General features: G+C 35.0%; 3 protein-coding genes and 1 pseudogene across 4 annotated transcripts; 1 reads left to right on the forward strand and 3 right to left on the reverse strand.

Annotated features, from left to right (window-relative positions):
- Positions 1–742: 742 nt before the first annotated feature.
- LOC138323176 (forkhead box protein J1-B-like) lies at positions 743–6,196 on the reverse strand. 2 transcript variants are annotated; one of them, XM_069267584.1, is made up of 3 exons: positions 5,859–6,196; positions 4,016–4,637; positions 743–3,605 (listed from the first exon to the last, which is right to left on the reverse strand). In XM_069267584.1, the coding sequence occupies exons 2-3, from the start codon at positions 4,532–4,534 to the stop codon at positions 2,775–2,777; spliced, it is 1,350 nt and encodes a 449-aa protein (XP_069123685.1). In that variant the 5' UTR covers positions 4,535–4,637; positions 5,859–6,196; the 3' UTR covers positions 743–2,774. The 2 variants fall into 2 exon arrangements, with proteins under 2 accessions (XP_069123685.1, XP_069123687.1); XM_069267586.1 differs by lacking the exon at positions 5,859–6,196 and adding an exon at positions 5,450–5,828.
- A 4,060-nt stretch (positions 6,197–10,256) lies between these two features.
- Positions 10,257–19,443, reverse strand: LOC138323177 (U7 snRNA-associated Sm-like protein LSm11). The gene is made up of 4 exons (XM_069267587.1): positions 19,064–19,443; positions 16,244–16,383; positions 11,734–11,805; positions 10,257–10,842 (listed from the first exon to the last, which is right to left on the reverse strand). Exons 1-4 carry the CDS (start codon positions 19,434–19,436, stop codon positions 10,294–10,296), a joined length of 1,134 nt encoding a protein of 377 aa, XP_069123688.1. The 5' UTR covers positions 19,437–19,443; the 3' UTR covers positions 10,257–10,293.
- Positions 19,444–19,612: 169 nt separating this feature from the next.
- Positions 19,613–29,800, forward strand: LOC138323178 (coiled-coil domain-containing protein 166-like). The gene is made up of 7 exons (XM_069267588.1): positions 19,613–19,803; positions 20,098–20,151; positions 23,643–23,697; positions 24,061–24,205; positions 24,374–24,453; positions 24,843–25,019; positions 25,352–29,800. Exons 1-7 carry the CDS (start codon positions 19,673–19,675, stop codon positions 25,640–25,642), a joined length of 933 nt encoding a protein of 310 aa, XP_069123689.1. The 5' UTR covers positions 19,613–19,672; the 3' UTR covers positions 25,643–29,800.
- Positions 29,801–30,925: 1,125 nt separating this feature from the next.
- On the reverse strand, positions 30,926–55,252 carry LOC138324315 (uncharacterized; annotated as a pseudogene).
- Between the last annotated feature and the right edge of the window lie 16,837 nt (positions 55,253–72,089).

The following is a 72,089-nucleotide window of genomic DNA, read 5'->3' on the forward strand; positions in this document are numbered from 1 at the left end:
AGTTACTTACTTAACACCATTACCAACGATGAAAAGTTTGAGCTTCTAATTTTACTTAAAGTTAAAACTATGAAAAATAATTAATTGCATCCCGAAAAATATCCGTACCACTATATCCTATATGAAATGAACTACTGAATGCGCATGTACCAAAGTCAAAATAAATTATTTTATATTATTTTTTGTGTTAATTAGACTATTATATACACGATTAAACACCAATTATTGTTCAAATGATGAATATCATTTTTGGTCTGTAGGCGGTGGAGCATCTTTAAATGATCTGTGACTTCAGATTTCCACATGCTATCATGTACGACTCTAGGGACTGATGAGGTTGATTTGAAGTTAAATTAAAAATATATAAATTCAAGTTCCTAAAGCGTGTCGGCTTAGCTAGTAAACAAACATAATGTACTAGATCACAAAGATTATAGGATACACATCAGCCACCTTGAAGTGCAACACAGGAATGGTGCATAAGAAACTGCCATTCTTCAACACTGTATGGTAAGTGTGCCACACGAAATAAAATACATTCAGCGATACAATTGTTGCCATTTGCAATCGGAGGTGGTCTCTGTTTACCCTAGATACTCTTTGTGAGAGGTTGGAAGTATACAGTAAAAGAATTTATTTGTATATACCATTCAGGACATTGTGGACTCCACTGTCAGGCTGCACTTCTTTTCGTCATACAAAATTTGGTCTCCAAGTAAAATGGTAATATCAACAACAAAACTTGTTTCATTGTCTTTACAAAACATTTTATTTTTATTCATTTTTCAATAAATATGAATAATTTATTACAACCCTGAAATGCAGAGAGGATAACACTGAAACACAGATGTTTGTATGATCACAGGTGACATGACTGATTAATGTTGGAATACTGAGGGTATCCTGGAACGTCCAGCAGCCTCCAGTCTGTAGATCTAGGAGGTCAAGGTAAATCTCAATTAGTCAAGGTCAACCAACCTTCCTACTATTGTGGGAGACTAGAAATGAGCCTAAAATTTATCTAAATATTACTGATTATTTTTTATAAATCCAATAAATTTTAAATACTTTTTTCTTGTCAAAATGAGCAAAATATCCACTTTTTTAATATCAACTGAATTATAAATTAATCTTTGATTACACAAAACTTAATTTGTCACTTTTTCACTAATTACCAAAATATTTATCTCGCCTTTTTTCATCCTAAGACCACAGACAAGAGCTTTAATTCAAACATGAGGCTTTAATGAAGGACAATGAGAATGCAACAGTTTTTTTTTATCACAGATGATTAATTTAGTATTTCACACCAAATAAAGCTTGGCAACTGTATACAGGTATGTACAGAAGAAATTCACTCAACTGAGAAATTACACAAACAATACTGGCAGTGTAATCAACTCCTATCAGTCAATCAATCAGTCTTGTTAATATAACAACCTACCCCGACACTCTAAAATAGACCAAACCTGGGCTAGTCCATTGTAGTTTGAAAGGGCATTACGAGATTTAATTTGGACTGAAGTTAGTTATTTCATACTCAAAAATGTACAAAAAGGCATGTAAACAGATCTTAAAAATATATTTATCTAAAAATTACAAATCTATCACTTTGTCCTGTCAAAGGAAAAATATTTGGACGGATTCCTGACAAGGGCATTTTGGATAAATTAAGATAAAACTTGACTTCCAAAAAAACATAAATATCACAAACATAACAAAGGGAGGGAATTTTCCACATTAACAATTCAATACTGTAAGATAATGTAATACTGACTGTCATTATTACCTCATACTTCTCACTTTTAAAACTTTCTCTTTTTAAAAAGAAAATTACTTAGCTCAAAATTCCTGCATTGTAACTATTAGATATACCTTTTTATCTATGTATAGAAATGGGGGGAGGGGGGGGGGTGTTACACATTTTTCAGATATTTTATCAACTTTGTTACTTTTTTTTTTTTTTTTAAATTTTCTTTTCAGATATTGATTGTTCCAATGAAATTTCTATTAAGCCAACACATTTTAAACCAGTGTTGAATATATCAATGATTATAGCACTTTCAGAGGTGAGAGGTGAATTCACACATATATGCATTGATAATACCGCACACAAGCATTCTACCGTGAGGAGTGAGAGAACACACTATACACATGTAAAAATAAATACATCCACCTTCCTCACACCCACATCTCTCACTAGCAGTCGCTCATGTGTGAACACTCGCCCATGTGTGAAACAATTATGCATTAATAATAATGTACAGCACCAAGTATCTGGAATGGATACAATTCTAGACTGAACTAGTCACCTAGACTGAACTAGTAATTAATGAACATCTTTTACTTTGAAAAATCCAAAATACTGACCGTTTTCCTAAAATACTAGCAATAACCTAATGATAAAAAAGGTGGATTTTATTATAAAATTCCAATTCACAACCAATTAAAATTGAAACCTTTTTTTAATCATTAATACCTTCCAGATATCAAGACATTCGATATGAATTAAATTAAGTGTCCACACTTCGCAGGCTACAAACACACAGGTGATCACCTTTTCAAGGTTAAATCTAGCTCACTCAACTCACAAACACACACACATATATATATGTATCACAGAACTGCCGACAGCGAGACCTCCCCAGTGTATGGTTCTGGTCTACAATAAATATTGAACGACATATTTTTAACTCCACTTCTTCCCATAATGAGGAAACTGTGAGCAAAACATGCACTAAAATGTCCCAAATCTGGCCAATTTTAATCTAACATTATTCTTGATAGTTTACACGGGGACTAGGTATATTTCCAATATCAAACAAATTGTCTACATCAAAAGCTTCCCCAATGTCAGCGAAGCCCCCGGACTCTGCCCAAGGGTGCGCTATGTCATCATCGAGATCGTCCTTGATTGTCACGGGGGAGGGTGTGGTGTGTATTGGGGTATGTAGACCACTACTGGCTTCAGCAGCTGCCTTTAATACACCCTGCTGATCACTGAGGTTAAAACTCTCATCCCACCATTGGGGAGCCTTGATTGGCTGTCCTGTCACTGTCAGATCTAGAGGATTCTCTGTAGTGAAGTCAAGCGGAACGTCCGAACTAAGGTCAGCCTGACCAAACAAGTCCTCTATACTGAAATCATCTGAGTTAGCTTCTGATGACGGTGGACTCATAGCTGCTGATGGACTGAGATCCTGTTCACTTGTATTGTCTAATAAATCCTCTGTTTTCACACGTACACCACCAATTTCTATGTCTTGGTTCAATATAGAGGTCCAGTTGAAATCTCCTTTTAGCGAATCATCCTCCTGACCAGGGAACAGGACACTTAGTCCGTTTTGACCTTTTTTGGAAACTTTTGCGAAATTGATAAGACTGTTACAGCTTGACATGCTATCGTCATCCTCACGTTTCACTTTTTTGAGAGGAGGAGGGCAAGCGGCATCACGACTGTTCCTTCGTTTTTTGAAAATACCATTCTCAATCATGTCATTGTAGTCTGGGTTTATCCTCCAGAAACCTCCCTTCCCTGGCTCATCTTTTCTGCGTGGCACTTTTTGGAAACATTTGTTCAAGGACAAATTGTGACGGATAGAGTTCTGCAAAAACAAAAATCAAACTTGTAACATTGATTCACCTATAAAATGTAAAGTGTTTAGGTCACAATAAACGAAATGACTGATGTCTTATTTCAGAAATGACATTTCTTTTTTTGTTTAAATAAACAACATGTCAAGGCATTTATCAATAACCCCGACATTTTGTTTGTTTTAACCCTAACAGGTAACTATTAAAGCTGGATTAGTAGTATTATGAGTGGACTATTGTCTGAATGGTTGCACACGGACATAAAACTTTAACACTGACCCCTATAGGAGTCAATCAGAAGATTAACAGACATTTTACATATGTTTTTAATTCAAATGCATAACTCCAGTTGAGTGGGCCTTTGTAGTGCGGCTGTGACCCCATTGTCTACACTATAAAGACTGTAATATAGCAAGCTTACCTGCCAACTTGGATCAGCTAATCTATAGTACATGAAGTTGTCTGTAATCCAGTTGTAAATTGCTGACAATGTAATTTTGCTTTTCTTGGTTTCCTTCATTGCCATACAGATGAGTGTAGCATAAGAATATGGTGGCTTTACATATGGGTTGGTCTTGTAGTCGATTGTGTCCCCACCCAGGGAGGTGGGTGTGGTGGGGGCTGAGTCTGTGAGGTGGAATTTGGTCTCCAGTTTACACTGTGGAGGTGCACACGATACATTGAGCACTGCGTTGGGGTTGACTTTGAGATTTTTGAAGTTGTTGTTGTTGGTCTCTGCCATGAGGATTGGGGCTGGACCAGGACTTGGAGGTGGGGTTGGTGTTGTAATCTTCATGATGTTGAGGTTCTGTAGCCAGTTCAGGCTGGTGAGGCTGTCGTCCAAGTTGAGACCGCCATTGCTGCAGGTATCCAGTGGATACTTATTCATCCAGTTCTGCCGGAACTTGACAGCCAGAGTGTCTCGTTTGTTGACCGGCATCTTGGCAGTCAGCTGCTGATGCCGCTGGACCGTGTAAGCTTGTGGGTACTTCGTCTTGGCGGTGGGGGTGTAACGAATCTTACAGCAAATCTAGGTTCAACACCTGCAAATGAACAAACAACAGTGAATAACAATAAAAAACCCAACATATTGGTCAAACTGAGTTAATGGTAAAGACGACACCAATACAAATTATCAATGCAATCTGCCTTTCAGAAGTATTTTATTGTCTTTTCTTACCATGTACATCAATTTTGTTCACATGAGAAAACAAGTTCCTGTATCATTCAACATATATCCATGTACCTGCAGATAATCTCCTTCGAGCCATTCAGATGACCTTACAGGAAACAGTCCATGTACTTAGCCTACCTGTAAAGTGTGCTTACTGTGAAACTGTTCAATGTTCATGAAATTACTTCATATCCATGTAATATGCCATTAATTCTATAGATTTTTTTAAGGATTTTGCTTTACTAGAAAACATGGTTTATCATTATCTGTTATAAAAAATATAACTTTTTTTAAGAAAATTGTTTAATCAAAACAGAATATTATACTAATAGAAAAATAATAAGGTAATATTTTTTTTCTTTTCCTCTAAAAACACAATAAAGTCTTGTGTAACATCAAAAAAAAGTTTTCAAAATTGAAATCATAATTCTAAAATCCTTTACAATATGTAAGCAAAATTTACAATTTAAGAATGCTCAATTGGTACTTAAAGCTGAAGTGTTTTATGAATTATCTTAGATATGACAAACCTAACGTTAGCATTAAAATAGGTATAGAAAATAGACATGAAGGTTGAAATTCTTCCATTATAAATTTCAATGTCAATGCATATATCAATAATAATATTTCAATATGCTGCATGAAAATATATTGATCAAATATTCTATTTTTTTTTCTTACCTCATCTGTATTTTTGTCAGATAGCTCCAAATTCAATAATATATTAATATAAATCGACTGTGCTAATGCTATGTCCTTCTGTCACTGAAGTATGGATAAGTTCTGACATTTATGGTAATGTCACTCCGAGAGCAAGTTTGGACAACCTAATATGCGACCGAACATGCATAGAAAAGAGCGTCAACCTTACCTATGGCATTAGCATATGAATGACCATCTACCTGTGTGTTTACCTCTATTTATAGACCCAATGACACGTGTTATTAAATACCGGTATCGTTACCGCCAAATGACAGGTAAACAGATACTGGGTGTTGTAAACAGTCCGCTGCCGATTATGAATTGTCAAAATTATACATAGGCCTACTGTTTTCACTCAATAAAATGATGATTGGTCACTCAAACTTACCTGTGGGTGACTTTTGAGCCCGGTAAAAACAGCTCACGACTAACTGACTCCCGCTAGTACCGTTTTACACCTGTACTGTGGTGCAGATGATAGGTCCAAGCTTGTTCAACGGAGAACCGCTAAATCTAATCATAGATGACTAGAGCCGATTTTACCAGAGGTTCATTAAATTGCATACATCCACAATGCATTTAATTACATATATCCATTGTGCTTATCTGTCCTCCACCCCGATACCTGCTACTGTACCCGGGCAATACACATTGCAGAATGAAGATCTTTCCTTGTGCACCCGATTGATGAATCAAAACATCGTAGCAACATGGTAAACGCTTGTAAATATTACCTCGCTTTTGATTGGTTATCGGAACTGTTGTGTATTCGGCTATGGTAGCGGGAATAAACACGTTGCCTTACGATATATCGTTTTGTTTGATTGGTCAATGTGACCGCACCGAAACCTTTAATCAAGATACTGATTGGGCCATCACGTCCGTAAATGGGTCAATCTGAGAAATATTTACATACGATCCATATCATTTTGCATATGAAGGCATTGTTTGGGTGTTGTTTTCCAAAGCTTTGTAGTCGGCTTCCAAGACACACAAGATTAGCATAACATGTCCTCAGTAGATGTTTATAATGACATTTAAATTTTGACGTATTTATGCGGAAAGGGCGCGAGGTTTTCCCGCGGTTTGTCAAAACGGGGACCTTACTTTCTAATCGACGTTAGACCAAAACATGTGCTATTTTTGGTATCATTACAAAATCTAAACAGGCCTAATCGAGGCTTTCAATTTTCATGCAGTTATCACATTATTTCACCCAGAGGCACATATATTTTAGAAATCTAGTTTAACATAATGGTTCTATTCAAAGTGTTTCATCAAGGATTTATAATATACGGCCTTGGTTTTATTGATTAGTGCTTTTCATCCAAAAAGATATTTATAAGCTTAAGAAATGTGAACCACATCTTCAGTATTCAAGTAATACAGAATTTGAGTGAATAGGGACTAACCCATCAGTGAAATTCAGCTCATTGATTTGTCCAACTTAACTTTAGTCCTATTTCATTTTACACGTGTATGTGATTTTCTATCTCCATAGAACTACCATGCAGATCTAGGCCTATCGCTTTTAGCTATTAATTTGTGGATGGTATGCTGGTCAGAATTTGCCATCCTGCCTTTATTAAATCGACTAAAAATCGCTTTGTTGATTTTTCATACTAGCACCCCTTGATCGCAGGAATGTCGCTATATAATGCGACGATTAAAGCTTTCGTAGCAAGGACAAAAACGATATCTTATACATCACGGTCTGTTATATAGCATGGATCAGGCACATATATCTATAGTAGAATCTACTATATATGTAGAGGATGTATTTTTCCTATTTTTTTTTTAAACCCAGACCTCTAAAACGTCTATAAATGGTCTTAGGGACCTCCGTTAGGGCCATGGATTTATAACTAATTCTGTTACCCATCAGGACAGTCAGTCATTACGATAACTATATAATTCGTCGTTGTCTAAGGACACGGGAACTTAAAAAGCTGCCTAGCATCTATCTATCAATTATTTATCGAAGAAGTCTGTTAGAGTCAGGATACTTTTAAGTCAGCATACATGTCATGTAGTATGAGTATGTTATCAATTTTTGAAATAAAATTTACTGGTGCGTACGCCAGAAAACTTGACAGTTAAATGTTAAATTACAAATAGATGTATATTTTCACCTAGAGGTGATATCATTTCAATCGTACAAGGCAGCAATGTCATATTAATTTGTTACACCTTGCTCTTTAGTAAGACTTATTAATGACATGTAAGTGAATTGTAAGTACCCCGGCAGTAGGCGTAACGAGCACCTGCTGAGATATACAATCTTACAGTAGAGCTATTAGTGGTCCGATTGTATTCAATTAGACGTGCGAACCTAATTTATTTCGGTTGTTTCGTTATTGAAATTAACTTCAGACAGAAAACAAATTCAAAGTAATTGCCTTACCAAGTTAACAGAACTCATCATCATTAAAATCGACTTCAAACGAATAAAACATTTACCGCACATAGTCGTGTACAGGGAAAATAACACACAGGATCGGCATTCAGAAATGATCTTTTTCGCGTTTGAAATGGATTGCAAGTTTTCACTTAAACGCACTTTTTTTTTACATTAGTTTAAATGTATTTTGTATTTTTCGTGGTTCATATACAAATTATGTACTTTTCACCTTTCGAGTATACTAGATCTTTGACTGGCTTGAGAGTGTAAATAATATTGAACTGGATTGAACTTTCGATTTGGCAGCGGTCATTAACAAGTGCGGTATAATTATTTTCAGTTTTTGACAACTGAATATTGTGTTAAATGACACCCGTGTTCTTTGACATCAAAAACACACAAGAGTGTGCGTATTGTAACACTTTCATATCTAAACTTTTTCATGAACTTCATTATTATTACGAAATCACGTCACATCTTATCATTACGACAAGCTATACAAGTCTTTCCGCCGTGGCCCTTCGCAGTGTTTCCTTCCATCCAACCACAGGTGTTCGTTTCTAATATAAGTATAAGTATAATACTGGGTCAGTATTATACTTATATTAGAAACGAACACCTGTGATCCAACAGTATATTTCTCAGTAAGTACTAAAACGATAATTTGTTACATACCTTATTGAATTTCGACATTTGAAGTTTGTTACCGCTATTTTTCAAAACGTACTGGAGACCTTGCATGAATTTCTTACCAACAGTATTTTATGTATTATAGATTTTTTATGTTCTTTTTCTTGACTTTTATTATATATGTAATAAATTTTAAGAAAAAACTTTACGGATGAAATCCATAAGAAATATAAACAATAACGACTGAGTAGTTACTGAGCGCTTTCGCCCCATTCAAGGAGTCTTGAGCTCTTTTGCCCCATTCAAGGGAGCTGAAGCTCCTTGAATGGGGCGAAAGCGATCACGTAACTAGTCATTGACATTATGTTATTGTTTTTATTCCTATATATATACCGTTGGTGATAAAGTCGTGACAGGGGCCTGTGATAATGAAGACACCTTTCACAACAGAATGGATGTCACATATGCCACACAGGCGGAGTGTTGAACTATATCACTTTTTATGAGGTAATCAGACTTTCATTAAAAGCCTACTCCTCTTTTATCCCTATGCCGATCACTACCAAATTTAGTGTGAAGTATCATTGGGAGAGGACAATCCTATTTTGTATATACATTAGGAATATACTCATTCTTCACCATTGAGTGGATTAGGATAAGATTTACTAAAGTAACAGAAACATCATTGTGGGAGGGAAATCATATTTTATATAAATGAGCTGGTCCAACCCCCAGGGGTAATGGGACGGAGCCTCAAATAGGGAACATTGCTAAAAATTTTGCTTAAATATCCTACTCCCTTGAGTGAACTACACTCAGATTTGCTGTGAAACAACGCTGGTGGAGGACAGTCATATTTGATATAAATGAGCCTGGTCTGACACCTAGGGGCAGGGTCCAAATATGGAGCATTGCTGGAATTTTATTTAATTCCCTTGTGGCCTTGAGTGAATTACCATAAGATTGGTGTGAAACATCATTGGGTGAAGGTAGTATATTGTATATAAATGAGCCTAATACGACCCTCGGGACAAAGGGGTGGGGCCCCAACTAGGAAAAATTACTAAAATTTTGTTTTCAAATACAACTCTGTCATAACATCAAGTGTCAGGATTTGAATAGTGATTTAAATTTTTTTTTTAATGAAATCCTGAAAGTTTTAGTTTTGGTTTTTGTAAAATAATTTTAATCAGATGACCATTAAGGCCTATTGTTAGTTTAAAATGTCATATTAACAGCCAGGGTCATTTAAGGATGTGCCAGGCTTGTTGGTGGATGAAAACCAGAGTACCCGGAGAAAAAATACAAACCAGCGGCCAGTACCAAGTAACTGCCTCATATGGGATTCCCAGAGGTTCGGGAAATCTTAACCACTCGACAACTGCAGCCCCTCTATTCCATATTTGCATATTACAAAGTTGTCTGCCCTTGCAGGAAGGTATTGATTGTGATGTCATGTGTTTGTGAGTGTAACATCATATTACAAAGTTGTCTGTCCTTGCAGGAAGGTATTGATTGTGATGTCATGTGTTTGTGAGTGTAATGTCATACTTTTCAAAGAAAACAATGCAAGTTTCACTCACAAAATAATGCCATCACAATGAAATCACCACAAAAAACTTAGCACTGGCCTATACCACTCAGGTAGAGAGCTGGCTAGAGGTAGAATATTGAAACATGTTAACCATTACGCCATCACAGTCCCTTTCAATAGCTACCAAATACTGCTATACAATATAAACAAGTAACTAGCACTTGTGAAAACATAACAACAATTTATTAACTCTCCGGACTATTTGTACACCAGACTAATGGACACCACATTGTCTCCCCTTATGAAAAGTTGATTTGCATGTCTGTGTTTGAGTTTGAGTGGAGGTTTTGACTTGTCTTTAGCTACAGCCTCCTGCCATACCTTGGCCACACTTGCACCATCAAAAGATGGTAATGTCTTATCCTTTTTGTTTTTAAGAGTCTCCTCAGAACAAACAGTTGTATTTTTTGTCCTTACTGTTGACTTAATATCTTTATTTTTCTGATCAGTGGTATCATCTTTACCTTCTCCATCGTTATGTTCTACAGTCTGATTGGTGTTCTCAGGCATTTGAGACTCGGGTCCACTCACAGTGTTACCTGATACACAACTGGTTATAGAGTGTGTACACACATTCTTTATATCACTAGTCTCTTTTGACTTTCCAGTATTTGTAATTTTAAGATTTTCCATAGCATTTACACTGCTTTCTACTGAGGCGATGATGGAGGATTCTTGAGGAGCCTCTGTACTATCTTTTGCTGAATTTTCTTTCTCTCCATCAGAATCAAAGAGTGGAAGTTTTGTCTACAACACAAATAAACATACATACAAAGGGAGATAATTCCATAAGCATGTTATTTTTACAGTTATATATCCGGTTAACACATTGTATAAACAACCTGTCAGTCCAAAGTGTCAAAGCTTTAAAACCTGAGTTTTTTTTTTTTTTTTTTTTTCTTCAATTAGAGGTTTTTATTGCTTTTATAAATTATATACATGTATCCTGTTTTAATTAGTAATAATTATATCATGTCTGAAGTTAGATTTTCTATTTTTCATGAAAAAGTATGCAACAGATTTTTTCTTGAAATATAAAAAGTAGAGTCTTTTTTTTGCACAATACATTTGTGTGTTTAAGCATATCTCAGTAAAGGGAGATAATTTTGTCAGAACATGCTCTGTATGATAAAAGTAACTGTGTTAATACAGAACCAACAATTTTTTTATTATGTTTTTTTTTTTTTCACAATTAAATTTTCTGAGTGAAATTATGTTTCCTAATGAAAGTTTATTTCCATTCATTGTTTTTTTTAAAATTAATGACCACCAAGTTTCCAAAACATAAAGTAAATGTTTATCAATAACAAGTTTAACGCCAAACATCTTTATTGAAGTTACAACACCAAACAAATAAATTTTTCTCTGTGTAAATCTATTTCAACAACGAAGACCCATTTCACTGTTCTGTCGCCGTGATAGTTGACAACTGAGTAGTAATTAGGGCAACCCCCAGGTAAAATGGATTTTGTTGTTCATAAAGCCATGATAAGTGTAATATTAATGTTAAGCTACATGCATTAACTATCAAACTCGTTTTACATTTTAAAAATTAAAAGTAGTCTCGGTTAAATGTATGTATTGAAATCTTGTAGATAATATAAAACCTTTGTGTAAATAAATGGTGTAATTTCAGACCTGAGAATGTTGTGGTATGCGGTTGTCACGGCTGACTGGTTTTCTGTATGTTTCATCTACATCCATCACAGCCTGAAACAAATCCATTTTATAAATAAACAAAAATGCATCCATCATAAAATATTTCCACTTGGTGTGTGATTTTTGATAGGTAAAAAATTGTTAGTTGATATCTCATGAACCAATTAGAAAAATCTGTAAAATGAGTTAAGCAAATGTAATAATAATGTTGGTATGAATTTAATTAATCAAATTTCTTAAATCTGTATAGGTAATTTGAACAGTAAAACAGAAATTAGGTAGAGTCTTCAGTGTGATAGCCACATGAGCATGATGGATCAAGAATTAGGTGGTCAGTAAATTTATCATTGTTAAGATCACTAGCATTATTCCTTAGTTGACAAAGTATGATATTTAATTTTCTAGGGTTACAATTTAAGAAAGTAGGAGTAGTAAGTAGAGGAACGGGATTTGCAATATTCAATTTTCTTTTAAATATACCTAAAGATGGCGCTAAAGTTATATAAGTATCAAGTGAGTTCCAAATTCGCATGACATCAGGAAAATAGCTATTACCGAAAAGATTTGTTGTATAACGAGGAATGTTACAGAATCTATGGTGCCTCAGATTGTGAAGTGGAACATCATTATTTATAAATGGTACAACTATGTCATATAAGTATATAGGTGTCATATGATTTAATATTTTGTACATTAAAATAAGTTTATGTTTGTGACGTCTAGTAGATAGAGGTTCCAAACCTGTTTCAGAATAAAGTTTATGATGTGATGTTTCACTTCCCAATCCTGTAATTAATTTCATTGCTTCAAATTAAACAGATTCAAGTAGTTTAGATTCACTAATAGTACAGTTACTCCAGACAGTATCGGCATACTCTAATAAGTAGTTTAGATTCACTAATAGTACAGTTACTCCAGACAGTATCGGCATACTCTAATATGTAGTTTAGATTCACTAATAGTACAGTTACTCCAGACAGTATCGGCATACTCTAATATGTAGTTTAGATTCACTAATAGTACAGTTACTCCAGACAGTATCGGCATACTCTAATATGTAGTTTAGATTCACTAATAGTACAGTAACTCCAATCAGTATCATCATACTCTAATAAGTAGTTTAGATTCACTAATAGTACAGTTACTCCAGACAGTATCGGCATACTCTAATAATGTAGTTTAGATTCACTAATAGTACAGTTATTCACAAAACAGTACTCCACAGTATCGGCATACTCTAATAAGTAGTTTATATTCACTAATAGTACAGTTACTCCAATCAGTATCGGCATACTCTAATAAGTAGTTTAGATTCACTAATAGTACAGTTACTCCAATCAGTATCGGCATACTCTAATAAGTAGTTTATATTCACTAATAGTACAGTTACTCCAATCAGTATCGGCATACTCTAATATGTAGTTTAGATTCACTAATAGTACAGTTACTCCAATCAGTATCGGCATACTCTAATATGTAGTTTAGATTCACTAATAGTACAGTTACTCCAATCAGTATCGGCATACTCTAATAAGTAGTTTATACTCTAATATGTAGTTTAGATTCACTAATAGTACAGTTACTCCAGACAGTATCGGCATACTCTAATATGTAGTTTAGATTCACTAATAGTACAGTTACTCCAATCAGTATCGGCATACTCTAATATGTAGTTTAGATTCACTAATAGTACAGTTACTCCAGACAGTATCGGCATACTCTAATAAGTAGTTTAGATTCACTAATAGTACAGTTACTCCAGACAGTATCGGCATACTCTAATATGTAGTTTATATTCACTAATAGTACAGTTACTCCAATCAGTATCGGCATACTCTAATATGTAGTTTAGATTCACTAATAGTACAGTTACTCCAATCAGTATCGGCATACTCTAATAAGTAGTTTAGATTCACTAATAGTACAGTTACTCCAATCAGTATCGGCATACTCTAATAAGTAGTTTAGATTCACTAATAGTACAGTTACTCCAATCAGTATCGGCATACTCTAATAAGTAGTTTAGATCCACTAATAGTACAGTTACTCCAATCAGTATCGGCATACTCTAATAAGTAGTTTAGATCCACTAATAGTACAGTTACTCCAATCAGTATCGGCATACTCTAATTAAGTAGTTTAGATCCACTAATTGTAGTACAGTTACTCCAATCAGTATCGGCATACTCTAATAAGTAGATTAGATCCACTAATAGTACAGTTACTCCAATCAGTATCGGCATACTCTAATAAGTAGTTTAGATCCACTAATAGTACAGTTACTCCAATCAGTATCAGCATACTCTAATAAGTAGTTTATATTTATCTATTATGGCCTGGTTGAGAGGGCACTATTGCCTCATAGTATTGTCGAGGGATGGAATAGTGCCCGAGCCGAAGGCGAGGGCACTATCCCATCTGAGACAATACTATGAGGCAATAGTGCCCTCTCAACCAGGCCATAATGGGTTTAGTACATCACCCTGACATGAGACCGTTTTTCATGTCATCGTAATAGAAGCACCTCAAGCGATACCTCGCAACGCTATCTTCATTTCCACACCACGTTGTTTCATTAAAAGTACAACATATGAATTGTCTCAGAAATATGAGATTCTATAAAAACGGGATTCAGCTTCATGAAAATTAAAAGTAGATCAATATAGAACATTAGTGAACTGTCTTCTGTAGAAAAGCAACATTTGCTTCCATCCCCGCACACAACAGCCTGTCCGCCATCTTGACGTCTTGGTCGAAGCACAACGTTATAATGACGTCATGTAATGGTGACGTCACAATACATTCACGTTCAATTTCGCGCCACTTCAATAGTGCCCGCTTGCCCGGGCACTATTGCAAATAGTATCCATGTGTGTAGCCAATCAGAATCCAGTATTCTGTCACGTGATGTACTAATCACTATAATACAGTTACTCCAGACAGTATCGGCATACTCTAATAAGTAGTTTAGATTCACTAATAGTACAGTTACTCCAATCAGTATCGGCATACTCTAATAAGTAGTTTAGATTCACTAATAGTACAGTTACTCCAGACAGTATCGGCATACTCTAATATGTAGTTTAGATTCACTAATAGTACAGTTACTCCAATCAGTATCGGCATACTCTAATAAGTAGTTTAGATTCACTAATAGTACAGTTACTCCAATCAGTATCGGCATACTCTAATAAGTAGTTTAGATTCACTAATAGTACAGTTACTCCAATCAGTATCGGCATACTCTAATAAGTAGTTTATATTCACTAATAGTACAGTTACTCCAGACAGTATCGGCATACTCTAATATGGGTCTTACATAAGAACAGTATAGTATAATTTATGTGTTTCTATCAACTTTATGTTTAAGAGTTCTTAATATATTTAATCTTTTAAACGATTTATCATAAATATTTTATATGTTATTATTCCATAAACCTTTGGATTTAAATAGGAGACCAAGATGCTTGTGACAATTTAGTTCATTTATAATTTGATTATTAAAAATAAATGGGGGTGGATTCTTTTTTTTCTTGTAAATGTTAACGAGACAGTTTTATCAGGATTAAATCTAATTTTCCAGAAATTGGCCCAATTATTAATAGCATCTAAGTCATTATTGAGATCCTGGCATGGGGTGTCAACATCATCTTCTACAGTTACATAAAGTGATGTATCATCTTTAGTATGAATTACATTTGTTATATCATTAATGAAGACTCAAAAAGAAAGGGGCCCAGGATAGAACCTTGGGGTACTCCGGCAAATACAGATTTATAGTTGGAAGAATAGCCTTTGTAAATTACTCTTTGTTTCCTATCAGACAAACCAGTTATATAGATTACCTTTGATTCCATATTTTTTAAGTTTATATAATAATCCTCTATGCCAAAGTCTATCAAATGCTTTACTTATATCACAAAATACCATTCTTATATCTTTTCCTTCATCTAAATATTTTGCAATAATATTATATACAGAAAGTAACTGGTTTACGGTTGAGTCTCCTTGCTGAAAGCCTGATTGGTGTTGACTAATTATATGATGTTTACTAAAATGATTGAAGACATATTTAAATACATTTTTTTCTAAAATCTTTATAAAACAAGATGTAATTGCGATTGGGCGCTAATGAGTTGGATTTTCCATTCCTCCTTTACCTTTATATATAGCATTAACGTTACAATATTTCCAGGAAGATGGTATTTTACCTAGAGTAAGTGATCTAGGTATTGAGCTATCAAGTATTGCTACATCCCCATCAATCCTTGTTCCAAATCTTTGACCCAAATTATTTACAACTTTTGTTCAGATATCCCCCTACCAAGTGATATTTAAACTCTTTAAGACCAAGACTAGTCCACCAACAAGTTTAAATAACTTTATATTACATGTATATACAAAATACTGTATGTACTGAAGTTTGGACAGGGTAACAGATTAGAGGGAGATAACTCTAAGCTAAAAAAAAACCAAATATACGTCTTACCAGATTAAAATATTTGTCAAAGGCTACCAAATAACCAGTGCAGAATCCTCTTAGTTCACATGCACTTCTTGTCCAAATCTTCACAACATGATGGTTTTCCACACACTCCCTCAGGAAACTCAAGGGTCCCTTTTTGTATGCTAAAACAAAACAAAAAATATATTTTTAAAATAATTTGCTTTTGACATGCCAGTATGTATTACTGTTTAGTTGTTTAATTTTGCAGGGAAAAGAATTTTCCATCTTGTATTTGATACTAATTTGTGGGCAGAAATGTTTTTGCATTTTAATTTCTAAGTGTAATAAGCAATATGGGTTCTTTTTCTTTTCATTCTTTCCTTTTAGTTCACAGGTACTTAAAATCCCATTTCCTTTCCAAACGGCTTTTGATAGTCAAAACTGGAATGTAAAATGAGATTGGTAATTTTGTAGAGTAGCAAAAGTCATCAGCTGAACATTCATTATCTACATTTATCATCACCTTTTGAACAATTTAATTGAAATAAATTAAATGTTAATTTACAAATACGCAGGTTGTCATGTGCTTCCCACTGCTGTCCTAATTCACCGCGTGTTGTTAACTATCACTGCGCCAAAACAGATTGGACAGGGATGTTTCTTTATCTTAGGCCATTGATATCAATGTTCTTAAAGTTTTTAAGAAACTTTTATTTTTGGTTTCACAATGGTAGTGGGCCTTTAAGTTTACCAAAATTAACTTCACTACAAATATAGCGAAATTAAAATCTTAATAGTAATTTTTATACTCAATTTTGTATTTTTTTCTAACTAACATACTGCCCGTGATAAACTCTTGTGCTGTTATGATCTTTTCTTAATTTCATGTATCTTAATTCTATGTACAACATACCATTTTTGTGATTCTTTGTTGTATTACCATGTTTTCCCATTTAATAATTAATAGTGCCTCAATGAGATCGCCATGTTCAATACAAAACGTGCCACTTGAATGTCACACACACGTGTGTAGATGAAGACTAACTGGCAACAACATTTTAGTTATGCCTATACAGGTTTTATGAATACTAGCCGTATTTCTATGATAAAGTTGTCTAAATAACAGGAATGTTATCATTTCTAAGCATTTTATAGTGTGATCTTGTCGGTATTCCCCTTCTGCCACAAAACGAAAGTAGCGATCGAAAGCAGGTCTGCCATTTTATGTATGCATGGTAAAGAAACAGTCTAGCATGAAATGCCAAAAGTCTGTGAAAAAGACATATTTAATCAACGTTAAATACTTCTGGTGCATTTCTTAATAATTATGTAATTTCAATACTTACTTGACTAATCATCTAAAACTTGAGCCCCCCTTGGCCAATTATCTGCACCTGGCGCCCTTATCAGGGAAATTGCGAAGAGAACTCTTGTGATAGAGATGTTTGTAATGTTAATCTATGTAAATCATCCATAATGTAGAGTTGGAAAACTTTCTCATAAACAGGAAACGGAAATCACAACAAGATCCAGCATTGTGTTAAGCAAAAGCACACTATAGCATTATTACAAACAAGTTATACTTAAAATTTCAAAATGAAAAAATTAGTGAAAGATAAACCTTCCAATTTATTCTTAGCTGAATCTAACATTTACATTTTGTCCTGAATCTTAGTTTATAAGCCATTTTACGTGACCAGTTGCTTCGGAATTTTCCGCCTGGCAATGGAGAATGACGTTGAGATATATATTTTGTAGTCGCAGTCATGTATTTGTGCACAAAGTGAAAGTAAAAGTATCCTGTGTTCAATATTGTTTATTTTGTTATAAACTCAATGCCAGTAATTCTATGCTAAAGCTATGATTCTAATAGTTAATAATTCTATAAATGGTTTCTAGCAGTACAATTTAGGCCAGTACACACAATAAGCAATAAGAACAAAACAATTCTCAACAATGATTAAAGAATGATGGGTCAGGGGCGATAACTCTTTTGTCGTTAGAAATCCTTTATTAACCCGGTATATTTCTATTTAGTAACAGTTGAAGATGCTCCACTGCCGACAGAACATAAATGATATTAATCATTTGAACAACAATTGGTGTTTAATCGTGTATATATACGTCTAATTAACACAAAAAAATAATATAAAATAATTTATTTTGCCTTTGGTGCATGCGCAATCAGTACTTCATTCCATAAAGGATATAGTGTCACAGAATTTTTTCGGGATGCAATTAATTATTTTTCATATTTTTAACTTGAAGTAAAATTAGAAGCTCAAACTTTTCAATGGTGGTAATGGTGTAAAGTAAGTAACTTTTGTAACTGAAGAAAAATACTAAATCGTCTGTTCCTGTTTTTTATAGTGAAAAAATACCATTTGTCAGCGGTGGAGCATCTTTAAAAAAAACAACAAACAAAATATGTAATGGGTTAACTGCTGCGCTCTCAGATAGACTTTACCTAAAATTATATGAAAATTATATATGAAAATATTGTAACATGCTGAACCAACAGAGCTTTTTCCCATCTAAGAGCAGGCTGCACTAGATGTCTAGACATCGCATAACTATGCAGATACCGACTCTCATCTGCACAGCCACAAAAAGCTACATTAGCTGATGGACTAATCCAGAAGTATGCCGCTGAAATTATCGTCAAATATATTTTTTTCTTTAAAAATTAAATAGTTAATAGGTAACAGGTAATAACTTATTAAAATCTTTCTACTTTACAATTTCAGTGAGATTCACAGTTAGGCATGACTATCAGAATATGACCGATAAACTTGACATCACTCAACAAATACAATATTTGAAAATTGAAACAATTTGCTACGAAATGCGGACCAGTCTTACCATTCATCCGTGTAAGGACATTTCTACTGAGTCTGTCCCGTGGCCTTCCACTAGGTTTAGATAAATCTACATCAGTCTGTTGTTCGTTTTTCCGGTGATATGGCCTGGCTGGTATTGGTCTTTGTGGTTGCTTCTTCGCTGGTTTTATTTGCAGACGGCTTACCGAACTTTCTTCACTTTTCTTCGTCGGTCTAGACCAACTTTCAAACTTTGCAATATTGTCAAGGGGTTGCGCAGATGAAAATGGTAAAATTACATGCATAGAAAAGAGCGCCTTGGCTGCATCAAATCGTGGAGAGGTTAAATCGATTTCAGGAGGTAATTTAGAAGTTTTACGTTTTACCGGGTTTTCTTCTTCACTGGGCGCCGCCATATTTAAAAACTAGCAATATGGCCCTAACGTTTCGAATTTTATATCTTTTTCATTAGTCGATTTTATCCTTATACTTGTTGAAGTGTATCATTTATTTACGAGATAACTCCTGGAAATAAAATGAGATTAATGTATGCTTTTGTTTTAAAAGAAAACAAGAAATACGAAACTAAAAACAAAGCTAGCACTTGTTGCCGTAGTCACCGAGGACGCCATTTCTTGCAGTTGTTTTGAAAATGCCCCCAAAGAAGAAAGGTGGTAAGAAGGGAAAGAAAGGAAAGGGCGGCAAAGATGACGATGGCGATGAACCAAAACAAAAACCAGCAACTCCTGAGCCAACAGAAAAGGAACTGATTCTCCAACAAGAGTGAGTGATAAACGTCGATTAGTTAGGCTATTGCAGATTAATGCATTTAACGTTATCTCAGTGTTTTGTTTTTGAAAAGAAGCCTCGTATACCGGTAAATGAAATCATAAGTAAAAAGACCAAATTACATATAAGATGACTGAATTCATGAATCATACCTTGTTATGTATTTTTGCTCTTTATGTGCATCATGAAATTAATATGCATTTAATTATCCAGATTAGAAGCCTACTGTGTGGCAGATGCAAAGAAGCTTGTAATAGGCTTTACTTGCATGAATACATTCTCTTTTAGATTGGTAAAGGTGACATCGGATTTGGAGAATGCAAGAAAGAAAGTCGAGGATCTGTATCCTTTGCCTAATTTTATAAATTTGGTAACATATTGTGCTCGTGCAATACAATGTTGGCACGTGATCATGCACACCTAGAGTTTCATAGCCGATAGATAACGTTACATGTAATTTATTAGATATTTATTTATAGTTATATCATGGCGACAGCAAGGACCAAGAATTTCTTTTTCGGTACCTTCAAAAAATAACTGGTATTTTTTCAGTTTACCCAAGGATTTATATACGTCCATGGTTTACCAAAAATAAACAAAAAATATTGACCTTACCCCATGTTATAACTGGAAATAAACATGGCACATGATCTTGCACAATACACTACTGGCAAGCAACCAGTTCTCACCAGGTACCAATTTTCACCATCGCATTTGGACTTGTATGATCGCACACAAATTTTCAGAGCATTTTTTTGTGGAAATCAGCATGGTAGTGTCTTCTATCAGAAGATGGCTTTAGTGAATAAATTTCATGTTCATTGTGCAGATACAGATATGATGGCGAGAATTGGTACTTGGCAAGAACTGGTTGCCTGCCAGTACATATAATTCAATTTATTTGATCAAATTATGATGTATTTAATTTATTTAGCTGACCATTTAAATTTCAATGAAAAAACAAAATAATTGAATTGTAAATCAGTTTACCATTTTAAATAAATGTCAAATAAAAAATGTTGGCACCTTTTTAAACCAGACAGCACTTTCCGCCATTCTTCCACTATGGCCTCATTGTAACATTGTATGACTGCATTTTAGACTAGAAACTGAGATTGTATCAGAATTTACATTGCCATTCTGTACTTTTTATGTCATTAGCTGAAATTACGTTTGCGCATGATCATTTGCCGCACAAGATCATGTTCCTTTCCTGTACATCTGGATTGGCAACAATAAGTCCTTCATTAGAATTAGAATAAATAAAATGACTGGGAATCCCAGTTTTATCTGGAGGCATTGATCCCGACGCGATCTGATGTATGCAACCAGTGTATCCAGTTGTATTCCCTACCTCTAATGATACATGTTGAGGAGGAAGGGTCAAGTATCGATGACCTGACTATGAAGGCATACGTGATCGCGTCCTAGAGTCATATGTTGGCACGATAGTGTCAAGACTGGAAGAGCTAAAGGCGCTCGCATGACTAGATGGGGATGTTGGGATCATGTTTTAGGTAGTAGACGACAGTGATACAGACGGAGCCCAGAGGAAAGTGGAACAATATATGAAGTGACTGGTTGGGCTACTGTCTGCTGTCACTGGGTAGCTGCGAGTTACTGGACATAATAATGTATTATGTGTTGAAGACCTGACCGGTTTCGTTTTCTTGTGAAAACTCCTCAGAGGTAGCGAGTTGAGTATGAGCTCCCCTTTATATATCCTAAGGATAGCCGGTAGCTGGTAGCCTATAGCCGGTAGCCTGTAGCCGTAGCCGGTAGCCGGATTCCCGTTTTGGGTAGCCGAAGGCCATTAGCCGGCAGAACATGGATGGTAGGTGTTAGCCGGTATTGGTAGCCGGTAATCTGGTGTTACAGCTTCTGCTGGCATGTTTCCAGCGGTGAATAGCTGATATACGGTATCTTTTATTAGAGTAACCGTTAATAATTACAGATGGTGGCTAGCTAGCAAATAGGGGGATGCTGGGAGTTTAAATTATGATAAACTAAGGAATCTCCATTTGTAAGAGGACGAAGGATAATGACTCAATAATATGGATAAAGTAGACAATATCTATTACAGGATAAGTTATAAGGCAAATGTTACCTTAAGATATAGCATCTACACCAGATTGTAAACCCAAGGGTCCACAATTGCTGTCATGAGTCTAGACGCACGATCTTCCCATGTGTTTGTCACACTTTTGAACACACGTTTAAATGACTCGTCAATCATCAATTGTATACAACATGGATTCTAACATACAATCGAAAGATCATTGTATAACTTATCCTGTAATAGATATCGTCTACTTTATCCATATTGTTGAGTCATTATCCTTCGTCCTCTTACAAATAGAGATTCCTTAGTTTATCATAATATAAACTCCCAGCATCCCCCTATTTGCTAGCTAGCCACCATCTGTAATTATTAACGGTTACTCTAATAAAAGATACCGTATATCAGCTATTCACCGCTGGAAACATGCCAGCAGAAGCTGTAACACAAGATTACCGGCTACCAATACCGGCTAACACCTACCATCCATGTTCTGCCGGCTAATGGCCTTCATTAGAATTAGTTGCCAGCCAGTAGCTAGACTTCACTGAGGTATTTTTTTCTTTTGTGAAACATTTACGGGTAGAGACTAGCAATTCCACCATTTTTACAATCAGCAGATAGACCTGTGTGAATGAATGAATCTTTAAACTGCATATCCTATGTACCTAGCTAGCTTTTGTGGCTGTTTTGAAGAGTGTCTATGTATCTATGTGAAGCAATGTTGAGCGCTGCATGCTCTTGGATGGATGCTTCGTTTACTCATACCCCGACCTTTTAAATATAATGTTATAATTTTGTAATTATAACATGAGACACTTTTGAAACATTAAAGCATTGGCTACTTACAATTAGTCAGAAGTAATTTGGTGACAGTGAATCATTGGGTTTGCATGGCACCCTGTAGGTTGCCTTCGGACAGCATGGAAAGCACAGTGTTCTTTTTTGCAGGTAATTCGCAGGTTTTTGGCTTCATTGAAAGTCAAGGGACTTGTAGAAAGGCATTGATGGGCTCTGTGCATGCGATGACTGATAGAGTTTTTTTAACGCCTCCCTACACTAACTAGAAATTGAGCTCCGGTTGCACACGCAATTAAAATCATAGTATTTACAGTACATATGATACAAGTTAAAAATGCTAATATAGCATACTTAGTGGAGCCTGAAATATATAGAATTTTGGTTTTCTCTTGTGGTTTAATGTTATTTTAAATGTTCATAATATAGTATTCAGCATTGATATAAAAATTGGTGATAATAGTGGCGGGGCTTTCCCCAGACATCTGTTAACACCGGTTTAGTATAGTATAGATTGATAGTAGTCACACTGTGACTTAAATTCGTGATCAATTATAGGAGATACTTGGAGTTGTAGGCCAGTATTAGATTGTCACTAAACTGATTTGGCCTTGTATCTGGTTGTTTCTTGTATCTTGGTACTGGTTGGTGACTAGAGGGGTTTCTAATCAAAAGTAGGGACAGTAGTGTGTGCTGAGGATGTCCGGTAGAACCCAGGAAAGCTTTGGAAAGAAGATCGTCAATGAGTAGATACCATATATAATTTTTTTATGGATATTGGCAATTCAGCTGCATAGTCTAATATCAAAGATTTATGGTACTCAATGTGTTACACGAGACAGCAATACCTTGATTGAAATCCTATTTACCAATGTACTCTTATACTTGCATCACGAGTTATCTTCTGAATTACATGTACACTTCATTGTCTCTGACATTCATATTACCATTCTATGATCCTTGATAAAACAATCAGACGAAAAGAGAATGACTGGCTACAGCAGGAGGCAAACAGGGTTCGCAACGAGAGTGTAAGTACAATACAACATAAGTGATATGTTATGAAATATATTTTATGTGTATGAGAAATATATTTTCTTATTACAGTATACATCAGAACAGATTTCCATATGTTATAGAATGAATATATTTACATAATTTATAAGAGGACAGTTGTTCCTATTTTGTAGCAGGATTACATGAGTTACAAGCATTGATTTTTTTTGGGGTATATCTTGGGCTGAATAAAGGCCCCTTACTATTCAGAAATTTTGCTGTAGATTCCCGATTTCATATGCAAATTTTCCATAAAACATACATATCTTATTACAGAAAAAAATGTAGTAAATTTTGAATATGAAAATTATTGATGAGAAATGGTTCCTATGTTACAGCATGAATACATGAGTTATATGGAGAAGAAAACCAGTAAGAGGCAGACGACCATCATCACCCTGAGTGACCACAATAAACAACAAATCCGTAATATACTCCTAGAAAAAGAAATCATGGAGAAAGAATTTGATGAAAAAAAGCAGGGTAAGATACACTTTTATTTGGTCAAGGCATGAATAACAAACAGAATTTATTTAAAAGATAAACATATTTTCAATTTTCAAAGATAACTTATAAATTCCTCACAAGTTCCCCAAGGTAATGGTATACATGCATATACATGTACATGTATTCGTTGTTTCTTTTGAACAGCTCTTGAAATTTTACTCCTGGAAAAGCAGAATTCTCTAAAGAAAACAAAAGATGAACTGGCAGACCTTGCACCACTAAAGGTATTGATAACAGGAGTATAACTAAAGCTTTTACCAGTATAGGTAACAACAAATTAACATTTCAGTATGTTATTGTCTGAATCAACATAATTAAGACAATGGTATTGTTTATAATTGATATTATTCTTTGCCTTAAATGGTCAAATATTCACTATCTGTTAAAGTTTTAATGTGTTGCCCAGTCAACTAGATCACCAGCCTTCTAATATCTAACAAACAAAACCCTATCAATGTTAATTTTAACAGAACAGGTGCTGTTGGAGAGAAATTAATACAATACTCAAACTCCTTAAAAGGAGAAGGGTAAATTACTAGCAAACGCATTTGACTTGTGATGTGTGAAGTCTTGAGTGGTTAGACTTTAAAGATTGACTTTTTGTGTTTGTTAGACCTTACAAACAGAACAATTGAACAAGATAAAAGAGCTTGAGAAGGAAGTGATGCAGATGAGAACGAAACACTCAGAAACTATACAGTCACTAAAGTCAACCTTCTTAAGGGACAAAAGGGAATTCCAAAGCGACTCGGAAAATCGAATTGCCACCTTACAGAAAAAAGCCAACAAGGTGAATAAGTTATCTATGATTGCATGTCTTTTGGTTCTTTTCAGTTTGTTATGTGTCTCCTTTCAAATTTAAAACAAAAACAAAAACAGTTTAACAAAGCTTACAGTGATAGTTTGTTTTATGTTTTTAGTGTCATATGAAATCTATAGTTCGGTCAGATATCCAAATGTACAGGCCTAATAGTCTTCAGGGACCCAATTTCTCCGTACAGTAAACTCCCTTTCTGCAATGTACACTTGGTAAAACATGGCAGAATTCATTTGCTATGATTTCCTATTCCATATCATACTACATTTGTATCTCCGTTAATTCATTATTTTCAACTGTTTCAGGAAGCTATACAGTGTCTCACAGAACATACTAATGCTATCAAACTAGAAAACCGTAATCTACGACGGGAGTTATTAGAACTAATCAAGACGACGCGGGCCTACCAGGAGCATAAACGGGAGCTCGAGGAGCAACGGAAACAGTTATTACGTGAGCAGCAATACGCTGAGGACTTGAAAAAGTTGAGAAATACACGTCAACATAAAGTTCTTAAATCATTTGGACTTACAGAAGGTGAAACAGATAAGGAGGACCAGAAACCTACTCTAGAAACATCAGTGGAGACTGGCTGACCACTGTGGTCAGTGTATAAAGACTGGCTGACCCCTGTGGTCAGTGTGTAAAGACTGGCTGACCACTGTGGTCAGTGTGTAAAGACTGGCTGACCCCTGTGGTCAGTGTATAAAGACTGGCTGACCCCTGTGGTCAGTGTATAAAGACTGGCTGACCACTGTGGTCAGTGTGTAAAGACTGGCTGACCACTGTGGTCAGTGTGTAAAGACTGGCTGACCACTGTGGTCAGTGTAAAGACTGACTGACCACTGTGGTCAGTGTATAAAGACTGGTTGAACACTGTGGTCAGTGTGTAAAGACTGGCTGACCACTGTGGTCAGTGTGTAAAGACTGGCTGACCACTGTGGTCAGTGTATAAAGACTGACTGACCACTGTGGTCAGTGTGTAAAGACTGGCTGACCACTGTGGTCAGTGTAAAGACTGACTGACCACTGTGGTCAGTGTATAAAGACTGGTTGAACACTGTGGTCAGTGTGTAAAGACTGACTGACCACTGTGGTCAGTGTGTAAAGACTGGCTGACCCCTGTGGTCAGTGTATAAAGACTGGTTGAACACTGTGGTCAGTGTGTAAAGACTGACTGACCACTGTGGTCAGTGTGTAAAGACTGGCTGACCACTGTGGTCAGTGTAAAGACTGACTGACCACTGTGGTTAGTGTAAAGACTAAATGACTGTAATTGTCATTTTAAAACTGACTTCATGGTCAGTGGAAGAGTGCATTATTCCTGAAGGATTCAATCAAACAGCTCATATTTTACAGCGGATCCTTGTTTAATTTCGGCTAATTTAAATCAATGAGAAATATTACCAGATAATTTTCAATTTAGACGCTATATTGTGGATTCGTATACCGTATACATGTACTTGATTATATAAGCAGAGAGCCTTTTTCAAGTTTGAGGAGAAGCCACCCATTTCTTCAAGTTGGTGTATTTTTCTACATATCTTGATGGCAGATTTCTGTGTTTCTTATTTCAATCCAGATTAACGACAATCTACTGGTCATATGACACATTCCACAAGAAGATCACCCATGTGTGTAAACTAATAAGAATGTCATCCAAGTGTTACATTGCATATTGCAATATACATTTTAATATTAAATTACATGTGTAAACTTGGAAAATGAACATGGTTATAGTTGTAATATTATTTATTGTTAACATGAATGATACATGCTCTGTGCTATCTATGTTTTTGATTATAAAGGTTGATTGTCTGGGTACACCGATTACTGCTCTGTATATAGAGGAGACGTAAATCACTGGTTACTATACATAGATATCAGGAGTCAGTATCCAAGTCAACATTGTACAATCAAACCTCATTAACTTTTAATCAACACTTCTACTTAACCCAACTTAAAAGTTTAGTGTACATACATATATTGCTTGGTTGGGATCAAGAAAAAATTCAGATTATAGGGTGTACGTTTGAGTGATACTCATTTGAGTTAATGAAGTTTGACTGTATTTTTAGCCCACCATCATCAGATGGTGGGCTATTCAAATTGCTTTTCGTCCGTGGTCGGTGGTCCGTCCGTCCGTCCTTCCGTCCGTTAACATTTCTTGTTACCGCTATTTCTCGGAAAGGGCTGAAGGGATCTTTCTCAAATTTCATATGTAGGTTCCCCTAGGGCCCTAGTTGTGCATATTACATTTTTGAACCGATCGGTTTACAAGATGGCCGCCAGGCCGCCATCTTGGATTTTGATAGTTAAAGTTTGTTACCGCTATTTCTCAGAAAGTACTGAAGGGATCTCTCTCAAATTTCACATGTAGGTTCCCCTAGGGCCTTAGTTGTGCATATTTCATTTTTGAACCGATCGGTTGACAAGATGGCCGCCAGGCCGCCATCTTGGATTTTGATAGTTAAAGTTTGTTACCGCTATTTCTCAGAAAGTACTGAAGGGATCTCTCCTAAATTTCACATGTAGGTTCCCCTAGGGCCCTTGTTGTGCATATTTCATTTTGGGACCGATCGGTCAACAAGATGGCCGCCAGGCCGCCATCTTGGATTTTGATAGTTAAAGTTTGTTACCGCTATTTCTCAGAAAGTATTGAAGGGATCTCTCTCAAATTTCACATGTAGATTCCCCTAGGACCCTAGTTGTGCATTTTTAATTTTTGAACCAATCGGTTGAAAAGATGGCCGCCAGGCCGCCATCTTGGATTTTGATAGTTAAAGTTTGTTACCGCTATTTCTCAGAAAGTACTGAAGGGATCTCTCTCAAATTTCACATGTAGGTTCCCCTAGGGCCCTTGTTGTGCATAATTTCATTTTGGGCCCGATCGGTCAACAAGATGGCCGCCAGACCGCCATCTTGGATTTTGATAGTTAAAGTTTATTACCACTATTTTTCAGAAAGTACTGAAGGGATCTCTCTCAAATTTCACATGTAGGTTCCCCTAGGGCCTTAGTTGTGCATATTTCATTTTTGAACCGATCGGTTGACAAGATGGCCGCCAGGCCGCCATCTTGGATTTTGATAGTTAAAGTTTGTTACCGCTATTTCTCAGAAAGTACTGAAGGGATCTCTCTCAAATTTCACATGTAGGTTCCCCTAGGGCCCTTGTTGTGCATATTTCATTTTGGGACCGATCGGTCAACAAGATGGCCGCCAGGCCGCCATCTTGGATTTTGATAGTTAAAGTTTGTTACCGCTATTTCTCAGAAAGTATTGAAGGGATCTCTCTCAAATTTCACATGTAGATTCCCCTAGGACCCTAGTTGTGCATTTTTAATTTTTGAACCAATCGGTTGAAAAGATGGCCGCCAGGCCGCCATCTTGGATTTTGATAGTTAAAGTTTGTTACCGCTATTTCTCAGAAAGTACTGAAGGGATCTCTCTCAAATTTCACATGTAGGTTCCCCTAGGGCCCTTGTTGTGCATAATTTCATTTTGGGCCCGATCGGTCAACAAGATGGCCGCCAGACCGCCATCTTGGATTTTGATAGTTAAAGTTTATTACCACTATTTTTCAGAAAGTACTGAAGGGATCTCTCTCAAATTTCACATGTAGGTTCCCCTAGGGCCTTAGTTGTGCATATTTCATTTTTGAACCGATCGGTTGACAAGATGGCCGCCAGGCCGCCATCTTGGATTTTGATAGTTAAAGTTTGTTACCGCTATTTCTCAGAAAGTACTGAAGGGATCTCTCCTAAATTTCACATGTAGGTTCCCCTAGGGCCCTTGTTGTGCATATTTCATTTTGGGACCGATCGGTCAACAAGATGGCCGCCAGGCCGCCATCTTGGATTTTGATAGTTAAAGTTTGTTACCGCTATTTCTCAGAAAGTACTGAAGGGATCTCTCTCAAATTTCACATGTAGGTTCCCCTAGGGCCCTTGTTGTGCATATTTCATTTTGGGACCGATCGGTTGACAAGATGGCCGCCAGGCCGCCATCTTGGATTTTGATAGTTAAAGTTTGTTACCGCTATTTCTCAGAAAGTACTGAAGGGATCTCTCTCAAATTTCACATATAGGTTCCCCTAGGGCCCTTGTTGTGCATATTGCATTTTGGGACCGATCAGTCAGCAAGATGGCCGTCATCTTGGATTTTGATAGTTGAAATTTGTTACCGCTATTTCTCAGAAAGTACTGAAGGGATATGTCTCAAATTTCATGTGCAGGTTCCCTTAGGTCCTTAGTTATGCATATTACATTTTAGGTCTGATCGGTCAACTAGATGGCCGACAGGCCACCATTTTGAATTTTGATAATTGGAGTTTGTTACCACTATTTCTCAGAAAGTACTGAAGTAATCTGTCTCACATTTTATATGTAGGTTCTCCTAGGACCTGCATATTGGGACCGATCGGTCAACAAGATGGCCGACAGGTAGCCATCTTTGATTTTGATTATTGAAGTTTGTTAGTGTTATATATCTCAGAAAGTACTGAAAGGATCTTTCTCAAATTTCATATGTAGTAATATGTAGTAAAAGTTTGAAAAGCAGAGAAAAGATCCCTCTTTCCATTGTCAGACATAGATCATTCTTTGGTGGGCGCCAAGATCCCTCTGGGATCTCTTGTTGATGATTATGAATTGCTTTACGTGTGTGAACAGAAACACCATGGATGAAATATAAATGTTAGAAAACATATAGATGAACTGCATTTTGGATTCATGAAATAAAGAAATCAACATTTATTTCATTTCTTTATTTTTTCAAAGAGCAGACCGAGGCCAAAACAGGTATCTAGACTACTAGGTAATTAAGAAGTTGTAACATTCAAAGGCAAGGTATTTTGCATTAAAAAATGTACTTTATCCATGCATGCTCCAAATAACATTGTGTCTCAGTGCCCTAAAAATGAGTAGTTGTTTATAGATCCGAGTCTATTTGACCCCTGCAGTGACTTTAAATGAAGGTCAAGGACTTTCATTTCACATTGTCTCAGGTGACCTAAAAAGGTCTACAAGGAAGCTACATCTAGCAATAGACTTACATAAAGCTGGACAGAATTGTTATGAAAGTACAGAAAGAGAAATATTTTGATAACAGTTATGAGGTAATGTCTCTATGTAGAAGCTACAGGCTGTCTCACTGAACAGAAAGGAAACCTGTTTTAACACATAATCCAACTGATATCCAGCGACTTCACCCATGCAATATGTATATACAAATGTAATGTAAAACCTCAATATAACTCTGTATACCGACCAATATAGAAATTCATTGTGACATCAGTAAACTATGTCATTTGTGACAGGATTCAAGGACAGCATGACAAAACAGCAGCATCCACTGGATTTATGCAACACATTTTGAAATTCTTCGAAATGAAGGTTGTTTACTTATATGATAAAAAGTATCTTAAATTTGTGTGAATTTCATATGAGATGTTAAAGGCTCACAAATGCAACTAGAACTATTGCTAGAGTGGCCGACTAATACTTCCCGCAGCACAAATTCAGTAGTAACTCCATTAAAAGGAGACATTGCAGAACCTGATATAGCTTACTCAACTCCCCTTTATGTCAGGGTTCTGTGTAGGAGGAGTTCGCCGGACAAAAATATGTCTACAGACAGACGGGCAATCCAATTCCAATTTCCAGTATACCCTCCCGCCCCCCCTTAACTTTGTTGCAGGGGGTAAGAAAAAATTCTCAAGACTCCTTTCATAACATCATATGAAATGATGACTTCTATATACCGTAAATGTATGTAATGATAAACAATTTGGGAATGATGTCATAATAAAAGATACAACAGCCCAATCTGTTTCTCACATAACTACAGCTGTAAGGTCACCAAAGAATAAACAAAAACAATTTCAGATATAAAAATTTATTAGGAGTTTTATTTAACATTCAGAAAATATATTTTAGAAAAATGTCATAATCATTATATAAGTTGAGATTTAAGATCTTACAATGAGCATATTGTATTACCCTAAAAACAATGTTACAGTGTCTTAAAATGTACAAAGAAAAATCAAAACTGTTGTCTTCAATCAATTTGTATTAATTAGAACTCATCAATTTAACTGGGCTAATTAATATTGCTAATCCCTACCAATGGAATCTATATAACAGAAATACATTACTACATACAGTGTAATTTTTTGTTATAATGTAATTAGCTGGACGGTCAAGTTTAATGTTAACCAGCAGTGAGGAAAAAAATTTGATGCATAAATATAAAAAGTTATATGAATTTCATGATGAATTGCTTGCTAAACAAGTGAAAGCGAGGTAAAAGATGAGTGTTGTTTCTTGGGTATTTTATTTTAATACATTATATGATTTTTGATGAAGTAGGGACAATTTAATGTTAATTGAACAATGGGACAAAGAAGTAGCAATTCTGTTTGTATCAATATTTTATATACACTGTACATAAGATTTAGTGAATATTGAACTGGTGTAACAACCATGAACAGTTAAAATTGATAAACTTAATAGTTTTGAGACAGATATCCATATTAATGACAAAATCTTTAGTCAATAATTGGGAAATTCAAGACCTGACAATCACTAAACAGGAAACACAGTTATACAGCATCAGTCTCTCATCGTCTTGCTTTATAATGTATTCTGTCATGTAATCGGATCACACGTTCTTATTATCATAAACGTTTCCATTGAAAGCTTTCTTGTCTTAAACGTATCCTTAATGTATAAACCAAAATAGCCCTGCACTGGATAAATGTAACTAGTCTTACAAAAAGTATCACAACATCTATATAGAGGCAGAGTGCTTGTAAGAAATTCTACAGATGTTAAAAAGTCACTCATGAAATTCCATAGAATAACATTGTGTCATCAGTCAATTCCAAGATTCACAAAAATCAACAGATTGGAGTATCAGACAGCTCCCTGTTGATGGTTCCCTGTTATTACTCAAACAATATTTATTCCCAACATCTACACTAATTGGAGAACTGTTAGCTACTTACACAAGGCTTACTACAAAATTACAAATTGGTCTATTTCTACAATCAACATTATGCCAAACAATTAAAAAACTTTCTTTGAAATAGAAATATCTTTTTCACATAACGTCCTCCAAATACTCCCCCTACCTTGTATTAGTTTACATATCATCTAAAATTATGAATTGATGTCAGAAACAATGTCAAACTAAATCCAACCATATTCAAATATGAAGTTATCATTAAAAATGTACAAGTTACAGAGTAATTTCAAAAATTCAATCATCTTACCGTAGATTTTATAAAGCGTGAGAAAGATTTGAAGCTGAATTGGTATTGGTTATTGACAGCGGGTTACAATTTCCTTTGTGATTGAAGCTTGTTCAGATATAGTTATAAACATGAGATATGGTAAAACCACAAGTTAGTGTTATCTATTTATACCAGCTACATTTCTGTGAAAGGCGATGATAATGGATAAACATAAAACATCTTGATCAATTCCTACTAGTTTCTTTAGATACATGCCCATCAAAATCCTACTGATGAAGAATTAGCATAGTGTACCAGGTAAATAGAAGCACTTTTCTAAAAATAGCCCATAAACTGAAACAAGATTAAATAATAAAGTAACTTCAACATGAGCAAATTTTATGTTTTGAATCTATCCAACTAAGCTTCAAGAAGTCTCAATATTTATGCTAACTTAATACAACATTAAATAGACATTTTACTAAGTAAATAGTTAGACATAAAATAAATACATGTAAAATGGAAATATCACAGACTGGAGAAAATGTAGAAAGGACGGAAAAGAGGATGAGAGGATGAGATCGTGAGAACCATCACCTAAATAACGGCCTACATCCTTATATGACTTAGTTTATACAATAAACTATTATCAGAATTGCCATCCTCATAAATTAAGGGTTAAAATAAAATTATAAAATAATTTACAAAAAAGCCATTTTGCTAAAGTTCATATTTGGTTGGAAGTTTCTCTACTAAAACTAAATTCTTGAATATTCTTTTGCTAAACGATCAGATCCAGGAATGTCTTTAGTGTCTTTTATACCAGCTTTCAAACCCAGAAAAGTCCTTAAACTTTAACAAGCGATGATGCTAAAATTCTATGTCATCATCGTCATCGTAATCTGATGCGCGTTGGTACGGTAATCTGCCAGTGGGAGTGGTCCTACCAGTTGTGTGTTGGCGGTCATCCTCGTGGTCAGACATCCTCTGGTGAAGACCATTAGTCCTACCAATACTACCAGTAAAACTTCGCTGTAAAATAAAACAGACAATACTGTCCATGAGCCTGGTGAAATAATGTACATCAACATGCATTTATAAACTATATTAATTTTGAATACAATGCAGTTCCTGAATGCAGAAACCTATACTTTACGTAACCATTGAATATCTCAGACAACTGTTGCTTTTCTAATAGTTATTAATAACAACAGACAATCCATGAATATCAGATACCAATTAACTACCAGATACCAATTAACTATCAAATACCAATTAACTATCAGATGCCATTTAACTACCAGATACCAATTAACTATCAGATACCAATTAACTATCAGATACCAATTAACTATCAGATACCAATTAACTATCAGATACCAATTAACTACCAGATACCAATTAACTACCAGATACCAATTAACTATCAGATACCAATTAACTACCAGATACCAATTAACTACCAGATACCAATTAACTATCAGATACCAATTAACTACCAGATACCAATTAACTATCAGATACCAATTAACTATCAGATACCAATTAACTACCAGATACCAATTAACTACCAGATACCAATTAACTATCGGATACCAATTAACTACCAGATACCAATCAACTATCAAATACCAATAAACTATCAGATACCAATTAATTACCAATTAACTACCAGCTACCAATTAACTATCAGATACCAATTAACTACCATATACCAATTAACTATCAGATGCCAATTAACTACCAGATACCAATTAACTATCAGATGCCAATTAACAACCAGATACCAATTAACTACCAGATACCAATTAACTACCCGAAACCAATTAACTATCAGATACCAATTAACTAACAGATACCAATTAACTACCAGATACCAATTAATTACCAGATACCAATTAACTACCAGATACCAATTAACTTACAGATACCAATTAACTATCAGATACCAATTAACTATCATATAACAATTAACTACCAGTAAACAATTAACTACCAGATACCAATTGACTACCAGATACCAATTAACTACCAAATACCAATTAACTACCAGATACCAATTAACTATCAAATATCAATTAACTACCAGTAAACAATTAACTACTCAGATACCAATACCAATTAACTACCAGATACCAATTAACTATCAGATACCAATTAACTACCAGTAAACAATTAACTACCAGTAAACAATTAACTACCAGATACCAATTAACTATCAGATACCAATTAACTACCAGTAAACAATTAACTACCAGATACCAATTAACTATCAAATATCAATTAACTACCAGTAAACAATTAACTACCAGATACCAATTAACTATCAGATACCAATTAACTACCAGTAAACAATTAACTACCAGATACCAATCAACTATCAGATACCAATTAACTACCAGTAAACAATTAACTACCAGATACCAATTAACTATCAGATACCAATTAACTACCAGTAAACAATTAACTATCAGATACCAATTAACTATCAAATATCAATTAACTACCAGTAAACAATTAACTACCAGTAAACAATTAACTACCAGATACCAATTAACTACAATACCAATTAACTACCAGATACCAATTAACTATCGGATACCAATTAACTACCAGATACCAATCAACTATCAAATACCAATAAACTATCAGATACCAATTAATTACCAATTAACTACCAGATACCAATTAACTATCAGATACCAATTAACTACCATATACCAATTAACTATCAGATGCCAATTAACTACCAAATACCAATAAACTATCAGATACCAATTAATTACCAATTAACTACCAGCTACCAATTAACTATCAGATACCAATTAACTACCAGATACCAATTAACTATCAGATACCAATTAACTATCATATAACAATTAACTACCAGATACCAATTAACTATCAGATACCAATTGACTACCAGATACCAATTAACTATCAGATACCAATTAACTATCAGATAATACCAATTAACTATCAGATACCAATTAACAGATACCAATTAACTCCAATACCAATTAACTATCAGATACCAATTAACTACCAAATACCAATTAACTACCGAAATAACTACAGATACCAATTAACATACAATATCAATTAACTATCAGATACCAATTAACTACCAGTATACCAATTAACTACCAGTAAACAATTAACTATCAGATACCAATTAACTATCAGTAATACCAATTAACTACCAGTAAACAATTAACTACCAGATACCAATTAACTATCAGATACCAATTAACTACCAGTAAACAATTAACTACCAGATACCAATTAACTATCAGATACCAATTAACTACCAGTAAACAATTAACTACCAGATACCAATTAACTATCAGATACCAATTAACTACCAGTAAACAATTAACTACCAGATACCAATTAACTATCAGATACCAATTAACTACCAGTAAACAATTAACTACCAGATACCAATTAACTATCAGATACCAATTAACTACCAGATAAACAATTAACTACCAGATACCAATTAACTACCAGATACCAATTAACTACCAGATACCAATTAACTACCAGATACCAATTAACTATCAGATACCAATTAACTACCAGATACCAATTAACTATCAATACCAATTAACTATCAGATACCAATTAACTACCAGATACCAATTAACTATCAGATACCAATTAACTACCAGATACCAATTAACTATCAGATGCCAATTAACTACCAGATACCAATTAACTACCAGATACCAATTAACTACCAGATAACCAATTAACTACAGATACCAATTAACTACCAGATACCAATTAACTACCAGATACCAATTAACTATCAGATACCAATTAACTACCAGATACCAATTAACTACCAGATACCAATTAACTATCAGATACCAATTAACTATCATATAACAATTAACTATCAGATACCAATTAACTATCAGATACCAATTAACTACCAGATACCAATTAACTATCAGATACCAATTAACTACCAGATACCAATTAACTACCAAATACCAATTAACTATCAGATACCAATTAACTATCAAATATCAATTAACTACCAGTAAACAATTAACTACCAGATACCAATTAACTAACAGATACCAATTAACTATCAGATACCAATTAACTACCAGTAAACAATTAACTACCAGTAAACAATTAACTACCAGATACCAATTAACTATCAGATACCAATTAACTACCAGTAAACAATTAACTACCAGATACCAATTAACTATCAAATATCAATTAACTACCAGTAAACAATTAACTACCAGATACCAATTAACTATCAGATACCAATTAACTACCAGTAAACAATTAACTACCAGATACCAATCAACTATCAGATACCAATTAACTACCAGTAAACAATTAACTACCAGATACCAATTAACTATCAGATACCAATTAACTACCAGTAAACAATTAACTATCAGATACCAATTAACTATCAAATATCAATTAACTACCAGTAAACAATTAACTACCAGATACCAATTAACTAACAGATACCAATTAACTACCAGATACCAATTAACTATCAGATACCAATTAACTACCAGATATCAATTAACTACCAGTAAACAATTAACTACCAGTAAACAATTAACTACCAGATATCAATTAACTACCAGTAAACAATTAACTACCAGTAAACAATTAACTACCAGATATCAATTAACTACCAGTAAACAATTAACTACCAGTAAACAATTAACTACCAGTAAATAATTAACTACCTGTAAACAATTAACTACCTGTAAACAATTAACTACCAGATATCAATTAACTACCAGTAAACAATAAACTACCAGAGAACTGTTGACAGATGTACTTACCTTAGATGATATACTTCCTCTAGAAATTGCTGTAAATGAAAGGAAAAAAAATTAGCTATGAAATATTGTGCCTATTTAATACATGTAGCCCTTTCACTATATGTTAGATCTTATTACCGATTGACACTATCCTGTATAATTTCATTACAATTCAATGTTTGACCAGAGACCAAATTTACCTGAGCCTGGCCTACTTCCAGAGCTTGGTCGCACTCGTTCCCCAGAGCCAGGTCGTATCCTCTCCCCAGTCCCTGGACGGATTCTCTCCCCTGATCCTGGTCGTATCCGGTCCATGGAGTTAGGTCGGTTTCCATAACTTCCTGAACTTGGCCGCCCGGAAGATGACAGCTCATAGTCGTCTTCATCATCATATTCCATTCTAAAACCCACAATCATTTTAAGTTTAATTTAGAACAAATTCTACACACTAGCAATAATTTGTTGGCCAAACATATTAATGGTCCATTGTGAAACACAACAGTGAACTATTCAATTTAAAAGACTATTATAAAAACGTAACCACAAAAGAGGAACAAACTTTACAGCCGTGCTACCCCAACTGAGAACGACGCGTGTATATAAACCCCTAACGCTCTACTGCTGACTTGTATCGATGAATGAGTGTAGCTAGTTATAATTATTTATAGACTCGAGTACTGTCGCCAATCCACAGGTAAATAGCGGGCGCTCTGGCTTTATTAGATGTACCAAACACAATCGTTATTGCTACAAATACTGTAAAAACTTGTGTAAATTACACACCAGTGTACTTTGCACATGTATTTATTCTTACGGCTTAAAAAAATCTACTATCGGTATATATTTTCCAGGGAACCACAAATTCAAAATCTACTATCGGTATATATTTTCCAGGGAACCACAAATTCAATGTTAGAAAGGTGGTAATTTCATTGCAAAAACATTTACAATAAATGATTGACAATTTGCACAAAGAAGTGATGTATTTAGAAGAAATAACATAATATAATTGCATTGTGATTGCTTTCTTTAATTGGCCACCGTAATATTCTGAAAAAGTGAAATATCTTGCAGAACATGTCAAAAACATTGGCGGTCCGTCGTACACAGTGCGTATACATGTCAATGTCTGGAGATATTACACATGAATAGTTATCAGAACTATTTGAAAATATTATAATCTAGTTACTTAAAATTGCCACAATATTCAGTTATTAGTGTGTTTGAGAGCAATCGGATAGCACATACGTTGGCTTGCAATAATCACATTGTGAGTGAACTCACTTCATTTTGTAGGTAATCAGATCCAAAATGATGGCTAATTATAAATAAAAGTACGGTTAAAAAGAGGCCCATGGGCCTTAACGGTCATCTGACTATTAGTACAATACAACATAGTCGTTTAAAGATTTTAGCCTATTTGACCCCTGTGACCTTGATTGAAGGTCAAGGTAATTCATTTGAACAAAATGTATAGCCTTTCATCCCAGCATGCTACATGCCCAATATCAGTACCCTGGGCCTTCTGGTTCTTGAGAAGAAGTCATTTAAAGATTTAAGCCTATTTGCCGCCCGTGACCTTTATTGAAGGTCAAGGTCATTCATTTGAATAAACTTAATAGCCCTTCATCCAAGCATGCTACAGACCCAATATCAGTACCCTTGGCCTTCTGGTTCTTAAGAAGAAGTCATTTAAAGATTTTAGCCTATTTGACCCCTGTGACCTTGAATGAAGGTCAAGGTCATTCATTTGAACAAACTTGGTAGCCTTTCATCCCAGCATGCTACAGGCCCAATATCAGTACCACGGGCCTTCTGGGTCTTGAGAAGAAGTTGTTTAAAGATTTTAGCCTTTTTGACCCCTATGACCTTGAAGGAAGATCAAGGTCATTCATTTGAACAAATTTGATAGCCCTTCATCCAAGCATGTCAAAGGCCCAACATCAGGTCTCTAGGCCTCCTAGTTATTCTCAAGAAGTCGTTTAAAAGATTTTAACCTTTTTTACCTCTGTGACCTTGTATGAAGGTCAAGGTTTGAACAAACTTGGAAGCCCTCCATCCCAGCATGCTGCAGGCCCAATATGAGTATCCTGGGCCATTTAGTTCTTGAGAATAAGTTGTTTAAAGATTTTAGCCTATTTGACCCCTGTGACCTTGAATGAAGGTCAAGGTCATTCATTTGAACAAACTTCGTAGCCTTCCTCCCAGCATTTTACATGCCCATTATCAGTACCCTGGGCCTTCTGGTTCTTGAGAAGAAGTCATTTAAAGATTTTACCCTATTTGACCCCCATGACCTTGAGTGAAGGTCAAGGTCATTCATTTGAACAGACTTGGTAGCCCTTCATCCCAGCATGCCATAGGCCTAATATCAGGTCTCTAAACCTCTTCATTATTCATAAGATGTTGTTTAAATGATTATAGCCTATTTGACCCCTGTGACCTTGAATGAAGGTCAAGGTCATTTATTTAAACAAACTTGGTAGCCTTTCATCCCAGCATCCTAGGGGCTCAATATCAGTACCCTTGGCCGTCTTTTTCTTGAGAAGAAGTCGTTAAAAGATTTTAGCCTTTTTGACCCCTGTGACCTTGAATGAATATTAAGGTCATTCATTTGAACAAACTTGGTAGCCCTTCAACCCAGCATGTCACAGGCCCAATATCAGTACCCTGGGCCTTCTGGTTCTTGAGAAGAAGACGTTTAAAGATTTTAGCCTATTTGACCCCCGTGACCTTGAATGAAGGTCAAGGTCATTTATTTGAACAAACTTGGTAGCCCTTCATCCCAGCATGCCACAAGCCTAATATCAGGTCTCTAGGCCTCTTAGTTATTCACAAGAAATTGTTTAAAGGATTTTAACGTATTTGACCCCTGTGACCTTGAATGAAGGTCAAGGTCATTTATTTGAACAAACTTGGTAGCCCTTCATCCCAGCATCCTACAGGCCAAATATCAGTACCCTTGGCCTTCTGGTTCTTGAGTAGAAGTCATTTAAAGATTTTAGCCTATTTGACCCCTGTGACCTTGAATGAAGGTCAAGGTCATTCATTTGAACAAACTTTGTAGCCCTTCCTCCCAGCATACTACATGTCCAATATCAGTACCCTGGACCTTCTGGTTCTAAGAAGAAGTTGTTAAAAGATTTTAGCCTTTTTTACCCCTATGACCTTGCATGAAGGTCAAGGTCATTCATTTGAACAAACTTGGTAGCCCTCCATCCCAGCAACCTACAGGCCAAATATGAGTACCCTGGGCCTTCCTGTTATTGAGAAGAAGTCGTTTGAATGAAAAGTTTACGGACGGCGGACCGCGCACGGCGGACGGCGCACGACGACGGATGGTGCATGATGACAATAGGTCATCCTGACCAGAAGGGTCAGATGACCTAAAAATGCCACTAACCTTGTAGCAGGTTAGTTTTGCTGTAATCATATTACAAACCACTTATTGAAAATCCTATAGGACAGTTTAGAACCCATCTTATAAATCCCGCGTCTGTTTTGACTTTTTGCACACGGCCTGCAGCCGGGACACATGGCGGTTCCCTACGTAATGAGCATTATTAGATCTATAAGGAGTTTCATATGCAATTTTACTAGAAATATGAAAATTTGTTAAAATATCTAAAGTAAAGACATACTAGTCAAGTGAATGTTGATGCAATTTGAAGAATATTTGTTTTGTTTTTAAGTAGATACAGACACATTGTTGATGATATATAGATCGGTTAAGCTAACTAGCCTCAGTTTCATTAAGCTGGATGAGAGGCCAGAGCGTAGCATCCAGTACCAATTTACCTGTGGATTTGGTGACAGTACACTCCAGTCTATAAATAACACGGCTACAGTACTACACTCATTCAATACATTGATACAAGTCAGCGATAGAGCGATAGGGGTTTATATACACGTGTCATTCTCAGTTGGGGTAGCACGGCTGTAAAGATGCTCCACCGATTACGAATGGTATTTTTTCACTTTAAAAAACAGGAGCAGAATACTTAATGTTTTTCTTCAGTTGCAAAAGTTACTTATTTTACCCCATTACCACCATTGAAAAGTTTGAGCTTCTAACTTTACTTCAAGTTTAAATTAGAAAAAATAATTACTTGCATCCCAAAAAAATTCCATGTCGATACATGTATATCCTATATAGAATGAAGTACTTATTGCGCATGCACCAAAGATAAAATAAATTATTTTATATTATTTTTTGTGTAAATTAGACATACATATACACAATTAAACACCAATTATTGTTCAAGTGATGAATATCATTTATGCTCTGTCGACGGTGGAGCAGCCAAATTTTAGTAAGCAAGTCAAGAAGGATGCAATAATTCAATCATTGTTGTGGACACCCATGGAATGTATCATTGTTGTGGACACCCATGAAATGAATCATTGTTGTGGACACCCATAGAATGTATCATTGTTGTGGACACCCATGGAATGTATCATTGTTGTGGACACCCATGGAATGTATCATTGTTGTGGACACCCATGGAATGAATCATTGTTGTGGACACCCATGGAATGTATCATTGTTGTGGACACCCATGGAATGAATCATTGTTGTGGACACCCATGGAATGAATCATTGTTGTGGACACCCATGGAATGTATCATTGTTGTGGACACCCATGAATGTATCATTGTTGTGGACACCCATGGAATGTATCATTGTTGTGGACACCCATGGAATGTATCATTGTTTGTGGACACCCATGGAATGTATCATTGTTGTGGACACCCATGGAATGTATCATTGTTGTGGACACCCATGGAATGTATCATTGTTGTGGACACCCATGGAATGTATCATTGTTGTGGACACCCATGGAATGTATCATTGTTGTGGACACCCATGGAATGTATCATTGTTGTGGACACCCATGGAATGTATCATTGTTGTGGACACCCATGGAATGTATCATTGTTGTGGACACCCATGGAATGTATCATTGTTGTGGACACCCATGGAATGTATCATTGTTGTGGACACCCATGGAATGTATCATTGTTGTGGACACCCATGGAATGAATCATTGTTGTGGACACCCATGGAATGAATCATTGTTGTGGACACCCATGGAATGTATCATTGTTGTGGACACCCATGGAATGTATCATTGTTGTGGACACCCATGGAATGTATCATTGTTGTGGACACCCATGGAATGTATCATTGTTGTGGACACCCATGGAATGAATCATTGTTGTGGACACCCATGGAATGAATCATTGTTGTGGACACCCATGGAATGTATCATTGTTGTGGACACCCATGGAATGAATCATGGTTGTGGACACCCATGGAATGAATCATGGTTGTGGACACCCATGGAATGTATCATTGTTGTGGACACCCATGGAATGAATCATTGTTGTGGACACCCATGGAATGATCATTGTTGTGGACACCCATGGAATGTATCATTGTTGTGGACACCCATGGAATGTATCATTGTTGTGGACACCCATGGAATGAATCATTGTTGTGGACACCCATGGAATGAATCATTGTTGTGGACACCCATGGAATGGACACCCATGGAATGATCATTGTTGTGGACACCCATGGAATGTATCATTGTTGTGGACACCCATGGAATGAATCAGTTTGCCATGAAGATCATGTTGTGGACACCCATGGAATGAATCATTGTTGTGGACACCCATGGAATGAATCATTGTTGTGGACACCCATGGAATGAATCATTGTTGTGGACACCCATGGAATGAATCATTGTTGTGGACACCCATGGAATGAATCATTGTTGTGGACACCCATGGAATGAATCATTGTTGTGGACACCCATGGAATGAATCATGGTTGTGGACACCCATGGAATGAATCATTGTTGTGGACACCCATGGAATGAATCATTGTTGTGGACACCCATGGAATGAATCATTGTTGTGGACACCCATGGAATGTATCATTGTTGTGGACACCCATGGAATGAATCATTGTTGTGGACACCCATGGAATGTATCATTGTTGTGGACACCCATGGAATGTATCATTGTTGTGGACACCCATGGAATGAATCATGGTTGTGGACACCCATGGAATGAATCATTGTTGTGGACACCCATGGAATGAATCATTGTTGTGGACACCCATGGAATGTATCATTGTTGTGGACACCCATGGAATGAATCATTGTTGTGGACACCCATGGAATGAATCATTGTTGTGGACACCCATGGAATGTATCATTGTTGTGGACACCCATGGAATGAATCATTGTTGTGGACACCCATGGAATGAATCATTGTTGTGGACACCCATGGAATGTATCATTGTTGTGGACACCCATGGAATGAATCATTGTTGTGGACACCCATGGAATGTATCATTGTTGTGGACACCCATGGAATGAATCATTGTTGTGGACACCCATGGAATGAATCATTGTTGTGGACACCCATGGAATGAATCATTGTTGTGGACACCCATGGAATGTATCATTGTTGTGGACACCCATGGAATGTATCATTGTTGTGGACACCCATAGAATGAATCATTGTTGTGGACACCATGGAATGAATCATTGTTGTGGACACCCATGGAATGTATCATTGTTGTGGACACCCATGGAATGATCAATGTTGTGGACACCCATGGAATGTATCATTGTTGTGGACACCCATGGAATGTATCATTGTTGTGGACACCCATGGAATGAATCATGGTTGTGGACACCCATGGAATGTATCATTGGTTGTGGACACCCATGGAATGAATCATTGTTGTGGACACCCATGGAATGAATCATTGTTGTGGACACCCATGGAATGAATCATTGTTGTGGACACCCATGGAATGTATCATTGTTGTGGACACCCATGGAATGTATCATTGTTGTGGACACCCATGGAATGTATCATTGTTGTGGACACCCATGGAATGTATCATTGTTGTTGTGGAATGACACCCATGGAATGTATCATTGTTGTGGACACCCATGGAATGTATCATTGTTGTGGACACCATGGAATGTATCATTGTTGTGGACACCCATGGAATGTATCATTGTTGTGGACACCCATGGAATGTATCATTGTTGTGGACACCATGGAATGTATCATTGTTGTGGACACCCATGGAATGTATCATTGTATGGTTGTGGACACCCATGGAATGTATCATTGTTGTGGACACCCATGGAATGTATCATTGTTTTGTGGACACTCATGGAATGTATCATTGTTGTGGACACCCATGGAATGTAATCATTGTTGTGGACACCCATGGAATGTATCATTGTTGTGGACACCCATGGAATGTATCATTGTTGTGGACACCCATGGAATGTATCATTGTTGTGGACACCCATGGAATGTATCATTGTTGTGGACACCCATGGAATGAATCATTGTTGTGGACACCCATGGAATGAATCATTGTTGTGGACACCCATGGAATGTATCATTGTTGTGGACATGGAATGTAATGGTTTGAATCACCCATGGAATGAAATCATTGTTGTGGACACCCATGGAATGTTATCATGGACAGTGCACATGGAATGAATCATTGTTGTGGACACCCATCATTGTTGTGGGACACATGCCCAACAATTGGAATGAATCATTGTTTTGGACACCCATGGAATGAATCATTGTTGTGGACACCCATGGAATGAATCATTGTTTGTGGACATGGAATGTATCATTTGTTGTGGACACCATGGAATGTATCATTGTTGTAGACAACTGAGGTTTTGTAACAGTGATATAACTTTTATTATAATTTTTAAAGAGCCCAATTACAGCAAATACAATATAAATAGTTTAATACTGGTCATATAGCCAGAATTACCAGAAATTACATCATAATGCCATGTTCCTTAAATACCTACTTCGTTTAGTTCCTCATCGTACTGACGTTTTTTGTGGACAAGCCACTCTCGTTGGATTTTCTTTGCTGCTCTTTCCTCTCTGAAGTTCTGGATTTTTTCCTGTGTGCAGTTTGAAGTGTGCAGAAATGTACATACAAAGCGAGAGAATCACATTAGGCTACAGAAATACTTACTGTGTTGATTCAGAGAAACATGGCATGCATGGTAGGAGTTTTCACTTCAAAATATGTGTAATGTATAATTACACCACATGCAAAAGGTAGTTATAGTACATTGGAAACATGTGCCTCTATCATATAATAGTAATAGTACCGGTATTGTTTCAGAGCATCTGTAGCCAGAAACATGCCTGACATAACACATTAGCTAAATATTAAAGTGTAGAGAATTTTGCATAACAGGTATGTATATTATCACAAAGGCCATTTATAAAGGAAATCTACTAGCTTTTCAAGTGTATAAAAAAGTTCGTGTGAAAATACAAGAGATGTGCTATGCTGCATATGATAGTGGCTGCTCCTAATCAGGCCGATAATCTGGACCAGTGATGGGATTACTGGTTTAGGATTATAATGGTTATACAGTGTATTTAATATTTGCATATTACAGACTTATCTCTGATGTCACAATAAATACCTACCTACAAGGGCAGATTTCTCTTTAATATGCAAAGACGGAATAGCATTACATTAAACACTGCATCCCAATCACATATCTAATACATGTCAATATAAATTTACAGTATCCTTCTACATGGAGTATTCCTCCTGTGCGCTAACATTTAGTTACAGCTGTGACTAGATGGTACCTACAGCTTGTTCAGCCTCTCGTTGTTTCTTTGTTGTTCTGTAGTTTGTCCAGCTTTTCTCTATTGTTCTCACGGCATGCTTTTCCTGGAGACGTTCAGCTGCCTAAAATACAAGATAGACCTTTCAATTAACAATCTTTAATCTAAAAGGATGAACCCCACATATATTTGTTACAAATAGTGACATTAATTAGACATCAATCTACCTGTTTTTGATTAAAGTCTTCAAAGTGATCAATTGAATCAGTTTTGTTGTTTGTTTTTTTCTCTCTCATAGATTTATGATTTAATATTCAAACACACTTATAATATCATAATCAAATAAAAGCTGTTTACATAAACTTGAGCTGTCTAAAGATGCTTGAGATCAAAACAGCATTAAAAGCAGGTAAGGTGTTAGTGGATTAATTTTCTTTTCCAATTAACATGCAATTTTCTGTTTAAATATTCTACATGCAACAAACACATTCTCCCTCCACTCTCCTCTAATCCAGAAACAAAATAACATTTGTATTTTTGTTAAGGAACACAGCTAATGTGATCCCCACATGAAAAGCTCTTCAACAACTTTATCACTAAAACAGGTTTGAATATAAATCATTGCAGTAAACACTTCTGTATTTTGTTTTGATTAAGTAATTATTGCACATAATACTATCCAAATCTACTTTTTAAAACAAGAGGCCCAGAGGGCCTGTATCGCTCACCTGGTTTGTAATGCCAAGTAATGTTCTGAATACAAGTTCATTGTTTATTTTCTGAAGGAATTTGAATATTAACCTCTAATTCCCTTATTGGGCCCCACTTTTTCTGCTCCAGGGGGTCAAAGCCAAAATTTATACGAATTCTGTTAACCCCAAGAATGTTTCTGGTCAAATTTGGGTGGTACAATCCATGCAGAACTCTAGGACAAGTAGCGATTTTTAGGATTCACCTCTATTTCCCTTATCGGGCCCCGCCCCTCCTGCCCCCGAGGGGGGTCAGAGCCAAAATTTATACAAGTTCTGTTTCCCTTCCCCCAAGGATGTTTCTGGCCAAATTTGGTTACAATCCATGCAGAACTCTATGACAAGTAGCGATTTATAGGATTTACCTCTATTTCCCCTATTGGACCCCTCCCCTCCTGCCCCCGGAGGGTCAGAGCCAAAATTTATGCAAGTTCCGTTCCCCTTCCCCCAAGGATGTTTCTGGCCAAATTTGGTTACAATCCATGCAGAACTCTATGACTAGTAGCGATTTATAGGATTTACCTCTATTTCCCCTATTGGGCCCCGCCCCCCTGCCCCCGAGGGGGGTCAGAGCCAAAATTTATACAAGTTCTGTTCCCCTTCCCCCAAGGATGTGTCTGGCCAAATTTGGTTACAATCCATGCAGAACTCTAGGACAAGTAGCGATTTATAGAATTTACCTCTATTTTCCTTATCGGGCCCCGCCCCTCCAGCCCCCGGGGGGTCAGAGCCAAAATTTATACAAGTTCTGTTTCCCTTCCCCCAAGGATGTTTCTGGCCAAATTTGGTTATAATCCATGCAGAACTCTATGACTAGTAGCGATTTATAGGATTTACCTCTATTTCCCCTATTGGGCCCCGCCCCTCCTGCCCCCGAGGGGGGTCAGAGCCAAAATTTATACAAGTTCTGTTCCCCTTCCCCCAAGGATGTTTCTGGCCAAATTTGGTTATAATCCATGCAGAACTCTATGACAAGTAGCGATTTATAGGATTTACCTCTATTTCCCCTATTGGACCCCGCCCCTCCAGCCCCCGGGGGGTCAGAGCCAAAATTTATACAAGTTCTGTTCCCCTTCCCCCAAGGATGTTTGTGGCCAAATTTGGTTACAATCCATCCAGAACTCTATGACTAGTAGCGATTTAAAGGAAATGTTGACGGACGGAGGACGGACGACGGACGCCGCGCCATGACATAAGCTCACCGGCCCTTCGGGCCAGGTGAGCTAACTAGAAAATGAAAAGTCTGTGCCAACCCTATTTTATCCAACAAGGAGCACTGTGTGTAAACCATGTAAACGGTAACATGAGTTACTTGGATGGTTTCTATTTTTTACTGTTGATATTCAATAATTACGTAACCAAAATACAGAAGTCAGTGAAAGTAATTAACACTTAGTTTGGTGCAGATAAGTAACACCAAGCACACACACAACATCTAGTCCGTTAAACCTGCCTATAGTATATTAGGCTTAAAAAAATAAAAACATTTTGCCTAATATATAGACTATATATTAGACAAAAAATAAATAAATAAGTCTAATAATATAGGCAGCTTTAGTGGACTAAGACAACATGCACAAAATGTCAAGCACCAAGCACACAAAGCCAGACAACATCATGCAAACGTCAGGCAACAATTCCGTGCAGGATTAGAATGTCATGATAAAAATAAACCCCTTAAAGCAGAATACTTCAAAATAAAACCTGCCTTCAGCCTCCTTTCATAATCTGCTTTCTCTTGCTAAAAGAGATACGGATAATTGACCTTAAGAATGTTTGTGGTAATTTTTCTTCAACAGATTTTTTGACATTCAATTGCTGAGCAAACAGAATTGGCTTTCTTAATTTCATTTTTATTTTATTATAATTCCAACTTTAAAACATGGAATAAACAAAAATTGGAATCAATTTATAGATTAGAAAGCCAAATAGATCCTTTCTGATATAGCCTCCTATTTAATTTACCTTTTTTTGGAATGTTGGGGTGCAGGAGTATTTTAAAAAATCACAATGCCACTATTTCATATGCTTAAAGTCTAGCTGTAGCTGCAACTAGACATAGCTTACATTTTTAGACAGTCAATTAGTAAGACCTGATACAAGTCTTATTACAGATAATGTGGTAGATAAAAATTGTTGTTTCTCTTTTCTAGACAAATAAAGTCATCAAATCTAATTTGAGTATTTAAACATTTCACTGTACAAAGAATTACAATATCTATAGGGACTACATCAGATTGTAAGATGTGATATAGCCATAGAAATAGGAACACAAATACAATGTATAAAAGAAAGATTCTCAACCTAACACAGAGCACTGATCAACTTCACACATGTATTGTCAGATCCATACATGTTACTTACACGGTTAAAAATGTTTTATCTTTCTTCAAATGTTTGATTATCTATCTTTATAAAATTGAATAGTGATTTCACCTATTCTTATTTAGATAGCTCGATTAAATGCTTATCAATAAGGGAAGATGATGATGTCAATGTAGATCAATAGAATAATAATGGTCTACACCTAGACGTGTCGCCTGACAAACTACCTAAATACTCTCTCCATATCCTTACCTCTTCTTTCTCCAACTGTTTCTTTTTCCATTCATTTTGTATTTTGCGTGCTGCAGTATCTTGTGAATAGTCTGTGCTCTTCTTTCTGCTTCGACGATCCTCTGACATCACGCTGTCAATAGATGTTCGTCTTCCAGTTGGAAAATCAATGTTGTGGACACCCATGGAATGTATCATTGTTGTGGATTATATGAGAAAATAATTTATAGTTTTGGACACAACCATGGAATGTATCAAGTTGTTGTTCACCCCTGGAAGTAAATTTGTTACAATCCATGAGAACTGTATGAATCATGAGCGTTTTTATAACTTTACCCATGGAATGAATCATTGTTGTGGACCCCTATCAAATGTTAATGAATCATGTTGTGGACAATTTGGTTGAAATCATTAGAAACTGTGGACACACATGGAATGATTTGGACTTATGTTTGTGGACACTGGAATGTATCAAGTTGTTTGGAAGTGAGAATGGCTTTTTACATAAAAATGTTGATAAATGTACTGTTTTAAAAGAATGAACCCTAGAATTTTTGCAAATATTCATAAGGATTGTGGACATTGACCCATGGAATTTATCATTTCTCATTATGTGGACACCCATGGAAACAATGATTTTGTGTCCCATGGAATGTATCATTGTTTTAATGGACACATAATAATAATCTAAAAATACAAATATTGTGACAATTAATTGGTATATTGAAACAACATGGAATTTTTGATTAAAGTGTTCATTGTGGAACCCATGACCCTTGGAATGTAATCATTTTATGTTGTTATAATTAGGAATACATCATTTAAATTGGCTATTGTGGACTAGAATGTAAGAACATTGTTTTGGAAAATGTTCATTGACAAGTTGCCAGAAACTCATGAAATCGTCAAACAAAAATTGTTTTATTTAGAATGTCATAACATTTGATGTACCAAAGCAATACTTCATTAAAATTGGAAAATATTGTGCCAAAATAATAACTCAAATAATTGACCTAAAATTTTGTGGAAATTTTTTCAACAATGTGTACATTTCAAGCTGACAATGGAATGAATCAATGTTTCTTAATTTCAAATTTTTGATTTTATTAAATTCCAACTTTAAACATTTATGGCAATTTGGAATCATGGTTAGATTAGGTCAAGCCAAATAGATCCTGATTTTTGCATATTTTAAACTTATCCAATTTGACCTTTTGTGACATCTGGGGGTCAAAATGATTCAATGTTTTCACCTTAAATTTGTGTAGATTGTAATTCAAATTTGGTTACAATTTTGGATTTCTGAATTATAATGGAATGTATTCATTGTTTGGATAATTACCTGGAAGATAATTAAAATTGTTGTGTTTGTTTCCTCTGACATTCAATTAAAAAACAGTTAATTCATTGGAAAGGAATGTATCTATGGTGATAATCAATTTTTTACATGGTGGAACACATATAGGTAATGTTTCCCCTGAATACGGGCATGAGAAAATTTATTGTATTGTTCAATGGAAATTGTAAATGGAATATCTGTTCTCATGCAGATCCTCATACAAGTCTTATTATAAAAATTATTTTTCCTATTCTGGCAAGATACTTACTCCTCTTTAAATGGGTCAGAGGAATTGATTGTGCAATGTAGGATTTTGATTAGTATAATTTTAATACAAACACCCATGGACCCATTATACTTCAACGTGTCTGGGAATGGATCCCCAAATGGTCAGAGCCAAAATTTATGTTTGTTTCACCCAACTTGAATTGGCCATTTTTTACATTTTGTTCTAAAAGTATCTTGTGGAATAATGTCATGTGCTCAGAATTTTATACAAGTTTTTCTGCCTCCCCCAAGGATGTTTCTGGCCAAATTTGGTCATGTCATACTCTATGACGGATAATGTTTACTGGAGATGTTCTCTTCAGGGGGTGTCCAAATTTCTAAAGTTCAAATGAAACCATTTAGGTAATATAACTAGTTTACCAAAGACAATGGATGTACACCTACATATTGGAAGAGATTCTAGCAAATATAAAGACTATAATTTGTTAACCTCACCAGATGAAGCCATAACGATACTGCTGGTCCAACTATTAAACACACTTCAATAAAAATTTGTAGACCTTGATTTGATCAAATTATTTTTTAAAGATGATTTCATACTAATTGAGATCCAACAATAAAACTAGAATACAAACGTTCGTGGAGTAGGTGATCTGCGAGACATTCCTCCGCTGCCTCCTAACTCCTCTTCTAAAGCCTTTATGTCTTTACTGAAAAATTAAGTCAATGAAAATAATTTTACATCTGACTAAAATTAGTAACACATGATGATCGTGATGGAAGTGTATAAGGAGACATAATGTGGGATGTTACATGGTGAATTTTAAGGAGTAATAATGTATTAGAGAATGTAACTTACTCCTTCTCCTCACAGCGTTTGCGGTAGACTTTAAGACGTTTAATCGTCTCTGCCTGTTTAACTGATGGTGTCTAACAACTCCGTCTCTCTCTTGTCTAACTGATCCAGGCGTTCCTCCAGGTTCCCCTTCAGGGTGATTTTACCTACATCCACAAGATAAAGCAATGTTTTTATTTACAGACAACACGCTAATATTTGGATATGTTTTCAAATTTTTTCACCGCAGTTTAAAATATCACAAAAAATAGTTATAAAGTTGAAAATATTGTTGATAACTAAGTGAAGTTATAAGTCCAGTAAGTTCTTGAGCAAATTTTGACGGATTTTGACCAGTATCAAACCCATCTGAGATCTTATTGACTATAAAGCAATATACATAATTTGGTTGAGATCGCATAATAAATACACAAGTTATTCAGCAGTAACCAAGAAATTGTCTGTTTTGATAATTTTAAAGTCCTGTTACTCTTGCAAATATTCATGGATTTTGACCAGTATCAAAACCTATCCTAGATCTCATTAATATCAATCAATATACAACATTTGGTTAAAATAGGATAATACATATTAAAGTTATCGCACGGAAACCCAGAAAATGTCTGTTTAATGTAACTTTTTATCCAACTCAATCATCTGAGATCTCATTTATATAAAGCAACAATTCAGCAACATACCAACTTTAGTTGAAATCGGACAATAAATACATAAATTATCGCACGGAAACCGTTTTGACAACACCATTGATGACACCGCCGACATAGTGATACCTATGTGTCGCACTTGCGTTGCAGGCAACACAAAAACTACAGCATTAACCATAGGTAAACATCATTTATTAAGATAATGAATGGCTATTTTGATCTTTAGGAAAAACATTATCAATACCACAATACATTTTCATTATGTGATATAAAACATAGAACCATTGCTTTCATGATATAATTATTCCTACATTCTGTCATTTTATTGACAAATTGATGATTTATTTATTCCATTCACAATTTGTGTTGTTGACATTTTTTCAAATATGCTAGGTGAATTAGTAGTCTAGAAGTCTACCTTTCTTTAAATCTTTCTTTGATGTAGCCGAGTACAAGGATTCATCATCATCATCATCGTAATCCTCATCTCTCCTTTTTGATTTCTGAAGATGAAAATGAAAACTTGATATCAATCCATATATGTAAAACAATAAAAAGAAATATCCGGCGAGTCTGTCTTATATTGGCAGGTTCTAATTTAAAATCCATACTTTACCTTTTCTAACTTTTTAATTGCACCAAGAAGCTGTCTTCTGTCCATGTCTTCATAATCACCTGAAATGAGGAGAGTATTTTTTTCTAAAACATAGCTTTGAAATACAAAGTATTACATATACAAGAATGTCACATAAGTCACTTGCAATTAGCATTGTAGCAAGGATTCTCTTTTTGAGCAAATAAAGATCTTCGGACTTAAAAAACTCAAACATTTTTGGTAATGAGGATCTGTATGAAGTTTGAGCTTGATCAACAAACAGAAACTTAAATTTTCACACGAAAGCCTCTGTACATGTGAGGCCACTGTTGCTACGGTGATCCATACATAAAGAGGATCTTCAATACTATTTATCATATTCCTACAAGAACTTATCATATTCCTACAAGAACTTATCATATTCCTACAAGAACTTATCATATTCCTACAAGAACTTATCATATTCCTACAAGAACTTATCATATTCCTACAAGAACTTATCATATTCCTACAAGAACATATCATATTCCTACAAGAACTTATCATATTCCTACAAGAACTTATCATATTCCTACAAGTAACATGCATTTTGGAGAATTTTAAAGTCAAAATATGTTGCCAAATTTTCAGTACAATCAGTCAATTTGCCTTAATATCTTCAAGTCCAATATTGTTCAGATATGATTTCTTGAATGGCACAGTCAATGAAAACATCTCCAGCTTATAAAGTGGTTGATGTAAAAATATTACACAGATGAAGTCATTAGATATGAGGTGGATATGCAATAAATGTGTGACATCTCACTTTTTAGGCAATATAAAAAAAAAAAAAACAATATTGACATCATCTTTCCAAATCATCTGGAAAGAAACAGATGCCAGGATAGGCTTTCATATCAAACAGCAGATGATCCATGATGTGATTTCAATTCTGACAAACTCCTCAGTCCAAATGTAACATGTACAAGAAAATCCAGTAGTACTTTACCTGTTGTACTGGCCATATCTCGCTCTAAGTACTTTACCTGTTGTACTGGCCATATCTCGCTCTAGATCCTGTTTTAAACCTTTATTCTCAGAACGTAGCTGCTCTATCTGTTTATTGAGTCGTATAATTGTATCCTTCACAGCTTTGTCCATCTTCCCACTTTCATTCTTTTGTCTACAGCAAACAGAAATTTAAGACCTCAAATGTAAAACATTTTTCACTAAGTTTACATTTATTTATATCAGAGTATCAATAATTTTTTTGTTGGTTAATGCGAAAAGCAAATAACACGATGAGGATTGAGACATCTTTAAAACTGAACAGCCTCTTGAGAACTGAAAATGATATGTATGTTATAAAAATTTTAAAGAAATTTTAATAAATATGACTGAAAAAAAACTTTTCATACTTTTTATACATGCATTTAAACAGGCAAAAAAAAAACTCAGTATTTCAGTATTCAGATTTCTTGAAACAAACTTATGTCAAATATAAACAAAAAGTTTTAAAAAGTTCACATAAATTATATACAGTGGAACTTGGTTGATATGAACTCGGATAGGTAATTTGACAAATCGGCTTAATAGGAGGTACTTGCCCAGTTTCCGGTAACAGTGACCTACGATGCCGAATTCCCTGTTTATCTATATTTAAAAAACTCAGAAAATAATTCAATTAGAAAACTACTTTGTTATCTATGTAAGGTAACATGAACTTACAATGACACTGATGTGTCTACTTTGTTATCTATGTAAGGTAACATGACTTACAATGACACTGATGTGTCTACTTTGTTATCTATGTAAGGTAACATGATTTGACTTACAATGACACTGATGTGTCACTGTCTACTTTGTTATCTATGTAAGGTAACATGACTTACTCAATGACACTGATGTGTCTACTTTGTTATCTATGTAAGGTAACATGACTTACAATGACACTGATGTGTCTACTTTGTTATCTATGTAAGGTAACATGACTTACAATGACACTGATGTGTCTACTTTGTTATCTATGTAAGGTAACATGACTTACAATGACACTGATGTGTCTACTTTGTTATCTATGTAAGGTAACATGACTTACAATGACACTGATGTGTCTACTTTGTTATCTATGTAAGGTAACATGACTTACAATGACACTGATGTGTCTACTTTGTTATCTATGTAAGGTAACATGACTTACAATGACACTGATGTGTCTACTTTGTTATCTATGTAAGGTAACATGACTTACAATGACACTGATGTGTCTACTTTGTTATCTATGTAAGGTAACAGTTTGACTTACAATGACACTGATGTGTCTACTTTGTTATCTATGTAAGGTAACATGACTTACAATGACACTGATGTGTCTACTTTGTTATCTATGTAAGGTAACATGACTTACAATGACACTGATGTGTCTACTTTGTTATCTATGTAAGGTAACATGACTTACAATGACACTGATGTGTCTACTTTGTTATCTATTGTAAGGTAACAGTTTGACTTACAATGACACTGATGTGTCTACTTTGTTATCTATGTAAGGTAACATGACTTACAATGACACTGATGTGTCTACTTTGTTATCTATGTAAGGTAACATGACTTACAATGACACTGATGTGTCTACTTTGTTATCTATGTAAGGTAACATGACTTACAATGACACTGATGTGTGTCTACTTTGTTATCTATGTAAGGTAACATGACTTACAATGACACTGATGTTCTACTTTGTTATCTATGTAAGGTAACATGACTTACAATGACACTGATGTGTCTACTTTGTTATCTATGTAAGGTAACAGTTTGACTTACAATGACACTGATGTGTCTACTTTGTTATCTATGTAAGGTAACAGTTTGACTTACAATGACACTGATGTGTCTACTTTGTTATCTATGTAAGGTAACATGACTTACAATGACACTGATGTGCCTACTTTGTTATCTATGTAAGGTAACATGACTTACAATGACACTGATGTGTCTACTTTGTTATCTATGTAAGGTAACATGACTTACAATGACACTGATGTGTCTACTTTGTTATCTATGTAAGGTAACATGACTTACAATGACACTGATGTGTCTACTTTGTTATCTATGTAAGGTAACATGACTTACAATGACACTGATGTGTCTACTTTGTTATCTATGTAAGGTAACATGACTTACAATGACACTGATGTGTCTACTTTGTTATCTATGTAAGGTAACATGACTTACAATGACACTGATGTGTCTACTTTGTTATCTATGTAAGGTAACATGACTTACAATGACACTGATGTGCCTACTTTGTTATCTATGTAAGGTAACATGACTTACAATGACACTGATGTGTCTACTTTGTTATCTATGTAAGGTAACATGACTTACAATGACACTGATGTGTCTACTTTGTTATCTATGTAAGGTAACATGACTTACAATGACACTGATGTGTCTACTTTGTTATCTATGTAAGGTAACATGACTTACAATGACACTGATGTGTCTACTTTGTTATCTATGTAAGGTAACATGACTTACAATGACACTGATGTGTCTACTTTGTTATCTATGTAAGGTAACATGACTTACAATGACACTGATGTGTCTACTTTGTTATCTATGTAAGGTAACATGACTTACAATGACACTGATGTGTCTACTTTGTTATCTATGTAAGGTAACATGACTTACAATGACACTGATGTGTCTACTTTGTTATCTATGTAAGGTAACATGACTTACAATGACACTGATGTGTCTACTTTGTTATCTATGTAAGGTAACATGACTTACAATGACACTGATGTGCCTACTTTGTTATCTATGTAAGGTAACATGACTTACAATGACACTGATGTGTCTACTTTGTTATCTATGTAAGGTAACATGACTTACAATGACACTGATGTGTCTACTTTGTTATCTATGTAAGGTAACATGACTTACAATGACACTGATGTGTCTACTTTGTTATCTATGTAAGGTAACATGACTTACAATGACACTGATGTGTCTACTTTGTTATCTATGTAAGGTAACATGACTTACAATGACACTGATGTGTCTACTTTGTTATCTATGTAAGGTAACATGACTTACAATGACACTGATGTGTCTACTTTGTTATCTATGTAAGGTAACAGTTTGACTTACAATGACACTGATGTGTCTACTTTGTTATCTATGTAAGGTAACAGTTTGACTTACAATGACACTGATGTGTCTACTTTGTTATCTATGTAAGGTAACAGTTTGACTTACAATGACACTGATGTGTCTACTTTGTTATCTATGTAAGGTAACATGACTTACAATGACACTGATGTGTCTACTTTGTTATCTATGTAAGGTAACATGACTTACAATGACACTGATGTGTCTACTTTGTTATCTATGTAAGGTAACATGACTTACAATGACACTGATGTGTCTACTTTGTTATCTATGTAAGGTAACATGACTTACAATGACACTGATGTGTCTACTTTGTTATCTATGTAAGGTAACATGACTTACAATGACACTGATGTGTCTACTTTGTTATCTATGTAAGGTAACATGACTTACAATGACACTGATGTGTCTACTTTGTTATCTATGTAAGGTAACATGACTTACAATGACACTGATGTGTCTACTTTGTTATCTATGTAAGGTAACATGACTTACAATGACACTGATGTGTCTACTTTGTTATCTATGTAAGGTAACAGTTTGACTTACAATGACACTGATGTGTCTACTTTGTTATCTATGTAAGGTAACATGACTTACAATGACACTGATGTGTCTACTTTGTTATCTATGTAAGGTAACATGACTTACAATGACACTGATGTGTCTACTTTGTTATCTATGTAAGGTAACATGACTTACAATGACACTGATGTGTCTACTTTGTTATCTATGTAAGGTAACATGACTTACAATGACACTGATGTGTCTACTTTGTTATCTATGTAAGGTAACATGACTTACAATGACACTGATGTGTCTACTTTGTTATCTATGTAAGGTAACATGACTTACAATGACACTGATGTGTCTACTTTGTTATCTATGTAAGGTAACATGACTTACAATGACACTGATGTGTCTACTTTGTTATCTATGTAAGGTAACATGACTTACAATGACACTGATGTGTCTACTTTGTTATCTATGTAAGGTAACATGACTTACAATGACACTGATGTGTCTACTTTGTTATCTATGTAAGGTAACAGTTTGACTTACAATGACATTGATGTGTCTACTTTGTTATCTATGTAAGGTAACATGACTTACAATGACACTGATGTGTCTACTTTGTTATCTATGTAAGGTAACATGACTTACAATGACACTGATGTGTCTACTTTGTTATCTATGTAAGGTAACAGTTTGACTTACAATGACACTGATGTGTCTACTTTGTTATCTATGTAAGGTAACATGACTTACAATGACACTGATGTGCCTACTTTGTTATCTATGTAAGGTAACAGTTTGACTTACAATGACACTGATGTGTCTACTTTGTTATCTATGTAAGGTAACATGACTTACAATGACACTGATGTGTCTACTTTGTTATCTATGTAAGGTAACATGACTTACAATGACACTGATGTGTCTACTTTGTTATCTATGTAAGGTAACATGACTTACAATGACACTGATGTGTCTACTTTGTTATCTATGTAAGGTAACATGACTTACAATGACACTGATGTGTCTACTTTGTTATCTATGTAAGGTAACATGACTTACAATGACACTGATGTGTCTACTTTGTTATCTATGTAAGGTAACATGACTTACAATGACACTGATGTGTCTACTTTGTTATCTATGTAAGGTAACATGACTTACAATGACACTGATGTGTCTACTTTGTTATCTATGTAAGGTAACATGACTTACAATGACACTGATGTGTCTACTTTGTTATCTATGTAAGGTAACATGACTTACAATGACACTGATGTGTCTACTTTGTTATCTATGTAAGGTAACATGACTTACAATGACACTGATGTGTCTACTTTGTTATCTATGTAAGGTAACATGACTTACAATGACACTGATGTGTCTACTTTGTTATCTATGTAAGGTAACATGACTTACAATGACACTGATGTGTCTACTTTGTTATCTATGTAAGGTAACATGACTTACAATGACACTGATGTGTCTACTTTGTTATCTATGTAAGGTAACATGACTTACAATGACACTGATGTGTCTACTTTGTTATCTATGTAAGGTAACATGACTTACAATGACACTGATGTGTCTACTTTGTTATCTATGTAAGGTAACATGACTTACAAGACACTGATGTGTCTACTTTGTTATCTATGTAAGGTAACATGACTTACAATGACACTGCTGTGTCTACTTTGTTATCTATGTAAGGTAACATGACTTACAATGACACTGATGTGTCTACTTTGTTATCTATGTAAGGTAACATGACTTACAATGACACTGATGTGTCTACTTTGTTATCTATGTAAGGTAAACATGACTTACAATGACACTGATGTGTCTACTTTGTTATCTATGTAAGGTAACATGACTTACAATGACACTGATGTGTCTACTTTGTTATCTATGTAAGGTAACATGACTTACAATGACACTGATGTGTCTACTTTGTTATCTATGTAAGGTAAAATGACTTACAATGACACTGATGTGTCTACTTTGTTATCTATGTAAGGTAACATGACTTACAATGACACTGATGTGTCTACTTTGTTATCTATGTAAGGTAACATGACTTACAATGACACTGATGTGTCTACTTTGTTATCTATGTAAGGTAACATGACTTACAATGACACTGATGTGCCTACTTTGTTATCTATGTAAGGTAACATGACTTACAATGACACTGATGTGTCTACTTTGTTATCTATGTAAGGTAACATGACTTACAATGACACTGATGTGTCTACTTTGTTATCTATGTAAGGTAACAGTTTGACTTACAATGACACTGATGTGCCTACTTTGTTATCTATGTAAGGTAACAGTTTGACTTACAATGACACTGATGTGTCTACTTTGTTATCTATGTAAGGTAACATGACTTACAATGACACTGATGTGTCTACTTTGTTATCTATGTAAGGTAACATGACTTACAATGACACTGATGTGTCTACTTTGTTATCTATGTAAGGTAACATGACTTACAATGACACTGATGTGTCTACTTTGTTATCTATGTAAGGTAACATGACTTACAATGACACTGATGTGCCTACTTTGTTATCTATGTAAGGTAACATGACTTACAATGACACAATGACACTGATGTGCCTACTTTGTTATCTATGTAAGGTAACATGACTTACAATGACACTGATGTGTCTACTTTGTTATCTATGTAAGGTAACAGTTTGACTTACAATGACACTGATGTGTCTACTTTGTTATCTATGTATGGTAACATGACTTACAATGACACTGATGTGTCTACTTTGTTATCTATGTAAGGTAACATGACTTACAATGACACTGATGTGTCTACTTTGTTATCTATGTAAGGTAACATGACTTACAATGACACTGATGTGTCTACTTTGTTATCTATGTAAGGTAACATGACTTACAATGACACTGATGTGTCTACTTTGTTATCTATGTAAGGTAACAGTTTGACTTACAATGACACTGATGTGTCTACTTTGTTATCTATGTAAGGTAACATGACTTACAATGACACTGATGTGTCTACTTTGTTATCTATGTAAGGTAACATGACTTACAATGACACTGATGTGTCTACTTTGTTATCTATGTAAGGTAACATGACTTACAATGACACTGATGTGTCTACTTTGTTATCTATGTATGGTAACATGACTTACAATGACACTGATGTGTCTACTTTGTTATCTATGTAAGGTAACATGACTTACAATGACACTGATGTGTCTACTTTGTTATCTATGTAAGGTAACATGACTTACAATGACACTGATGTGTCTACTTTGTTATCTATGTAAGGTAACTGACTTACAATGACACTGATGTGTCTACTTTGTTATCTATGTAAGGTAACATGACTTACAATGACACTGATGTGTCTACTTTGTTATCTATGTAAGGTAACATGACTTACAATGACACTGATGTGTCTACTTTGTTATCTATGTAAGGTAACATGACTTACAATGACACTGATGTGTCTACTTTGTTATCTATGTAAGGTAACATGACTTACAATGACACTGATGTGTCTACTTTGTTATCTATGTAAGGTAACATGACTTACAATGACATTGATGTGCCTACTTTGTTATCTATGTAAGGTAACATGACTTACAATGACACTGATGTGTCTACTTTGTTATCTATGTAAGGTAACATGACTTACAATGACACTGATGTGTCTACTTTGTTATCTATGTAAGGTAACATGACTTACAATGACACTGATGTGTCTACTTTGTTATCTATGTAAGGTAACATGACTTACAATGACACTGATGTGTCTACTTTGTTATCTATGTAAGGTAACATGACTTACAATGACACTGATGTGTCTACTTTGTTATCTATGTAAGGTAACATGACTTACAATGACACTGATGTGTCTACTTTGTTATCTATGTAAGGTAACAGTTTGACTTACAATGACACTGATGTGTCTACTTTGTTATCTATGTAAGGTAACATGACTTACAATGACACTGATGTGTCTACTTTGTTATCTATGTAAGGTAACATGACTTACAATGACACTGATGTGTCTACTTTGTTATCTATGTAAGGTAACAGTTTGACTTACAATGACACTGATGTGTCTACTTTGTTATCTATGTAAGGTAACATGACTTACAATGACACTGATGTGTCTACTTTGTTATCTATGTAAGGTAACATGACTTACAATGACACTGATGTGTCTACTTTGTTATCTATGTAAGGTAACATGACTTACAATGACACTGATGTGCCTACTTTGTTATCTATGTAAGGTAACATGACTTACAATGACACTGATGTGTCTACTTTGTTATCTATGTAAGGTAACATGACTTACAATGACACTGATGTGCCTACTTTGTTATCTATGTAAGGTAACATGACTTACAATGACACTGATGTGTCTACTTTGTTATCTATGTAAGGTAACATGACTTACAATGACACTGATGTGTCTACTTTGTTATCTATGTAAGGTAACAGTTTGACTTACAATGACACTGATGTGTCTACTTTGTTATCTATGTAAGGTAACATGACTTACAATGACACTGATGTGTCTACTTTGTTATCTATGTAAGGTAACATGACTTACAATGACACTGATGTGTCTACTTTGTTATCTATGTAAGGTAACATGACTTTACAATGACACTGATGTGTCTACTTTGTTATCTATGTAAGGTAACATGACTTACAATGACACTGATGTGTCTACTTTGTTATCTATGTAAGGTAACATGACTTACAATGACACTGATGTGTCTACTTTGTTATCTATGTAAGGTAACATGACTTACAAATGACACTGATGTGTCTACTTTGTTATCTATGTAAGGTAACATGACTTACAATGACACTGATGTGCCTACTTTGTTATCTATGTAAGGTAACATGACTTACAATGACACTGATGTGTCTACTTTGTTATCTATGTAAGGTAACATGACTTACAATGACACTGATGTGTCTACTTTGTTATCTATGTAAGGTAACATGACTTACAATGACACTGATGTGTCTACTTTGTTATCTATGTAAGGTAACATGACTTACAATGACACTGATGTGTCTACTTTGTTATCTATGTAAGGTAACATGACTTACAATGACACTGATGTGTCTACTTTGTTATCTATGTAAGGTAACATGACTTACAATGACACTGATGTGTCTACTTTGTTATCTATGTAAGGTAACAGTTTGACTTACAATGACACTGATGTGTCTACTTTGTTATCTATGTAAGGTAACATGACTTACAATGACACTGATGTGTCTACTTTGTTATCTATGTAAGGTAACATGACTTACAATGACACTGATGTGTCTACTTTGTTATCTATGTAAGGTAACATGACTTACAATGACACTGATGTGTCTACTTTGTTATCTATGTAAGGTAACATGACTTACAATGACACTGATGTGTCTACTTTGTTATCTATGTAAGGTAACATGACTTACAATGACACTGATGTGTCTACTTTGTTATCTATGTAAGGTAACAGTTTGACTTACAATGACACTGATGTGTCTACTTTGTTATCTATGTAAGGTAACATGACTTACAATGACACTGATGTGTCTACTTTGTTATCTATGTAAGGTAACATGACTTACAATGACACTGATGTGTCTACTTTGTTATCTATGTAAGGTAACATGACTTACAATGACACTGATGTGTCTACTTTGTTATCTATGTAAGGTAACATGACTTACAATGACACTGATGTGTCTACTTTGTTATCTATGTAAGGTAACATGACTTACAATGACACTGATGTGTCTACTTTGTTATCTATGTAAGGTAACATGACTTACAATGACACTGATGTGTCTACTTTGTTATCTATGTAAGGTAACATGACTTACAATGACACTGATGTGTCTACTTTGTTATCTATGTAAGGTAACATGACTTACAATGACACTGATGTGCCTACTTTGTTATCTATGTAAGGTAACATGACTTACAATGACACTGATGTGTCTACTTTGTTATCTATGTAAGGTAACATGACTTACAATGACACTGATGTGTCTACTTTGTTTATCTATGTAAGGTAACATGACTTACAATGACACTGATGTGTCTACTTTGTTATCTATGTAAGGTAACATGACTTACAATGACACTGATGTGTCTACTTTGTTATCTATGTAAGGTAACATGACTTACAATGACACTGATGTGTCTACTTTGTTATCTATGTAAGGTAACATGACTTACAATGACACTGATGTGTCTACTTTGTTATCTATGTAAGGTAACATGACTTACAATGACACTGATGTGTCTACTTTGTTATCTATGTAAGGTAACATGACTTACAATGACACTGATGTGTCTACTTTGTTATCTATGTAAGGTAACATGACTTACAATGACACTGATGTGCCTACTTTGTTATCTATGTAAGGTAACAGTTTGACTTACAATGACACTGATGTGTCTACTTTGTTATCTATGTAAGGTAACATGACTTACAATGACACAATGACACTGATGTGCCTACTTTGTTATCTATGTAAGGTAACAGTTTGACTTACAATGACACTGATGTGTCTACTTTGTTATCTATGTAAGGTAACAGTTTGACTTACAATGACACTGATGTGCCTACTTTGTTATATATGTAAGGTAACATGACTTACAATGACACTGATGTGCCTACTTTGTTATCTATGTAAGGTAACAGTTTGACTTACAATGACACTGATGTGTCTACTTTGTTATCTATGTAAGGTAACAGTTTGACTTACAATGACACTGATGTGTCTACTTTGTTATCTATGTAAGGTAACATGACTTACAATGACACTGATGTGTCTACTTTGTTATCTATGTAAGGTAACATGATGACTTACACAATGACACTTGATGTGTAACTGCACAATGACCTGATGTGTTACTTGTATCTATGTAAGGTAACATGACTTACAATGACACTGATGTGTCTACTTTGTTATCTATGTAAGGTAACATGACTTACAATGACACTGATGTGTCTACTTTGTTATCTATGTAAGGTAACATGACTTACAATGACACTGATGTGTCTACTTTGTTATCTATGTAAGGTAACATGACTTACAATGACACTGATGTGTCTACTTTGTTATCTATGTAAGGTAACATGACTTACAATGACACTGATGTGTCTACTTTGTTATCTATGTAAGGTAACATGACTTACAATGACACTGATGTGTCTACTTTGTTATCTATGTAAGGTAACATGACTTACAATGACACTGATGTGTCTACTTTGTTATCTATGTAAGGTAACATGACTTACAATGACACTGATGTGTCTACTTTGTTATCTATGTAAGGTAACATGACTTACAATGACACTGATGTGTCTACTTTGTTATCTATGTAAGGTAACATGACTTACAATGACACTGATGTGTCTACTTTGTTATCTATGTAAGGTAACATGACTTACAATGACACTGATGTGTCTACTTTGTTATCTATGTAAGGTAACATGACTTACAATGACACTGATGTGTCTACTTTGTTATCTATGTAAGGTAACAGTTTGACTTACAATGACACTGATGTGTCTACTTTGTTATCTATGTAAGGTAACATGACTTACAATGACACTGATGTGTCTACTTTGTTATCTATGTAAGGTAACATGACTTACAATGACACTGATGTGTCTACTTTGTTATCTATGTAAGGTAACATGACTTACAATGACACTGATGTGTCTACTTTGTTATCTATGTAAGGTAACATGACTTACAATGACACTGATGTGTCTACTTTGTTATCTATGTAAGGTAACATGACTTACAATGACACTGATGTGTCTACTTTGTTATCTATGTAAGGTAACATGACTTACAATGACACTGATGTGTCTACTTTGTTATCTATGTAAGGTAACATGACTTACAATGACACTGATGTGTCTACTTTGTTATCTATGTAAGGTAACATGACTTACAATGACACTGATGTGTCTACTTTGTTATCTATGTAAGGTAACATGACTTACAATGACACTGATGTGTCTACTTTGTTATCTATGTAAGGTAACATGACTTACAATGACACTGATGTGTCTACTTTGTTATCTATGTAAGGTAACATGACTTACAATGACACTGATGTGTCTACTTTGTTATCTATGTAAGGTAACATGACTTACAATGACACTGATGTGTCTACTTTGTTATCTATGTAAGGTAACATGACTTACAATGACACTGATGTGTCTACTTTGTTATCTATGTAAGGTAACATGACTTACAATGACACTGATGTGTCTACTTTGTTATCTATGTAAGGTAACATGACTTACAATGACACTGATGTGTCTACTTTGTTATCTATGTAAGGTAACATGACTTACAATGACACTGATGTGTCTACTTTGTTATCTATGTAAGGTAACATGACTTACAATGACACTGATGTGTCTACTTTGTTATCTATGTAAGGTAACATGACTTACAATGACACTGATGTGTCTACTTTGTTATCTATGTAAGGTAACATTGACTTACAATGACACTGATGTGTCTACTTTGTTATCTATGTAAGGTAACATGACTTACAATGACACTGATGTGTCTACTTTGTTATCTATGTAAGGTAACATGACTTACAATGACACTGATGTGTCTACTTTGTTATCTATGTAAGGTAACATGACTTACAATGACACTGATGTGTCTACTTTGTTATCTATGTAAGGTAACATGACTTACAATGACACTGATGTGTCTACTTTGTTATCTATGTAAGGTAACATGACTTACAATGACACTGATGTGTGTCTACTTTGTTATCTATGTAAGGTAACATGACTTACAATGACACTGATGTGTCTACTTTGTTATCTATGTAAGGTAACATGACTTACAATGACACTGATGTGTCTACTTTGTTATCTATGTAAGGTAACATGACTTACAATGACACTGATGTGTCTACTTTGTTATCTATGTAAGGTAACATGACTTACAATGACACTGATGTGTCTACTTTGTTATCTATGTAAGGTAACATGACTTACAATGACACTGATGTGTCTACTTTGTTATCTATGTAAGGTAACATGACTTACAATGACACTGATGTGTCTACTTTGTTATCTATGTAAGGTAACATGACTTACAATGACACTGATGTGTCTACTTTGTTATCTATGTAAGGTAACATGACTTACAATGACACTGATGTGTCTACTTTGTTATCTATGTAAGGTAACATGACTTACAATGACACTGATGTGTCTACTTTGTTATCTATGTAAGGTAACATGACTTACAATGACACTGATGTGTCTACTTTGTTATCTATGTAAGGTAACATGACTTACAATGACACTGATGTGTCTACTTTGTTATCTATGTAAGGTAACATGACTTACAATGACACTGATGTGTCTACTTTGTTATCTATGTAAGGTAACATGACTTACAATGACACTGATGTGTCTACTTTGTTATCTATGTAAGGTAACATGACTTACAATGACACTGATGTGTCTACTTTGTTATCTATGTAAGGTAACATGACTTACAATGACACTGATGTGTCTACTTTGTTATCTATGTAAGGTAACATGACTTACAATGACACTGATGTGTCTACTTTGTTATCTATGTAAGGTAACATGACTTACAATGACACTGATGTGTCTACTTTGTTATCTATGTAAGGTAACATGACTTACAATGACACTGATGTGTCTACTTTGTTATCTATGTAAGGTAACATGACTTACAATGACACTGATGTGTCTACTTTGTTATCTATGTAAGGTAACATGACTTACAATGACACTGATGTGTCTACTTTGTTATCTATGTAAGGTAACATGACTTACAATGACACTGATGTGTCTACTTTGTTATCTATGTAAGGTAACATGACTTACAATGACACTGATGTGTCTACTTTGTTATCTATGTAAGGTAACATGACTTACAATGACACTGATGTGTCTACTTTGTTATCTATGTAAGGTAACATGACTTACAATGACACTGATGTGTCTACTTTGTTATCTATGTAAGGTAACATGACTTACAATGACACTGATGTGTCTACTTTGTTATCTATGTAAGGTAACATGACTTACAATGACACTGATGTGCCTACTTTGTTATCTATGTAAGGTAACATGACTTACAATGACACTGATGTGTCTACTTTGTTATCTATGTAAGGTAACATGACTTACAATGACACTGATGTGTCTACTTTGTTATCTATGTAAGGTAACATGACTTACAATGACACTGATGTGTCTACTTTGTTATCTATGTAAGGTAACATGACTTACAATGACACTGATGTGTCTACTTTGTTATCTATGTAAGGTAACATGACTTACAATGACACTGATGTGTCTACTTTGTTATCTATGTAAGGTAACATGACTTACAATGACACTGATGTGTCTACTTTGTTATCTATGTAAGGTAACATGACTTACAATGACACTGATGTGTCTACTTTGTTATCTATGTAAGGTAACATGACTTACAATGACACTGATGTGTCTACTTTGTTATCTATGTAAGGTAACATGACTTACAATGACACTGATGTGTCTACTTTGTTATCTATGTAAGGTAACATGACTTACAATGACACTGATGTGTCTACTTTGTTATCTATGTAAGGTAACATGACTTACAATGACACTGATGTGTCTACTTTGTTATCTATGTAAGGTAACATGACTTACAATGACACTGATGTGCTACTTTGTTATCTATGTAAGGTAACATGACTTACAATGACACTGATGTGTCTACTTTGTTATCTATGTAAGGTAACATGACTTACAATGACACTGATGTGTCTACTTTGTTATCTATGTAAGGTAACATGACTTACAATGACACTGATGTGTCTACTTTGTTATCTATGTAAGGTAACATGACTTACAATGACACTGATGTGTCTACTTTGTTATCTATGTAAGGTAACATGACTTACAATGACACTGATGTGTCTACTTTGTTATCTATGTAAGGTAACATGACTTACAATGACACTGATGTGTCTACTTTGTTATCTATGTAAGGTAACATGACTTACAATGACACTGATGTGTCTACTTTGTTATCTATGTAAGGTAACATGACTTACAATGACACTGATGTGTCTACTTTGTTATCTATGTAAGGTAACATGACTTACAATGACACTGATGTGTCTACTTTGTTATCTATGTAAGGTAACATGACTTACAATGACACTGATGTGTCTACTTTGTTATCTATGTAAGGTAACATGACTTACAATGACACTGATGTGTCTACTTTGTTATCTATGTAAGGTAACATGACTTACAATGACACTGATGTGTCTACTTTGTTATCTATGTAAGGTAACATGACTTACAATGACACTGATGTGTCTACTTTGTTATCTATGTAAGGTAACATGACTTACAATGACACTGATGTGCCTACTTTGTTATCTATGTAAGGTAACATGACTTACAATGACACTGATGTGTCTACTTTGTTATCTATGTAAGGTAACATGACTTACAATGACACTGATGTGTCTACTTTGTTATCTATGTAAGGTAACATGACTTACAATGACACTGATGTGTCTACTTTGTTATCTATGTAAGGTAACATGACTTACAATGACACTGATGTGTCTACTTTGTTATCTATGTAAGGTAACATGACTTACAATGACACTGATGTGCCTACTTTGTTATCTATGTAAGGTAACATGACTTACAATGACACTGATGTGTCTACTTTGTTATCTATGTAAGGTAACATGACTTACAATGACACTGATGTGTCTACTTTGTTATCTATGTAAGGTAACATGACTTACAATGACACTGATGTGTCTACTTTGTTATCTATGTAAGGTAACATGACTTACAATGACACTGATGTGTCTACTTTGTTATCTATGTAAGGTAACATGACTTACAATGACACTGATGTGTCTACTTTGTTATCTATGTAAGGTAACATGACTTACAATGACACTGATGTGTCTACTTTGTTATCTATGTAAGGTAACATGACTTACAATGACACTGATGTGTCTACTTTGTTATCTATGTAAGGTAACATGACTTACAATGACACTGATGTGTCTACTTTGTTATCTATGTAAGGTAACATGACTTACAATGACACTGATGTGTCTACTTTGTTATCTATGTAAGGTAACATGACTTACAATGACACTGATGTGCCTACTTTGTTATCTATGTAAGGTAACATGACTTACAATGACACTGATGTGTCTACTTTGTTATCTATGTAAGGTAACATGACTTACAATGACACTGATGTGTCTACTTTGTTATCTATGTAAGGTAACATGACTTACAATGACACTGATGTGTCTACTTTGTTATCTATGTAAGGTAACATTTGACTTACAATGACACTGATGTGTCTACTTTGTTATCTATGTAAGGTAACATGACTTACAATGACACTGATGTGTCTACTTTGTTATCTATGTAAGGTAACATGACTTACAATGACACTGATGTGTCTACTTTGTTATCTATGTAAGGTAACAGTTTGACTTACAATGACACTGATGTGTCCTACTACTTTGTTATCTATGTAAGGTAACATGACTTACAATGACACTGATGTGTCTACTTTGTTATCTATGTAAGGTAACATGACTTACAATGACACTGATGTGTCTACTTTGTTATCTATGTAAGGTAACAGTTTGACTTACAATGACACTGATGTGTCTACTTTGTTATCTATGTAAGGTAACATGACTTACAATGACACTGATGTGTCTACTTTGTTATCTATGTAAGGTAACATTTGACTTACAATGACACTGATGTGTCTACTTTGTTATCTATGTAAGGTAACATGACTTACAATGACACTGATGTGTCTACTTTGTTATCTATGTAAGGTAACATGACTTACAATGACACTGATGTGCCTACTTTGTTATCTATGTAAGGTAACATGACTTACAATGACATGATGTGTCTACTTTGTTATCTATGTAAGGTAACATGACTTACAATGACACTGATGTGTCTACTTTGTTATCTATGTAAGGTAACATGACTTACAATGACACTGATGTGTCTACTTTGTTATCTATGTAAGGTAACATGACTTACAATGACACTGATGTGTCTACTTTGTTATCTATGTAAGGTAACATGACTTACAATGACACTGATGTGTCTACTTTGTTATCTATGTAAGGTAACATGACTTACAATGACACTGATGTGTCTACTTTGTTATCTATGTAAGGTAACATGACTTACAATGACACTGATGTGCCTACTTTGTTATCTATGTAAGGTAACATGACTTACAATGACACTGATGTGTCTACTTTGTTATCTATGTAAGGTAACATGACTTACAATGACACTGATGTGTCTACTTTGTTATCTATGTAAGGTAACATGACTTACAATGACACTGATGTGTCTACTTTGTTATCTATGTAAGGTAACATGACTTACAATGACACTGATGTGTCTACTTTGTTATCTATGTAAGGTAACATGACTTACAATGACACTGATGTGTCTACTTTGTTATCTATGTAAGGTAACAGTTTGACTTACAATGACACTGATGTGTCTACTTTGTTATCTATGTAAGGTAACATGACTTACAATGACACTGATGTGTCTACTTTGTTATCTATGTAAGGTAACATGACTTACAATGACACTGATGTGTCTACTTTGTTATCTATGTAAGGTAACATGACTTACAATGACACTGATGTGTCTACTTTGTTATCTATGTAAGGTAACATGACTTACAATGACACTGATGTGTCTACTTTTGTTATCTATGTAAGGTAACATGACTTACAATGACACTGATGTGTCTACTTTGTTATCTATGTAAGGTAACATGACTTACAATGACACTGATGTGTCTACTTTGTTATCTATGTAAGGTAACATGACTTACAATGACACTGATGTGTCTACTTTGTTATCTATGTAAGGTAACATGACTTACAATGACACTGATGTGTCTACTTTGTTATCTATGTAAGGTAACATGACTTACAATGACACTGATGTGTCTACTTTGTTATCTATGTAAGGTAACATGACTTACAATGACACTGATGTGTTCTACTTTGTTATCTATGTAAGGTAACATGACTTACAATGACACTGATGTGTCTACTTTGTTATCTATGTAAGGTAACATGACTTACAATGACACTGATGTGCCTACTTTGTTATCTATGTAAGGTAACATGACTTACAATGACACTGATGTGTCTACTTTGTTATCTATGTAAGGTAACATGACTTACAATGACACTGATGTGTCTACTTTGTTATCTATGTAAGGTAACATGACTTACAATGACACTGATGTGTCTACTTTGTTATCTATGTAAGGTAACATGACTTACAATGACACTGATGTGTCTACTTTGTTATCTATGTAAGGTAACATGACTTACAATGACACTGATGTGTCTACTTTGTTATCTATGTAAGGTAACATGACTTACAATGACACTGATGTGTCTACTTTGTTATCTATGTAAGGTAACATGACTTACAATGACACTGATGTGTCTACTTTGTTATCTATGTAAGGTAACATGACTTACAATGACACTGATGTGTCTACTTTGTTATCTATGTAAGGTAACATGACTTACAATGACACTGATGTGT

This window comes from Argopecten irradians, chromosome 5, assembly GCF_041381155.1.
Source record: "Argopecten irradians isolate NY chromosome 5, Ai_NY, whole genome shotgun sequence".
Taxonomy (NCBI): Eukaryota; Metazoa; Mollusca; class Bivalvia; order Pectinida; family Pectinidae; genus Argopecten; species Argopecten irradians.

Bases quoted from the DNA above. Each gene is read 5' to 3' on its own strand.
- LOC138323178 (XM_069267588.1), top strand. From the start codon at position 19,673: ATGCCCCCAAAGAAGAAAGGTGGTAAGAAGGGAAAGAAAGGAAAGGGC. The intron at 20,152-23,642 runs GTATCCTTTGCC...TAAAACAATCAG, and splicing joins AGAAAGAAAGTCGAGGATCT to ACGAAAAGAGAATGACTGGC. The intron at 23,698-24,060 runs GTAAGTACAATA...CCTATGTTACAG, and splicing joins ACAGGGTTCGCAACGAGAGT to CATGAATACATGAGTTATAT.
- LOC138323177 (XM_069267587.1), bottom strand. From the start codon at position 19,436: ATGGCGGCGCCCAGTGAAGAAGAAAACCCGGTAAAACGTAAAACTTCT. The intron at 16,384-19,063 runs GTAAGACTGGTC...GTTTTGTTTTAG, and splicing joins TGTCCTTACACGGATGAATG to CATACAAAAAGGGACCCTTG. The intron at 11,806-16,243 runs GTAAGACGTATA...GATTTGTTTCAG, and splicing joins TTGACAAATATTTTAATCTG to GCTGTGATGGATGTAGATGA.
- LOC138323176 (XM_069267584.1), bottom strand. From the start codon at position 4,534: ATGCCGGTCAACAAACGAGACACTCTGGCTGTCAAGTTCCGGCAGAAC. The intron at 3,606-4,015 runs GTAAGCTTGCTA...TTGTTTTTGCAG, and splicing joins TAGCTGATCCAAGTTGGCAG to AACTCTATCCGTCACAATTT.